Source organism: Aythya marila, assembly GCF_965140915.1.
Source record: "Aythya marila genome assembly, chromosome: 23".
Taxonomy (NCBI): domain Eukaryota; kingdom Metazoa; phylum Chordata; class Aves; order Anseriformes; family Anatidae; genus Aythya; species Aythya marila.
Window position 1 is genome coordinate 3,892,401 of NC_139064.1, and position 71,235 is coordinate 3,963,635.

The window sequence follows — 71,235 nt, forward strand, 5'->3', positions numbered from 1 at the left end:
AGTGACACCAAAACCTTCCTGTGGCAGTCGAGAGCTCTTCCCTCTGCAAATCTCAGCTACCACCTCCGAGGGACACAGCCTGCCAGGGTGCTGTTTTGGGAGAGGCCACATCCCTCCCTCCCTCCCTCCCCAGACCGATATTTCCCTGATGTTCTGCAGGTGGTGCTCACACAGCCCCTGATGCATTAAACACCCAACGGCAGGCAGGTGAAACAATAAAGACGTAAGACCGTGTAGAAAACAGCTCGTGTATTTATTTTCTTGCTACAACAGGGCACCTCCCAGGCAATTCTAGATGGCAACAAGCTTTTTACATCTTCCTGGGTGCCTCACTTGCCAAGTGCCCGTCACGGTTTTACAGTTTCATTGCTAGCGAGATCAAGAAAGAGATAATTTATTGACCATTTGTCTGGACAATCACCAACGCAGCTCTCACTCGATTTGGGGCTTGTTACAGCATCCCTTCAATGTAAGAAAGCACATGCTTTGGATGGCCTGTGCCCAGATGCATGCAAATTTATGCAAACACATGCAAATATGTCTGCTCTTTTGTCAGAGGATGTTGGCAGGTTCGTCGACGTGATGTAGTGAGAAGCTGTAGCAAAACAGCAAGGAGGAGGGCTGGGGAAGTCAGAAGATCTCTAATCAGGATACCTGCCTTTCTTAAGAGCTTTTGTTCAAGCAGTTGTTTGAACAGACCGGGTTTGCATGACCCACAAGACCTTAAAACCTTCGTCTCTTTGAGTTAGCCAGATCAAGGAAATCACTGCAGTGATCTGAGAGATTTGCCCTTTGCCTCATTGTTCAGCCCTGTTAGAAGAAAAATAACTTGTGCAAGACTAAGAAAGCAGCAAAATTCAGAACGTGCACTGGAGATGAGGAACCCTCGGTGCAAGGGTTACCAAAACACAGCTTTCCCTCCCTGGAGGCATTTACCTCCACTCCTGTTGACCCGGCAGAGACTCCGCTGCCAGCTGATTGCACAGCAATTTACAAATCATTTCACAGAAAGAATAAGAGTTCACTAACATGCCCCCTTAGGCAGGAGTGGGAACAGGACAGCACTGGCCACGTTGCCCTCTGGCCCTCTGGGCAGCCCCACGTGCCTTAAAGGTTTTCTGCCCTGTCCCCCCCAGAAGCTGCTGCAGACCCCAGGGAAGGCTCCGTCTCCAGCACAGGCTTTATCTCCGGGGAGAGTTGAGCTTCTTGCCCCGAGGTGCTCTCACAACATCATTCTTTGCCATGCTGGGGTCGGATCAGACATCTCAGAGGCATCTCGTCCCCAGGAACCTGGAGCCACGCGGACCTGCCCTGCTCAGAACCTGCCCCAGGCGCTCACACTTCAGGCGTCTGCTTTCCTTTCTCAGGGTGGGGCGAGGAGCAGTGGCAGTGGCCAGCTGATTCAGCTTTCTTCCAAAGTGCTGAGAAACGGGATAGCAGCAGCTTGCAGGAACCCTCCCCTGGAGGCCTTGAGCTCAGACACCTGCTCTTCAGGGGGAATACGGCCGTGCCATGCCGTGGAAAGCTCCCCGGGCTAGCTTGACCTCCTCCATCCAGTCCTTTCCCTCCCTCAGGTTCAGGATTCCCAGGCTAGCAGGAACAACCGAGGTAATTGCACATCACAAAGGCTTCAGCATTTCGCCCGGTACCTCTGTACAGGACCTAACAGAAGCACAGGGTGAGCGTGCCTTGGAGCAGCATTTCTCAACCTTTTACAGCCAAAGGACCACCTTGTGCTCTGCCACCACCACGGGGTTTCCACTGCCACCAAGCCAAAGAGTGGCCGCACTCCAAATGTTTGTTAATTTATGTAACAGGGTTATTACAAACTAAACTTCTCAACCATTTCCAATTTCATCTCTGGGTATCTTACGTGCTACTCACGGTCCCCAGGCCACAGGTTGAGAAACGCTGTTGTCCCACTCGGGGTTAAAGATTTTAGGGGCACAGACACGTCGATTAACCGTCCTCACAGGGGTTTTTAAGAGGCTTTCTGTGATCAGGTGAAGTGGAAACCATTCCAGAAGGAGCAGGCAACCTAGGACCTGGCATTTCGGCGGCAGGAAATAAATGCAGATGCGATTTTCCCTTTCTTCAGCAAATGCCTGATCTGCCAAAAAAATGTAAAAGTTTATAGTGTACTGGGTGAAACTGGGGGGGGTGCACACATGGGCTGCGTGCAGACACCCAGATGCACATACACACACACTTACATACATGTATAGGAATACGTACACACATAAAAACATTTTGGAGACTAAAATGAGCTCCAGGAGCCATTTCAGGCCTGTAGGCACGAAACTTGATCTTCATTTGAGTCTTGCTGCCATTGTGAAAGAACTATACATTGGTATCTCCCCAGGTGTGCTTGGAGTAGCTGCTGATGCCCACTTTGGGCTCCTTGATGAGGGATTTGGTGAAGTGGGAGCCCCCAGCCCACACCACCACAACCTCAGGCCCACGTCACACAGCTCGGCCAGGACATGCCCTCAGTTTCCCTGGGGACGTACCTGGTCCCCGGCCTTCCCAGGAGGAGCCATGTGGATGGGCTGATCGTTGTCCAAGTTTCGGATGCTCGGGTCCGCCCCGTGGTCGAGGAGCAGCTGGATGATCTCCTTCTGGTTCTTGTGGCAGTGCAGGGCAGCTGCCATGTGCAGAGCTGTGTTGCCATGAGCCTGATGCAAGGGGAGAAGAAGACCAAGTAAGAGAAGCCTTCTGAGAAGCTGTGCCGCCTGCTTACAACAGCCCTGGGAGCGAAGACTTGTGAAATGAGACGAAGAAACCTCACACCATTCCCTAACTGGAGGTGAGAGAGCGTCCCTGTTCTGTGTTTCCCACATTTGGCTGCTCACAGAGGAAATTTAGGGATTTAGATTTGTGTATGTGATGGAACAGTACGGCTCTCATCTTGGGTACAGCTGCTTGGCCACAGCAGCACCTCGAGGCCAACAAGCAGCCCCGTACCAGCTCCTGCTGACCTGTGCATCCCCAAGCATCCCCTTTGACCATGTGAGCCCCCGATGTCCCCAGACCCCTGACATTACCCAGAGCTGCTCCGAGGGGTACCAGGCAAGGCTGGGGAGCAGCAGCCGTGTCCCCGCATGGCCCTGTGCCCCAGGCCAGCTGCAGAGCCACCAGAGGGTGCAGGGCACCCCGCGGGGGCTGCAGCTGGGGCACCCCAAACGCACGCCCCTGCCCACTGGGGTATGACCCCTAACGGCTCTAAGCAAGGAGGAGCTCGCACGCAGACGCAGGAGGCAAGGTGTTTTTAGTTATTTTTAGCCTGCACCAGGTCTCGCTGCAGCAGCTGCGTGTTTTTTCCTCTCCGAGGTGATCACACGTTTCTTGTTGCCCTTGGAAGGGCTGGGCCCAACCTGCGCCCACAGTGCTGAAAGGGGTGCCCAGGGGTCCAGGGTCTGCTTCCCAGAGAGGTGGGGGGGACGTGGAAGCACCAAGCAAAACAGGACATTGGGATGGAAACCTTAACAACTATTCCCAGTCAAGGCATTTTTACAAGCCCTGAACAGGCAGATCCTTGTCGATTTTACCATCCCATAAAGTCCAGGGATAGTTTACAAGCTCTTTATAGGAGTTCTTATTAAAAAGGAAACATCTATTTTACTTTTTTTTTTTTTTTGCCACATCTTTGTGGCAGAAGCATTTGATGGCGTCCAAATCCAGGCACGAGGCTAAGAAACCTCTAAGGGCAATCTGGCAGTGCCTGATCTTTGAGCCTCTCCACTAACTTTAATGGGCCTTACGTGAGACAACAGTTCAGAGCTTTAATATCTGGGCTCTAGAAACCCTTCAGGTGAAAAATACCTCAAAGCCCTCAGTGCCTTTCTCACTGTAAAATCCCCAAGGAACTGAATTTGGAATGAAACAACCACAGCAAGCAGAGGGTGAGCCAGGGAAGCCAAAACACAGCATCCCTGTTTTCTTCTTGTCATACTTCGAAGAGCTAAAATGCCAGGATGGGGACCGGCCAGCCTCGCCGTTACATTTCTCACTGTCCCAGGCATCTCAGCAGCAAGACTGGAGACTCCAAGCGATGCTATCGCAGCAGGGAGCTCTCACAGGACTGCGATCAAGAGACAAGAGCAGGCTCCCACAGACAAGATAGCACCTGCCTAGAGGGTCTTCAAAGATACAGCAGGAATGTAGTGAAAGACAGCGCAAGGCCTTTCACCTCGCAGAAAAGCAAAACCCCAGTGCAATTACCCCCACACAAAGCAAAACATGTTTCCTCTCCTCCAGCCCAACAGAAATCTGTAGGGGGAAAAAAAAAAAAAAACGTGAAGCTGCCCAGTTTCTGCTTCCCAGTAAAAACTGTGTCAGCAGCAAATGTTCGATTCCTCTCTGATGGACACAGGCATGTGGATGCTCCAGAGATTGCAAGGCTGAGAGCCTGTGAAATTCTTGAAATGCAAAGCAAATGCACTGCCCCCTCAGCACGGGGAGCCCTGGCCTCCTCCTCTCCCTCTGTGCTCCCTGCTCAGGTTGGGTTTTCTGCCAGCAGCTCCCTCCCCATCCTGCTGCGGGGTCAGCTCAGGCTGGGTGCAGGTTGATGGCTGTACTGGGTCTGGCTCAGCCATGCCAGGATTTCTGCTCAGGACGGCTGCAGCTGATGCTACAAGATAGTGTCACTGCCTCCTGCTTGCTCCGAGGTGAAGTGGGGGGCAGCAGGGGTGGGAACAGCAGCGCTGGGTGGGCTTCGAGCTTGATTTCTGCAACCTGGGGATGGCTGAGCAGGGACACTGCACTCGGGGACTGACACTGAAAAAGCTGCAGGTCTGGAAGTGGGGCTATGCAGAGTGCCTAAAGCCATGAATTCAGCATCCTGAGCTCTCAGAGCCAGAGATCTTTCACTTGCCACAGCACCCAGGCTCCTGCAGGCTCCGCAAGGGTCCTGCCTCCCTCTGGGGAGCTGATTTCTCAGCTGGCCCAGGTCAGCCCCCACCTTGCTGCCAGCAGCATCTGGCTGTCCTCCCTCACTGCTCCTGACAGCTGGTAGAGATCTGTGGGCCCTGTTTGGCTTCTCCCTGTTCAAACCTAGAGCCATCACAATAACCCGTCCATGTCCCGGCACAGAGAGAGCCAGAACACTTGCAAAGGAGGCAGAGAAGTCCCCATCTCCCTTCCCTGAAATCAGAGCTTGCTCATGGCCCCTCCGAGAGGAGAGGTCCTCGATGCACAGCCCTCAACAGCCATCCCTCAGTGTTGTTGTGCTGCCAGCAGCAAGCCATTGCATCACTGCAGATCTGTTTTCTCAGCCTAGCATAATGAAGTTCGCGTTCCTTCTCGAGTAACCACTTCCCACTCCCTCTCTTCCCTGCCTAGCTGCTCTTCTTCTGTCAGCTCTTGCTGCTGGCAGAGGTGCCTGCGTTTCACGGCAATTCAAGCACATTTCCAGGTGAGGTGCCTATTGACTGGAAAATGCAGTTTCAGGGCATAAAAAAAAAAAAAAAAGCTCAGAAGCATGAGCTGTTGTTCTTTTCCCTCTAGAAAAATGAGTACAGGAAGAGAGTGTCTGGTTTCTGCAGGACTCCAAAGATCCCCCAATGGCTCCACGTGCTTGCAGCTTCCCACTGCAGGCAGCTCGGTGCTCTCAGCACCTCCTCTGCCCAGACACTGGCACACAGACCTTGTCCAGGCAGCTCCTGACTCACCTTGCTGTTGACAAAATCCCTGGATTTGAAAGCGTTCAGCTCCAGGAAGTACCTAAGCAGGGAGATGTTCGCATCCTGGACTGTGTAATGCAGAACTGTCTTGTTGCTTTTCACATCCTAATTACAGACAGCAAAACAAAGCACAATGAACGTCCTGCAGAACAACTTAAAGCCATTATGTAAACCCAGCAGAAAGGCCTCCAGGCCAGCTCTGCAGCTCAGGGGCAGCACCGAGGTACCTCCTTCCCTGCAGCACCCATCTGAATCCCCAGCCTTTGGCTCAGGCTGTGGGGAAGCAACCCCAAAAGGCAGGAGCTGCCTCTGCAACCAGTCCCTTGCGAGGGAAACAGGCTTGCTCCTTCTGCCAGCAGTTCATCCTCCTCCAATTTGATATTTTGAGTGCAGCACAAGTGTCAGAGTTCATACAAATGAACAGCACGGGGGTGACTGAGGGACAGACAGAAGCAATTCCCTACCCGGCTGTAGATGGAGGCTCCCGCCTGCACCAGGAGCTGGATGCAGCTCTCCAGCTCCTCGCTCTGGTGCTGGAGACCTTCCTGCTGCTCCTTCGTCACCCCTGGGTGCCCCTGCTCCCGCAGAAGGGCGTTGTGGGCCAGGACAGCACAGTGCAGGGGGGTATGGCCTGGAAAACAGGGAGGGAGGGAGGTGACGACAGCCCCAGGGAAGACAATGATGGAAAGAGAGGACGTAAGGGCTTGCAGGGACAACATATATAAGTGTATTCTTAAGGCCCTAGATCCTTCTCTGATCCCTGGTTATTATTTTTTTTTTACCATCACGATAAAATATTTGTGCAAAGAGTCTCACCTTCAAAATTCTTCATTTCTAAATCAAGAGGAAAACCGAGTGACAGTATAACCTAGACGTGACACAGAAATGGAAAAGGAGAATTTTAGTTCAGCAGAACATTGTCCAGGCTAAAAGCAGTTAGAACTAGCAGCAGCGGGGAGGGGGGTGGATGATCATATTTGCTAGGTCTCTAAAATCCATCAAAGTATGAGATCCTGTTAGATCCTATTAGATTCTCAACCCCTAGTAGTAAAACTCAGCTCAAGGGTGCTAGTCTCCCCACTTTCACCCTGGATTAAGCAAATGTATGCCTTCGTCACACCAATTCGTATTTCTTCTGAGTTATCCTTGGCAAGGATAAATGAAAATCTCTCCCTGATATGTACAGTAAAACTTTATTACCTAAAAGTTTGCTGACGGTGGAAATTCTCAGGCTGGGTTTGCTTTTCATTATTAATTTTTTAATATGCGGCAGGCTGAAGCTGTAGCTTGTTACAGTGGCTGCTTGGGTTTTGCAGAGCGAAAAACTTGAAATCTCTAACTTAAAACCTTATAGATCTGGTGGGATGCAGCCAGGCCGCTCCTCGTCTAAATTATTACAGAGCAGCAGTTTTTGCTCTTGAGTGAATCAAGCGAGCTGCTCGCATTGCAGCATCTTGGCTGAGGATGCAGCGCCGTGACTCATCCAGAGCCTCGGCAAGTTGGACAAGGTGCAGGAGGATTATCCAGGAACGTTAGGGCTTGTGCTCTCTTATCATAACAACAATATAATATATCCAGCTCAAATATTGACAAGTAGCTCTGGGCTGCCTGATGATTAGAGATTAGATGCTTAAGCCATTAGAAAACAAAACAAAACAAAAGAAACCCTGTAGCACTGCATGGCTTTGACCCCAGCGAGAAGCAAAGCTGTGTGTATTTTTCCTTGTTCTCTCTCATTCCCTTTCACAGGTATTAAAGAAAAAAAAAAAAAAGATGCATTTCTACCAGAAGGCACTCTGGGAGGCATTGATGGAATCATCTGAATGTAAAACACTTGTCCCCATTGAGCGAAACACCTGTTTTCCAAGGAACCCATGACGTTACACATTAACTGCCTGCTCGGGCTTCGGTGCAGCATGTGTGCCAGGCAGAGCTCATGAATCCTGGAGCAAACAGCCAGCGTGCCAGGGGACCTGCAGCACCTCCAGCGACACCTTCCTCATCCTCAGAGGACCCCGTGCCCAGTGCCCAGCCCGCAGGTAAACCCCTCGGCAGCCCTGGGGCTGCCATGAAGCTCTGCAATGGGGCTGCCTGCAAGCAGCCCTGACACGAATCAAGGCAGTCACATTTTCTTAATGCTATTTTATGGCTAAAAACTACACAATGAAAAGACACACTCCAAAATGCTTAGCTATGCTGTGTAATCCTTCCCAAAAATGCCCCCAGTACCTTTTCTACTGTGCCAAATTCCTCTTTGGGGCTATCAGAGCCCGGCTGGCACACTGCTTAGGTTTAGACCCTGTCCGTGGAAAGATCTGGGGGGCTCTAAGGGTTACTCAGGATGATCATGGTCATATGTATGCCTCTCCCTCTGGTCAGATAGCTTGTGAAAGCTCTGGAAGATTCTGCCTGTACAGGAGCATCTGGTTTCTCCCATGCCCTGGCAAATCTTCCAGAACGACTCCTGGCTTTGCTTTAAATGTGAAAAATGTGCCCTATTATGTCCCTGCTCTGGCTCTGTCTTCACATCTGCTCTTCCTTCAGCTGGTTTGAACCCGGACACGGTTTGTTGCTCGCCTCTGGCTGGCACTGGACTCACAGAGAGGGTTTTGGCCTGGCATTAGTGCTTCTTCTCCCCACACCCCACAGCTGCCTGCAGCCCCTGGGGACCCTGCTCCAACACAGGCAGCAGGGCGCAAGCATAGCCCACTGTGCCTGGCCCCATCAGCAGACTGAGAGCCGTGGTGTGCAAAAAGAACTTATTCCCCCCCAATTAAGCTGGAGCTATTCCCTCCATAACAGGAGCTGATGTTAGCTGTGAGCATAATCCTAAAAGAGGAATATCCTAGGAAGATAATCCCTAACACAGTGATGGAAGTAGAGACTTCTGTGTGTCTTCATTGCTTACTGACACCTGAGATTGTTATTTAAAGATACTGCTTATTGAGACTTTAATGTAGGCTTATACTGCTAGCAATTAAAACCATAAGAGCTTTTCCTACCTGCAGGACCTGGGCGTACCCGTACGTTGCAGCGAGATGCAAGGCTGACTGCCCCTTGTTGTCTACAGCACTGACATCTGCTCCTGTCTGGATCAAATCATAGACAATAGCTGGCTGCCTGGCCGTGACAGCCACCAGCAGAGGAGTCTGAAAATAGCACAGCAGATAAACTGTGAGAGTCTAGAAGCAGAAGCATCATTAAAAAGAAAAAAAAAAAAAAAAGAGAGAGAGAGAGAAAGGGAGAGGCAGACTGGCTTGAATGCTATCTAGAAGGCCAAAGGTGCACAAGCCAAAGATTGCTCACAGGCAGATTCTGAATGCCATGTACTAGGACCCATGGTATCATAGCAGAGGGGACATTTCTCAGCTCCTCAGAGCTCCCTCTAGTGTGCTGCAGCCCTCATTTGGCTGACAACCCGAGCCCAGCATTTGCAAAACATTATTTATGCCAGGTGCAGCACTGCTGGCATAAACCTCCAGCCTCAGAGACTGCTGCCAACGTGCTGGCATCTTCCAGGGCCAGTGTTATCTTAGATCACTCTGTGAAGCACGGGCTGAAAAGCCATAATGCCCGTCCTCATCCCACCTAACCTGCAGAATCTGCCAGGGGCACCTCAGCAAGGCACGTCACTGCCCCAGGCTTCCTCTGCACTACAGAGGGGCCGAGGGGGATTTTTTTGTGGCATCGCTTTCCTCTCAGGCATGCAAAGTCTGTGCCCAACCCAAACGCTGCTGCTTGCAGGAGAAGATGGTGTGCGTTACCTTTCCTCGGTGTTCTTTGGCATCAAGTCTTCGCAGCTCTTTCATGCGCTCTGCAGCTGCCAACGCAAACGCCCTCATACCTTTAGCTGCATAAATATGTAGAATTCTAAGACAGTAAATAAAGACACTGATCACTGCTTGGCCCTGGGAGCAAACGGCTTTACAGGGTATCATTGCTGCTTTGGGGGGTTTATACCCAGAGGGCCCCAAAACCATGCCATAAAGCCCCAAGGGCTCGACACTGAAATCACCCACTCCCCGGGAAAGGGCTTCCTACCTCGAAATAAATGCTGTTTTCAAGAGCCCTTAGCACTCCTGAGCTTGGACACGTTGTCTCCTTTCCACTTCAGTGCTTTTGTGTGAGATTTGCCCCTGTGCCAGGGGGTTCCTGAGCCCTCCCCAAAGCCCTGTGCTGGGCCCCAGCATGCTGTATCACATTCCCCCACTCGTTTGGGGTGATGCACCGGTAATATCTCACCACCCAGAGGTACAAACAGCCCCTTCCCATCAGGGTATTTGTAAACTGAGCCAGTTAAACTCTATTAAAACTGCTGTTGGGTGGACCAGGTCCTTACCTTGTGCATAAGACACAGAGCTGTCACGTCCCAGAGCAGTGACAGGCTTGGTGGTGATGTGACAATGTGGGAAATGCTACGGCTGGTGCTGCAGAGCACTGCACAGAGCTACGTGCCACTTCCACCCCTCCACGGCCCATTTCCAGGGCACCGGGCACGCCTGGCAGCACGGGGAGCTGTGCACTTCCCTTCTGCCCAGGGGAAAACAACGGGTGACTGTTTGGGGTGATTCCCCCGGGGTGATTTCGTAGCCCAGAACCGTACCTTACAACTTTGGGAAGTAGAAAGGCAGCTCTCTGGCTGGTCTAGAGCTTTCTGTCAAGCTCAGCATCAGATCTGACTGCACACTCACATCCCCAGGGACACCGAGGGAGGGGACCAGGGATCAAACTACCACCCGAGCAGCAGGAGTGCTCGTGTGAGTAATGACTACGTGAGCAAATACTGCTTCCAAGCCACACTGGGGCCATGGGGTTCCTCTTTAGTCTGCCTTGATGTGCAAAATGAGCAGAAAGCCCAGCAGCTGATCTGTGGCTCTAGCCTCTGCGTAGTTGTTGAACTGACTAACTGCTGAACCAATGCTGGATTATGCTTTTGGACAGGAAATAAAACACTCTAGGCATGTGAAAGTTACCGTAGATCTTTATTGGCAAAGATTTTGTCTTTTTCTAAACCAGAACAACCCAGAAAGAAATTCTGAAACAGTTCATCTTTGTTTTATATCCACACACAGAATTTACATACATTGAAGTGAAAGAAATTTAAAAGCAATCTTAGCAACCACAGGCTTGGTTCACAGCTGCGTTACCCCAGCTTTACCTACTGAATGTCTCTGTGCTCATAAAGCTGGAGTAACCAGTGGTGAACCAAGCTCCTTCTGATTAATTTCTTTGCTGGGTTTTTCTGCAAATGTAAGCCACTAATGACAATGCGCCTCAACTACTGCTATTTCCAAATGACTTTACGATCACTTACATGATCTATTGCTCGTGTCTAGCAGATTTGTTAATATTAAACAATGAAATATGCTTACAAGTCCTCAAGACTTTTGTTGTGAGCTTGCAAACCTCACTCAGGCATAAACTGTAAAGTTACTTGAAATACTGCCTGGGTGGGAAGCGGAGTGCTGGGCACCAGGTAATAAACAGTGCAATAAATTATTTTGCATAGTCTTGCAAACACTAAAATCACCTACGGATCCTGGGCTTTAGAAAGCAGAAAAACCCAGAGAAATTGTGTTCATCAGTCAAGACTCCCTCATTTTTAAAGGAAACAATAAACGAAGTTAAACGGGGGTACATCTCCTGCAAGTCTGTTTGTTTGTGGCATGGCACTCCTGAGCATCAGCAATAATATTTACAGTTGCGTCAGAGGAAAAGGTAAAGCTGCTCATTCTCCAGGAAAGAAAACCAGAAAGCCATAAAGCAAACGTGTGCACCTGTGAACCTGGGAAACTACAGCGGAGAAACTTTCCGTAGCGGTAAGGCACAAGAGAGGTCACTGAGGTCCCCTGTCTCAGCACATCACCAACTTCACGCTCAAATGCTACAGAAGAAATGAAAGCATTGCCAGCTAACAGTAATGCCATGAATTTGTTGTTAGACCGAAGGCCAGATTTTGGGAGACCCTGTCTTCTCAATCATCTCCTGACATCGGGCCATGTCTTGCAATCCTGACTCAGGCAGAGCTCCTGGTGAGTTCAGTGGGCCCAGGACCTGTCCGTTGGATTTGACCAGGACTCCAAAGCACTGTCCCACACCTACGTGTCTGTCTCGCACTTACACACAAGGTGAGACCTTCAAGTTTCACCTTCTGGTGAAACCAAACGTTTCACCTAGCCCGCTTTGGGTTGCTCTGTGCACAGGGCTGTCCAGCTGCACTGACACTCAGTTCAACTGCATTGGCATCTTCAGACCGATGCATCTATCTGCACCAGTACACCAAATGTTCCCTTCATATTTTCTGGTTTTCCAAAGGGACAATTCAACTTAGACAAGAAAAATCTCTGTTTAGGCCCCCAAAATATTTTCTAGTTGCCTAAATGAGGAAGAGGTTCCTTCATGGACAGGGCGAAGACACATACAAGGCATTACACTGAGCTCTAGAAAGCAGTCCTCTGAAAAAGGTCTTGGAAATAATAATTAGCGGTGAGGTACCCTCACCAAACACTACAGCTGGCCATGGCTACACTACGGGTTATTGATTTTAGGCCGTGCCCTGTGCCTGAGGATGAAAGTCACCTCGTGCTGAGGCTGAGCACAAGAACTATGCAGCTTGGAAGCCTGCCTGGGAGAGGCGGCAGGAGCTGTGACAGCACAGACATCTTGTGCTGGGCCCCAGGACAAAGCGAGTTTCACTCCACGCATGTGCTAGAGGTGGACAACAAAATCCCAAGCCAAGTTCCCATCCCCACCCTCCCCGCCTGCTTTCCTCTCTACTCAAAACTCGCCGTGACGCCAAGGGGAGCATTGAGTAAGTGAGGATCAGGCCCCAGATGTGCAACTTAAAGCCCTTCAACAGAGAGAGCGTGGTTTAAAACATACGTATCATTGTCTTCGTCTTCTAGGAGCAGCTTCTCAATGGGCAGCGTGCCGATGACCCGTCGGGCGTCCTCCAGCTCCTGGGGGGCCGGCTCGGGGATGGAGATGGGCAAGGGCACAAACTGGGGCCCAGGGAGCGTGGAAGAAGCCGGCTGGTACTGCAAGGTGGAGGCTGGCAGCGCGGAGAGAGGCTGTGCCCATGGGAAGTACGTGAGGGGTGGCTGCTGCTCCGCCACCTCCAGCTGCGGCACCACGGCCGGGGTGGCACTTCGGGGCTGTTCGAGTGGGAGAGAAATTAAACGAGATCAAGCATTCAGTTAGGTGGGGCAGGGGGAGGACGCAAAATGAGGTGAAGGATGCTCAGTCTCACTTTTAACATCCCTTTTTCCTGTCCCTCTGGGTAAAGCTTCACACCAGCGTGACAGTTTTCCCACGCGGGCTCCCATGAGAGCGGTGGCTGTGGGTGTCCCAGGTGCTTGCGAGCAGCAGCTCACACTCACGGCAAGTTCCCTCGAGCTTTCTGTTCCCGCTCCCACCCTCAGGGTAAGCCCATGAGACAGCTACACCCTGTGCTGACAGCACCTCTTGCAAGGCAAACCCATGGGCACAAGAGTTGCTGCCATAGGGCCGAAGGAGGTTAATTCTGGCCTCCGTGAGCACCTGTCCTAAACAGCCCATCCATCAGCTAACACGGGGCCAGGTTTGAAACGACAGCCCTTCCCCAACAGCGAGGGCCACTGGCTGACTTGGGGTGCCTCGTTCAGCAGATGAGCTGAAACATTAAAGGGGAAAATAAAGCTGCTCGAGGTTGGTTGTCCGTCTCCCCTAATGAAGAAGGAATTATCTTGGGTCTGGTGGCCTTGCTCTTTCATCTTTAAATAGCAATTTTTGATAAACTTATCACCACGTGATTTTCCTGGTCCACCCAGTGGATGCTTCCTAGAATTCCATTTACTTTGTTAAAAGTTTGGAATTAAATAGCAAAAAATCCCCTGAAAACCACTCAGATCTCTGGAGAGACTGCATCCCAAGTACTTGCCCAGACGACAGCATTTACCAGCTATTGAGTAAACCCAGTCAGAACAACTGCGTTCTCAGCAATTGCAAATCCAAGCTGAAATACACCTCCTCAGATTGGAATTGATGACAACAGAAAAAGCAACACATCTGATATTCCCCTACAGTAAATAACTGGTCGCAGAGCTGAACAAACTCAGGGCAGTGGCAGCCCTGCTGCTGACTTGATGGGAGAGGACTCATTTCCCAGGACATGAACAGGCTGTGTGTTAATGACACAGAAAGTGCTGCAGGAGCACTCCAGAGAGCTGGAGAAATGGCAGTGGGGTCTCTGATTTCAATACAAATGCAGTTTTTTGTCCCCCTCAAACCACTCCAGTGCCCAGCTCAGTACAGAAGGGCCTACGCTATAACAGCTACGTGGCACGGATGCAAGAACAAATGACATTACAATAACTAAGTTACACTAATTACATCCTCAACTCCCCGTGACATTTCTTGGAAGGTGGGGCCTTGGCCATCATTTATAGCTAGGGATGTTGGACTTACTGCAAAATTGGTGATCAGTGGCTGCGAAGTGTAAGTCAGAACAGACGAGGGTCCAACCAGCGTGTAACTGGGACACATCGGCTGCACGTACATGTCGGCGCTGTACGGACAGCTGACTGCTTCGTGGGACACGTAGTCAGGGTAAGGGGTCCACTGGGTTAAAGGCTGCAAGGATGTGGGAGAGGGCTGGGAGAGCCAGCCGGAACAGAGAGCTCCTTCATCTGTCACAGGCAGCGCGGGGGCAGCACCGTCCATATCGGCACAAGGCTGGCCTGAAAAACAGGAGAGGATCGCAACTCAGTCCAGTGTGGCTTTCCCTGCAGCAGTGCTGACAAACACTTAGAAAGGCAGGAAATCATTACCCATTGGTGAATAGGGAGGGAGCGTCTGATGGGGCAAAACAACCTAGAAAAGAAAAACATCCAGGGATTAAAACCATAAGCATTAAATTCAAGCCCTTCTCAGAAGGGCTGAGTGTGCTTAAATCCCAAGCCACCTTCTGTTTCTAGGAATTAGATCCTGCCAAGTGCAAAGCACTTTCCTCCTTCAACTAAGTCAAAGATGATTGAAGCTGCTCAGCACCTTAAAGGTGAAAACATATTTATTTTATTTGCATTAAATGTATTTATAATATTTAATTGAAAATCTATTTAGTGGTATCTCCAGGCAACGTGAGGCTCCACTACCTCCAAGATTTCTTTCATTAATGAAGTGTTGCCAGCTGGTGCCAGGGCTGGTCAATCACTTAGCTACCAAAGAAAAAATTTCCTCCTGAGTTTGTTTCTTCTCCTACCGTTGTAGCTGCTGTGGTACTGGTGTTGTGAACATTTCCCCGTTTCCTTTTCAATAGCTCCTTCACTGGCTCTTTGACGCGGACACCTTGGTAGGGGCGAGGCTGCGGTTGTTGTTCTGGAGCAGAAGCTGAAAAAAAAAAAAAAGAAAAAGATGCAGGTGACATTTATTTTCCTTTCCTGCCACTCAAAAGGCCAAAATCCCCATGGCAGCCCCTTGTCTGCAGGGTGCTCTCAACACGGCAGTGTACGTGCACATTTCTTAGCTCGTGATGTCTTTTTGCCAACAGATGAAGTCCGAGGTCTCCTCTCTGCCTCTGCTGCTCAGATGCTGCGACCACACAGATGGATCACGAGGACAACCCAACCTGAATTAAGTAAGCTTGCAGTTCCTTCCAGCTGTGAATTGGCTGCAGGAATACTGAGGGATTCAGCCCCTTTGTTGCCAAAGAGCATTCAGAAAGCAGAAGAGCTGGGGACGGTCTGGAAGCAGACTGCGGTGTCCCCACTGCACAGGCAGGTGTTGCCATGGTCTGCAGGAGCTGGGACCCATCAGGTGCAGGGTGTGATGAACACGCTCTGATAATAAATAGCTGCATCACTCTAGACGTTTATGAAAGCCGGGGAGGATGTAGTGCACAGAAAGGGGATCACTTGCTCTGCAGAGGGTAATGCTGCATTCCTAAAAGTGATGGCTATCAATAAACCCACACACCTCTACGTGGACACATTTCTTACACGTGTGAAACACGAGAGTGGTAGTGGTGAGCCACACGCTCCAAAGGGACATGCAAAAGGGTGTCCCTCTTTACACGTTATCAACTAGCAGATTAAAATAAATAAGAGAGGGGCAATGAACAATCACTGTTACTCCTCAAACTGCCTCTAGACTGAACCTTTCATTCTGCTGTCTTCAGCAAGGTTGCAGTGTGTTCATTTTGATTTTCCACTTTGTTATTTTTTTCCCCTTAACTCCTGAGCACGATATTCTGATTTCTTCAGGCTTCTGCCAAAAATAGCTTGCTTGTTTTATTCCTCCTGAGACTTCACTTTTGTGTATCTGCTTTACATTGTTTCAGTGCCACAGATTGGCTGCGCAGTGATTTACATCCACTTGAAGGACAGCTCAGACTGACTTTATCTGACAGGCACATAATAACGATCAGTCAGCAGATACCCAGCATATTAAATAACCTAAACGCTGGCCAAGTAGATGCATAAATGAGTAGACAGTAGACGTTCAAGAGAAATACTTTATTGTTGCTGCTTAGAAGCAAGCTACAAACACAACCAAATCAGAGAAGCACCCTCATTTCGAAAGCCATTTAACCCATCACTAGTTTGATGACTGTACATCTATTTTTTGGGAGCAGGCGGGTGTACCTGTGCCTCTGCTCCACACAGAGCTGTGCTCACCGCCTGCCCAGCAGGTTTGTGGCCTGGCCTGCTGGGCCAGCACACAGCTTCATGGACAGCTGTACTGACAGCACCTCTCAGACCTCGACTTGAAAAGTAAAGCCCAGAGCCAGCTAAAAAGCCCTATCGCAAAGCCTTGCGGCAATGAAAGCAGAGGAAGCCCAGTTCTTCGTAAGCCGGTATTATTGAGCCATATTTTACATCAAGTATTCGGAGGCAGTTAATAGCAGGAGGCCAGAGGATAAAAAAGCTCAGGAAGGCCTCTTGTTTGTAAAACCACCGATAGCAGGACTTGCTACCTGCCCCTTTTAACTGCACTTTGATTTGTAAACATGCTGGTTGATAAGTCCCCATTCCTAAGGATCGCAACAGGCCTTTGGTCTATGAAGTGCAGCTGGATATCCGGCTCAAACCTTCAAATTCAAGCCTAATTCCACCCCAGAAGTATTTATTCTAATTTTCTGATTAAGATGTGGATGCTTTGCAGCACAGAACAAGAGGAATCGCTTTAGTTCTGATCATCTCCTCCAGTTATATGCAGTCATATGCACACTTAGATATTTCCTTAACACCTTCCTGGAGGGCGAAAAACTGAGTCTAAATACAAATATTGCAAGTGAACCCCAAAATATTTAACAGAATAAACTTTTCTGCTTTACTTTCTTCCAAAAGTGAAGTACTTATTTCCCTTCAACTGTGCTGTACTGTTGAGTTTGCTCTTTCTGCCTCACTACATACCACTTAATCATGAAATCTTGAAAGGCCATTATAAATACCTTTGGTAGCAGATAACCCTACAATTATGTGTTGAACTGTTTTCTTTGTTTGTATGCTAAAATATGTTTAAGCATATTGGGAAAATTCCATGCTTTAAAGCAGTAGCTGGAGGAGATGGCATTTCAGCCTCTGCATGAGCTGCATTTGCTTTCTCTGGACATTCCTTGTGGGACTTCATCTTGGGTTGGTTGCAGTCTCATAGAGCTTGTGGCTTTGGAAAAGCAGTGAGCAAAGGGAACGAAGGTCACTAATTCTGCACACAGGAATTCGCAAGGGTTTTTAACGCAGCTCACATTTTGCTTTTTAAATTTTAATTGATATTAATTTATCCGAGTGCTAATGAAGACAGTGCTAAAAAGTGCTGTGACATGAGTTGTACTGATAACTCTGAGAATGAGCTCAGGAGGTCTGAACTGAAGACCATCCTGAAGGTGCTTTCCTGGTCCTGTAAGGGATTTATTTACATTTGGAAATGATTTATCTGTACTTTACTGAGAACATTTCAGAGTCAGACGATGCTAGTGCTGTTTATGCTGAGCAAAACCATCGACTCTGCCAAAGCAAATAGGAGCTGCAGTGCAGCCTGCAGGGGAGGCAGAAGCGTCCCTCTCGGGCAGTGTCCTGTCCCTGAGTCATCGCACTGACTGCAGAGAGCCTCCTTGCAGAGTTAGGGTGGGGAGGGATGGCAGTTTCTGGCTCCAGGTTTGGGGGATGGGGAAGAAGAAATTTACTGTAAAAGCTGACAAATATACCTATTCAGAGTTTCCGGTGTAAGCAGAGTAACCAAAAAAAAAAAAAAAAAAGAGAGAAAAAAGAAAAAAACCAAAGTCTGCAGAACATATTTCGGTTCCCCCCAAGCTGACCTCCAGAAATAAAAATAATGCTAGCACAGCTGCTTTTCCACTGTTAAATGTGTACCATGTCTGAGTATTACAGAAGAACCACAGCAAAATGACTTTGGGCTTCAGTGGACAATTTCTCATACAGCCAAAGAAATGTGATCTTTTAAAAATAAAGACATTTTGAGCAATAATAACCATTACAACAACCTTACAAAGAATGTACCTGGATTTAGTATTCCTCAACTTCTTACACCAGGGTTGGCATAGAATAAACTATTTTGCCTGTCTTGAACTGACTCGCATTAAAATCAGACGGGTACATTGTTATTTAAGTTATGAGCTGCAAATGCACCAACATCCGCATGCCCAGGTTCCATTCCGACAAATAAACAGCACCATTGTGTTTTGGTGCTCAAGTGCATGCTGTGCTCTGGCTTCTTTTACACTTTGTGCACCACAAAACAGCCGCATGCCCTCCCTAACAGGCACCAGGGTTCGATTTGCAACCGCTCTCTGAAGCTGGAGCAGTACAAAGCATCAGGAGCCGAGAAAAAAGAGGGCAAATTTAATGCAGCCAGTAGGAAGCTTTGCAATAGTTTCTATGTGTAAATATGTTTTAGTTCATTGCAATGCTTTTGTCAGGCCGCCTTACAAATCCACGGTGTGTGCACATGCTCAGGCTCCTTTCATCAGTGTTATCTCTTGCTGTATTTGCTGAACATCGACAAAAGCCTAGCACAAACCCTGAAGACTTCTGAGTAATCCTTCAAAGTGGCTGGATAACACTGCAGCTAATGAGAAGTTCCGTACCACAGCAGTCCCCCAGCTCTATGTACCAAGTGACAACAGCAAAAGTCCTCAGTGATGGTTGGAGCCAGACCCCTGTGCCACCCAGCCTCTGCAGAGAGAAGCCTGCAGGGTGCCACTTTCAGTGGGCTCTGGCTGAAGATCTGACAACTGCATTGGTGTTGTTATTAATTTCAATACACTTCTCTCTCCAAATATTCTTAAAATTGGTTTGCACCTAGGAGAAAACGGAATTTTGTCCTGTGGGGCCAGCTCATGCTGCATGCAGCAGGCAGTGCCAACAGGGACCTCGCTGCTGGCCTTTTGGGGAACAGCTCCAGCCCCAGCTCATGGGCTGACAGGAGCTTCAGCAAGGTACTGTACAATACTTGCCCAAGGTGAGTAAAAAGCTGAGCAGGTTAGTGCTTTGGGCAGTAATTCTACAAACTCTGGCCTTCAGTTGCCTGCACGTTGGAGAACATAACCAAAATGTGTCCAATAGCATCAAGAGTACCTATGTTCAGACACAGGCTTTTAAAAGATGTCTTCTTCTAAATAACATCCAGGAAATGTTGGTCTGAGTAAAAGATCAGATAGAGAAAGCATGCAAAGACATTGCCAAACAATTAAACCAAGCACCTTCAAAACGCTTCTTCCTCTACATTTGTATCTAACCATTGCCGAAATTGGAGGGAGGATAATGGCAAGCAGCTGTTGGAAGGCTACAAACATTGAAGCGTGACAAGTTTCAGATCACTAAACCTATTAGCACCGCTGGCCTTCACACCCCTGTGAACTGCAGATCAGTTTAAACCTTTCAAACAAGTCAGAACCATTTCCCATCAGGCCAATTTTCAGTTTGAAATACACTGCTAATCTTCCAGGGCTTGCATGACTGCCTGCCTGCCGCAGCAAGCGACGCACTTGCCACTGCCTCAGAAGATTTACTTTTTCTTTGCTCACACACTGGTGTGTGATAAGCTTATCAATTGATCAGTTACCAGTGCAAATAGTTTTCTCTTTTCCTCTTTCACCCCCAACATAATAAAATATTGAAAAGAAACACAATAGAAATCTTTTTTCTTCTTTACAGTAGCATCAAAAAGCAAACAGTTACCCTTGGATAACAAGAAAAAAATAGATTTCAATTAACAGGCTAGTGATTTTCTGACTTCGATCTCGAAGAGCAAATTACATAAGGCAGCTGCTGACGCTTTTATTGTACACTGTGAACTTTGGATAATAAAAAGAAAAAAAAAAGTGGCTTGGCTTTGGATACACTACTTGGATGCTTTGACTGCAATCAAACAAAACCGTTTTAGAATAAGACACCAATGCCCATTTAGCAATATTTAAGTGAGGGACTAAAAGTTGCATTGTATTTGTCCACATTTTATATTTAATTCAGACAAAGAATCCTTCAAAGATACTTTAAAAATATTTAAAAGTATTAACCTAATAATATTATTTTGAATCTGTTGCTTTGGAAATGAATCATGTGATCAGAGCTGACAGCAGAACTGAAACGGCTGCTTTTATGGTATTGATAATGTTCCAAAGTACATCATGGAGCACTGTGAAAAGTATTTTCCTTTGATAAAATGCAGCTCCTAGCAGCTAGCCAGGCAATCCCTCCTGTGTGTGTTATTTAACCAGCTCCCCTCGTATCGACGTGCAGCCTACCTGACTGTGCACAGCAGCAGACCAAGGAGGAGCAAGGAAACCTACGTGCAGTTCCTAGTGCTGCCAGGATCCCTGTACAAGGCTGAAAGGGTCACCGAGAAGTAGATCCCCATGCTGGTCAGCTGCCCGAGGGGTTGTGCGTTATACAAGTGGTAAAAGCACTTTCCAGTGGTTCTCAAACTCCTGGTAAAGGAGGGTCTGTAATTCTTAGGCAGTCAGATTCCCTTTGAAAACTCAGCTCGTTACAAACCTATACAACCAGGAGAAAACCAGCCCTTAGCCCGTTTGGCTTCCCTGGGCTTTCCTGGCTCCTGTAGCAGCACCCTGCCAGGCCCCCCCTGGGGTATTTCGGCACTGCAGTGCATGGCCCGAAGGCTCCAGCTCCATGCACAACCCCCATACCTGTTCATGCCAAGGAGAAAATGGTTCAATATTTGTTCAGGTCTCCGTGCTCCCTCGAGCACAGCCACCCAGCTGGGAGGCTTACAGTGCACTGGAGAATGAGGCTTCCCTTGTTACGGCCAGTGAAGACCACCCATCTTCATTTGCTCACTAATTAAATGGTTTCCTACAATATATCACTAGAAGTAAGAAAAAAAAATAGCGACCCTTCTTTGTCTTGGCTTGGTGATAAGTCCAGGGTAGGGAACCAAAGCACAGAAAGCCCTTGAACTGCCCAGGATCCCGGATGGCAGCCAGACAAGGAGTCACCCAGACGAAAGGATCTTCACTTCACCTTCATCGCTAGCCCTCAGCATCCTCCAGGGCGTGTCCCTGTCCTAACCGATCAGAGCAGTCAAGAGTGAAGTTCCCTGAAGTGACCCACCTGCAACCCCATGCCTTTTCCTGCACCTTGAAAGGGAAACAAAAAGCAGAGTTATTGCTACCAAGACCCATTTTAGAGATGTGTTGGTGCTAACAGATCTGGGAGGCGAGTAGGTACCAGGGGGTAACGACTAACAGACCTCTCTGGCCAGCACTGAGATTGAATAACCTGCAAACTCTTCTCAGATACATAACCATGCGTGCGTTGCCAAATAAATCACAAAACAATATATAAAAAAATATTTATCTGTATTGCATTCGATTACGCTTGCATTATTATCTTGTCAATGGCTTTTCCCTCTGAAATGACACGTCTCAGGACCCCATGCTGCATGTCATCGTGCATTCAAAGGGCTGAGCACAGAGCACTTTGGGTATATGACACATCCCAGATCTCCTTTGAAGTGTTACTGTTTTATTTTTTAGACAGCCCTGACAAGGAGAACTGAACCAGAGTGGTTTTGTCACACTAAGGGTGGGTATTTCAAAAAAGATGTAGTTAAATGCAAAGCACTAAGCAAACATCTGATCGGAGAATGTGCTCTACACTAACCAGAAGGACTCGGAGCAAGAGCAGAAGAGACAAGCAATGGTTCATTGCTCAGCATAAGGAAATGAACTCGGGAGGGTTCTTAGCATAATTAAATCAATAGACTAAATATTTCACCTGCTTACCAACAACTCGGTCCAGCATTTGGCCCGTTCTCTCTCTGCCCAGTTACACAGCACTGTACCCACCAAAGCGAAGCAGATTGGGCTGACAGTGGTGTATTTCAGCATTATGCCCAGCACCTTTATTTTCAGATGTTTATCTGCAGCTGGAAGATCTCCAAGACTAAAATTAACCCCGGATCCTCACAGATCCATAGACCGTTGTCCCTGCCTGGGTCATTCTTGTAAGCAAAACGTGCATTTGCATGGGGTCCTCCTGAAGCAGCTCTCTTTCCTCCAAAAGACCTAAGTCAGGGGGGCACCGTGCAGAGCCTACCTTCTGCTCCAACACAAGGAAGATGTTGCAGATTGGCAAACAAACACAACTTTGTATTTTTTCCACCTGGATAGAATCAAAATCATGGGGACACTTGGGAACCCGTATGAAAGGGTGGTTAATCATCCCTACTGCTTCAGTTCTCCTGAGTGAAACAGAGCTTCCAAGTGCCCAGTAGAGGTGGCTGCGTTGGCCATGTAGTGGCAAGGCTACTAAAAATGATTGGTTTCAGAATAAGAGAACCCCTGCTACAAAGGGGAAGCTGAGATAGACAGAAAGTGTCTTAACCATAAGTCTCACCCGCACGTCCCAATTCCTCCCAGCCCATAATACTCTTTCCATTTTAGTAATGCAAGCTTTCCATTTAATTGCTTATGTGGTCATTCATAGAGCCTGACACCTGCTTTGTAAGGCATGGATGGACTCAGCTTTTGTACTATCCATCTTTCCCACTGGGGCTTTACCAAAATTAAGCCTCACAAGACGCAACATATTGCAGTTTCACCTCTCAGTCTCATTTTCTGATACTTTCAGAAGAGGTGTATAGAGCCCGACATCTGTTGCGGGCAGAAAAAGGCTTCAAGGACTTAAAAAGCATTTGGGAAGAGGTTCTCAAAGGTCCACATTGACATATCTCAGTTGCAGGGGAATCCAAGCAGTCGGTGGGACAGCTACGTAGCCGAACACCTGCCTCGTCTGCACAAGTCCCGTTGGAGCTCACGAAGAGCCGAGTGTCCAAAGCATTTTACCTTCACCAAAAACACCTCCAAAACGTGAAACGCTTTGAGAATTTCAACCTGCTTGCCTACCCTCTCATAACAGAAATCATTTGCATGGAAAACACGCTCGTCGTGTCTCCAAAACACAACACGAGGTAACTTTCTGCATAAAGACACACAAGGGAAGAGAAGCCCACGGCGCCGTGCCTTCGAAATTTCCCAGCTCTGCGCAGCGGGCCGGCTTCCATTCAGCAGAATCCTGCCAAAAGCTGGGAAGCCCCTACCAGTCACTTCGCTCCTGCCGTGGGAGGGGATGCTTTCGGGCCCAGAGCCTCTCTGGGGTTTTGCTGAGCGGAAGCTCAGGGCCCCGCTCCTGCAGAGGGGTGCAGCGTGCCGTGACCCCGCGGGAAGGATTTCCAGCGTGCAGGAGCAGCCATGCGAGGCTCCCCGGAGGACGAGGGCCATGTGAGGGCCACAGCAGCTGGGGGCAAGGCTCACCAGCGGGCCTGCTGCCCCTGCAGGGCTTTCCACAGACAGTTCTCCTCCAGGAGGTGCCGGCGAGAAATGCCCTCCGAGGGGACACCTATTTAAATCAGCCTGCTTGTGTCACTCCGGTTTTCAGTTGGTTTGTGTTTCTGTTCTTTGGTTGCTTTGTTTTCGTTTACTGGGGAAAAGCATGGAAATGACAGCACTCTTTTGAAACCTCCTGTTGTGCCAAAGGACAGTTTTAATCCATACCAAGTTTTAATCCATACCAAGGCATCTTGGAAGAACTTCTCTTGAGTCTCCTTTCATGCAGGTACAGATGGAGCAAAGATTTCTGCCCCGACATTTACACTGAGGCTGGCACTGCCTGTGAGCTGAACTGCAATTACAGCTCTGGCTGGGTAACCAGCTCTGCACTGCTAAGGCAGGAGCAGGTCAGCATCCAGCAGGCCCTTTGCTCCCTCCAGCACCATAACAGTACACAACCCACATGGATCTGACATTCCCTACTCATCTTGTTGATTAAAATATGGTGTTTAAGCATGTAAAACTGGACTTACTGATTGCTGTTTTTGCATCCAGCCTCCTCCAGAAACAAAGGACATACTTCAGGATTTGCAAAGAAGTTTTTGGAAGTTATATGCCCAACTCCAGTTGATTTTCACTGATGCTTGTTTGTGCCTCCTTTTGTTTTTCTTTTGGTTCAATTCGTCCAGCATCCTGCTGCCTCAGAACCCCAGTGGGATAAATTCTCTTTTACTTGTGCACCTGTGGGTCCTACACCTACAAGCTATGCCCCTGTACCGTGGTTACTGCATAAAGCAGCAGCTTGAAGCCCAGAGAAGTCACTCACCTGCTGGTGAGCACTGTCAGACCCTGACATCCGTGCCTACAAGTGCATACCTAGGTGTGAGCCTGGGGCACATTTACCTGGCTCTTCAGCCACACGGTACCACAGGTCTGCAAACAGTTGCTCTTGCAAGGGATAAAGCCATCTGTTTCTAGACTGAACATGGGATGCTCCATCCAATATGTGGGGAAAGCTTCACCCACACCTCAGAAGCTACCTGCGGACTTATTGCCCATCTCTCCGGGATGCCCTTTTGCTAAAATACACAAATATCTCATTTTAAGACTAAGTATAATGAAACTCCCTCTGTGGCAGAGGAAAGCTCTCCCTATCTCCTAGGTGGGGAGCAGAGCAGGGCAGCGTTTTTACGCTATGACATTAGCCCAGGGCTCATGCAAGCAGACACCAAGCTCCCTGGGCACCCAGACTGCCTTTTTATTAACTGAAATCTAGAGCAAGCCAATGGCTTGCATGTGGGCACTGGGACTTGGTGTGGTCCCAGGTGGTTTGAGCCAGGTGGCGCAGGAAACTTGAGGCCACAGCTGGTCACACTGCCAGAGACCATAGGAGCACCAGAGAGACCACATGCAGACTCACAGAGCTACTGAGAAACCTGACTTCCACCGAAACTGCTGAGACCTGGCACGTGAATACCTGCACGGGCCTGAGCAATCTGCCTGCAGTCGCACAGGGAGTCTCCAGTAGAGTGGGTAACTGAAGTCAAAGTCATTACTGATGGTACAGGAAAGAAGCAAGATAATAGTTTAATGCCAGAAAAGTAATCCCGTCTTTAGGTTTAGCTAAAAAAAACACTAAAGGTCCATGAGACTGAGGAAGCCCAACCATGCCATGACACAGCAGACAAAGACAGCAAAGACCAACAGCGGAGTCACCTAGACAGCCACCTACAGAAATTTCCCCTCAGCTCTGTCTGTGTCGTAGTAAACACACGGCCAGGCTGATCTAGCAAGCAGCCCAGGAGCCAGAGACAAGTCTGGCTGCTTCATCTGACTGACGTGAAAAGGCTTTCATCAGCAATAGAAGCCAAGTCTAGGCAGCTGCCGTGTCTCATGCAGTCTTTCAAAACAGCAGAAAGCAGTGCTGTAACAGCCGGCTCTGGTCTTGAGAAGCTCAGAGGGCACAAGGGGACAGGCAGGTAAGGGCAGTTGTTGTCCGGAAACTCTCACAGGGGAGATGGCTGACTTCAAAATACGGGGATTTTATCTCCTCTGACACAGGCTTGTAATTTCTGCTTACCTTTGAAAGCACTGCATGTATCAAAGAAACAATGCAAAGGAAAAATATCGTATCAGTTACCAATTTGGTTCTACCTAAGACATCACTTTGTTAGTATTGCTTTGTCATTGCAGTAAAGAAAAAAAAATAATAAAGACTTATACAACTCTCAGATGGAAGATAACATCTGTATCTAATCATCTTGCAGTATGTTCCACATCATATACCTACCGATTCTGAAAACAGCCCGAGATAATAGGAAACAAGGTGTGTTGCCATAGCGCTCGCACTTGCTGCTTAATACTTGTCAGACAAATTGAAATGTGATTGAATAAGCACTCAGAGCTTCTTAATTCTGGATGTTAGACTGTACAACGTCATTTCACAAATAGACATTTGAGCTTTCAGTTTTCAAAGGAAAAACGTAACAGAAGTACATAGCAGAGAAAACTGGCTTTATAGTTAATAAGCTCAGAACAACACGCACAGTAAACCCACCGCTGGATAATTACAGGTTATTATATAAAGGAGAAGAATATTAATGTTAGTTCCATATTAGATAAGTCAATGGTAAATGATTAAGAAATAAGCTTCTTCCGCTCAGATATATTATATATATATTATTTATATTCGAGGTTAACTGAACAGCATGGTGAAGTGCAAAGGACGGCAGCAGGGCTGCAGAAAGGCACATCTACAGATCCACGCAGTGAGAGAGAGAGTTGCACAAACAGGGCAAACACCTACCTGTATCAGGATCGGTAAACTACTCGAGCAAAGGTGGGCCAAGAGGTGTAAAATTATCTTGAAAACAAGAAAACTGATTTCCTGTAAACTCATAACTGTATTGCCTTCAACTGCATCGCTCTTTAGCTTTATTATTAGTTGAAAAAAAAAAAAAGTACATATCAAAAAAGACACAGAAATAAGATTTCTCACAGGTTTCACTTTTAAAAAGGAAAATTCTCTGGTAAGTAACCACTATAACCTTTGATATAATACCTGCATCCTGTTATTGTTTTTATGAATCATAGTCTTCCACTTGATTCATAATGACGAATGCCAACAAAGCAGCGATGCTGCCCTGTCTTAATATCCCTGCTGGAAAATTAGCATCATGCCTTCTCATTTGCCTCTCTTGAGACATGCCGCTCTTCAAGAGTACTGTCTCCTGTGCTATGCTAATGCTCACTTATCCACTACAACCTTCATCTTTTACCGCAGTTAGGAAAAACAAAGGCAATCAGAGCTCACTTACATTTTTGCCAGTGCATATTCTGTGGCAGGACGGAGTCTTTTTTCTCTTTGATGAAGACAGTTGGGCTTTCTAATGGCTAACGTGTGTTTGACTCCTTTACGGGGGATGTGATAACTGACTGTCAGGATGTTTCTTTCAGCTTTTTAAAAGCCCCGTGTTCCCGCTGAAGTCTGTGATGTCATCACATCCTCCAACCACAACCACTTCTATATTTTCCCTTGCTCTGTGTTGTTCTTCATGACGCTGAACAGTTCCTCCAAGACCAGGGCGCTCTGGAAGATATTATGCATAAAACAGCACTTGCTATCACCAAAATTTATTTAAACAAACAATCAAGCCTGGAACCTGCCTCTCATGGGGTTTTTGCTGGAGATTTTTAAAAAAACAGGTCAAAGGGTTGCGCAGCAGAAAAAGCACGAGGGGCTTTTAACAGGATCGTGACCGTCTGTGGCACCAAGAACGGCCTCGTCTCATGTCGGACAGCACTCTCTGCTTCAGATGGCATAACTACAGGCTCCAGACACCTCAGCGAGCCCAAACCTTTACGTACGCCAGGTCTGCATGGCCCTTTAAATGCTCAACACTTCTAAAATACAAAACTTGTGTGTTTGCCCCTGCCCTATGAGAATCTCAACTCCCTGGGGCCACTAAATTTGAACTTATGAGGAAACACCTGTAAACACTTCAAGCCTCATTAAACGAGGACGTCCTTCATTTAAAAAAGAAACCCCTTTTTTTTTCTGTTTTGTTTTTATCAAAATATGACGCTTCCTACTAGGGAATAGCCGGCCCTTCCAAAGCAGCTTGTGGAGCTAAAGGGAGGCCGAGAGACTTGGCATAGGAGCTCGAGTAAGTTCTTAACATTAATTATAACAGGATCGTTGTACCTGACCTATTCACACCACTCCATGAGCACAGCCTCTTAAACCTCTTAACGTTGTTTCCTCTAAAATTCAGACCATCTCAGTGACTATTCTCAAGCAGCAGTGACTCAGGAGCTTCGTTCTCAGAAAAATATTTGTTGGGGGCTGCACAGCGGCTTTAGGACCCTGCCGATCCTATCTCCCAGCTGGTTTTTAATCAAGGAATTGCTGCGGCCCTGAAGTTTACTCTCTCAAATTTCTCTTCCTATAAAACAATTAAGATGGGGTCTGGACAGTCCTTTTGGCCAGGAGTCTCTCAAAAGGGTGCCAAACACCTCTCAGAAGCAGGTCCATACTGTGAACCATTTTGCAACCTAACATTGGCATTGCATTTAAAGAAAGAAAACAAAACCAAACAAAAAGCAGATTGATGAAACGAAGATGAAAGCTTAATTATTATATTCCCTTTGGTTCAAAGATTTGCCCCAAAACCACAAAGAGAAAACCTCCAAAACAAGCAGAGTGAAGAGAAATGAGGCATATTCAGCTCCCCACCGCTGCCCTCCGCGTTCCCAGGCGCGAGGGCATTGTTCTGCCACGCTTTGCATATCTGCATTAATGCTCACTACCAGCCACACATTGTAATATCCTCTCTGCTGTTAAAGTGCTTAGTAATAGCAGGCAGCCTGTTAGCTAACGCTGCACAGATGGACAGGTGAGTGTAAATCACAGCCCAGTGTAGCCGGATAAATTGAAGAAGAATATTGAAACCGGCTTCGGTGGCATTTCACTTACACCAAGGTAGGAAGAATTTGTGGACTCTCGTCTCTCTGATACAAATATAGTGTCATGTTTCTCCTTAAAATAATGAAATAACAGAACTTCATCATTAAAAAAAAAAAAAAGCAGCAGCCTCTTAACCTTGTAGAATTACAGGTAAATGTTTCTAACAACAGGAAATCTTTTCCTGACAAATGATGTTCTACAAAAACCAGGGCTCAAACATTTATTCAGATTTATTTAAGGCTTGTTGCACAAGGCAATATCAGGAAGTGCTGGGAGAACTTACAGGTCTTTGGCTTGAGTCAGTGCAAGAGACAACGTCAGAGCATCCAGCAGTGAGGTCTGCTGCAGTTTTCTGCTGGAAATGCCTATTTCTGACATCACAGAGCTACTGGGAAGCAGCACAGTGAACCAAGGCCTTGAGCAGGTCTCTGCCAGGAACAAGACCTCTATTTTTAAGTGTGAGAACACACCCTGCGTACATCTGTGTTCTCCAGAGCAGCAAAAGCACAGTCTGAGACTTGTACACAGCAGGCTGTGTGCATATGTGAAGGCAGACTGCATGACATTAAAGTAAATATGCAGTCTCATACTAACTTATAGACCCATCAGCTAACATGTAACTGTGCTTTAGTTATGCTTAGAAAAGCTGAGGATAACACTGACTTACTCAGGATTAAGCTCTTTCTTAGTTTATATCAATACTTTAAAAGAGCAGGCAGATAAAGTCAGGTTGTAATAAATATCTAAAATGAGGAAGTTGCAAAAAAGGGGCATGTTTTCCACAGATAAAACAAGCAGCACTATTTTGGTGGCAGGTAATCATCCTTTTCCATATTTACCTACAGTTACTCAAAAAAAATTTCAATGTATTAACGAAGAATCACACTCTCCAAAACAACTTTAGAGGTATACAAGGTAAGATATAAAGGAGCATGTGCGTAAGGTGAGCCAACATGCCAGGCAAAAGACAAACTGTCAAATGTGGTCCTCTTCTCATTTTATGTCTTTTACAGAGAAACTATTTGGTTAAGCACCATTTTACTAACAAAGTCCAAAGGAAGAGACTAAAGTAGAGCAAAAGATGAAAAAGATTGCTTAGCAAGTATCGTCTTCACCTCTTCCTCGGCCAACTGTTTGCAAACCATGATTCAAGTCTATAACCACGGCGAGAGCTCAGCTACGGCTAGATGATCAAACAGCACCGACAGCAGGAAGGCTGCTTGTGGACAGCTGCTCCTTTAAGACACGCTCAGAAAATGAGCTGCAGCCTGTCTCGAGATGCAAACCCAGCTGCCTCCCAGTCATTCCTTGACCAGTTCACCACGAGACCAAAGCAACAAGCAGTAAAACCTTGGTTCGGCACGGAGCATCTCTGCGCTGAGTCGGGGTGCAATTTGTCATGTTCCTGGTGGCCACGCTGCGAGTTCACAGACCAAAAGGCAGCATTAAATTTTGTCTGACCGCCACCCACAGCTGCTCCACGGATAACTGGAAAAAAGCTGCAAAGCTCTACATTAGAGCACCCACGCACTGCACGCGGGGTAGAGCCAGAGCTGCAAGCAGATCCCAAGGATCCAAGCAATCGAACTCAGCAAGGATGGAAGAAGCACAAAGCAAGGATGACACAGACTGCATGTGCCTGATCCCCAGTTCCAGGCAAGGTGATGTGAAGCAAAGACGAGTGCCCAGCACCGGTCTTCCCTTTGTTAGGGCTTTGGGAGTGTGCACCCACCAGGCAGCGCCGGCTAGAAAAGCAGCACCGTGGCCACAGCACCCAGAGCTCCTGGCCAGGGCGAATAAAACCAAGCACTGCTCCTACTCTGTCTGCAGGGCTGGCAACAGCACAGCCCGGTAAAATTTTCAGCACACAAACTATATAAAATCATAAGGACATGTTGCATTTGACAGTCAGAACCTGAGCTTTACCTTAGAGATTATGAATTAGGCACTTCCTCCCCTCATCTCCTTATTATTGTTTTATTCCCAGGACAGGAGTTGAGATCATAGGTAATTTTCTTCCAAAACTGGATTACTGCTGTTGACAGATACCTTTTTTTTTTTTTTATTAAAAAAAAAGAAAGTGTCAATATTATCACTTTAATCCTACCATACAATGCGAGAAGTATGAATAAGCAGTAGTCTGACATTTCAGAAAGCTTTGTGGTCTGCAAATACAAACATTTGTCTTTGAGGATACAATAGCTAAATTAATAAGAGGATCTCTACCTCGGAGGTCTGAATGAGCTTAAAAGACAACCACATTTAGAAAATGTTCCTTTCTCATACTTCTTCCCTACTCAGCCAAGAGAGGGAACAGAGGAAACAAGAAGCTGAGCCTCATTTGAGGCAGTAACAACTGGCATCTGTCAGAGCCAGAACAGACTTTTCAGCCTACAAATTCTATGTCCCACATCTTTATTTTGTTGCATGACATTATAAGTGAACACACAACAAAATAATCCAGGATCAAAGCCTACAGAGCATGAGGCCAGGATTCGTTCCAGAAAACTTATGTAAACCGAGTCCTTCAGCTCAGGAGCATCCCTACCTCTGTTGAGCAACCTGGGCAGCACTGAAACAACCTCCAGAGACACGAGTCACTTTGTGGAGACACTCGGGTCTTTTTAGGAGACTGCAGAGCAGGACTAGTGCAACGAGCACCCTGATTCTGGTAGTTTGATTAGGCTTCAGAGGAGTGGGATGCATGAAGCTTTAACCTTGCACCTGAAGCCCTTCCCCGCAGCCTAAATCTTCACCAACAGCAAGGAGCTGACTCTCTTGAGAAGTATGAGAGATGCCAAAACTATGGTGAACAAGGGCAGAGGACACAGGCACCCAGCTGCATAGCTCAGCTCACTTGTGTGTCACTCACTGATGGCTCTGCAACCTTTTGAGCTGGCCCTGCCCAAGAAAGAGGAAGAACGGGGACAAATTTTCACTTTACTCCAAAACTCTCCCCTGTGATTACACCAAGGACTTTTGGAGTTTCTGGTTTGGTTTGGTTTGGTTTCCACAAAACATTTACACCACAGAAAAAAATCCTTCCTAACCAGGAACTTTCACCCTTCCCAATTGCCCCAGCCTAACAACCACAAAATAAACGCCTTGCTCTTGCACAAACACACCCAAAAAATCCCTCCAGGGGCTACGAACGCCTCAGGCTGTCCCCAGGTGAGCCACTTTTCATGCTGTACCTGCTGTACATTTAGAGAACACTGGCAAATCCTCACACACTGCTAAAGCACGCTTGAAGCAAAACGTTACTTCAGTCAACAAGAAAAAAAAAATAAGTCAAAAAAGAAAAATAAAAGAAAGTTTCCCATTTTCAGCAGAAGCTGGTGCGAAGGTTACCAGGACTGCATGAGTCACAGCAGGAGGCAGATCACAAACAACCCGATCAGATAGGTTTACAAGGCAGGGCCAGAGAGACTCAATGAGTGCTGTAATAAATCTCATAAAGGCGCTCAGGATAATGCCAGAATTTACTGTATGCCCCACTGTGGAAAGGTCTAAAAGGAATGAAGACAAGTTTCCGATTCCACGCACTCAGGAAGTGTCTGATGCAGGTAGAAGATGGCATCTGCTGGCACGGCTGTTCCATCAGCTTTGGAGGTTACAGACTTGGAGAAACACAGAGACACACTCATTCTGCAGAAACCTTTCATCAATACCCACAAATGTGTTTGTTTTCCCTTGGAATTCTGCCCCTGTAAAGGCAGGTACACTGCAAGGCTGAGCCAGGAAGGGAGCTGAAGGAAGAGGAACACGCACCTCTCCATGCTATGTCTCATTTCAGGATTTCCTTCTCTACCTATACAGCTCTAGTAATGCCGAGACCCCCATGAAAACAGCTTGCTGAAAAGTCAAGAGACAGAAGACAGCTGCTGTCTCCACAAATATACTTCCTAAACAAGGCAGAGAGGAGAAAAGAAAAACCGACAGTTCTTCTTGAAGGGAGAAACCGAGGCAGCAAAGGGAAGTTCAGTGCTTTGCTCAGGGTCACATCAGAAGTCTGTATCAGGGCTGGGAACTGAGCCCAGATTTTGGGGTTAAATTTACTCACAAGACCACTCACTCATTCTGTGCTTCCTTAGGACAACGTCACCTTTTTTATAATACTACACACATTAAAACAACTATAGCACAACAAACTCCAGGTATAGCAGGGTTCGGTAATATTTTTATTTTTTTATGCGAGCCTCACACCTCCCACTTCGTCCTCAGAAGCAAGTTCTGATTCATACCTCAGTTTTGATAAGGAACAAATGAGGCAGCCTTCATACACGTTCAGCACTAGCGATTAAGTGCTTGGGCAGTGTAAATCACCGTCACCCTCATGACCTCTCAGATGCTGAGGATCTGAACCTGGGACATTCCACATCCACTCCCTGGTTACTGCACACAGTTTTTTCACACTAGGAGATGTCCCGTGCTGCTCAGGCCTAAACATCAGGCACACAGGAGAGTATGAAAGCCTTCAGAACTGCATGCAGGCACCTAAGGGGACCCATTTCCCTGTGTCCTCAAGAAAGTTCTGAATTTTAGGGTAGAAAGAAAGTATACATAAAAAAAAATGAGCCAACTCAGACCACTCTGCACTTGGAGACAGAGGTGAGTTCCCCATGAACAAGCACTTGCATTTACTGACACTCACGAATACCTGGAACAGACCATTTTAGGATTTCTTTGTACTTTATACCCTTCAGAGATCATCTGGTCTGTTCCTGAGCTCCAAGATGTGATCCATTTCCTCTCCAAAGTTTTCCTGACTGCTGATACTTGTCTAACACAACTCCTTGAAGCTGAATACTCGAGCTGTTTGCAGCAGGTAGGCGCGCAGACTGTTACAGCCCTCCTGTCCCTGCCTCTCCCTTCCTGCTGCTCACACACGCCACGCTCAGCACCAGCTGCTCGCAGCCTACCCGTTCTCCTCAAACGCTCAGGGTTTGGTCTGTGAACAAGCAGCAGTCACATTTAGTTCAGAAGTTTCCAGCGCTGAGTCAGGCAGGGGGAACAACAGCACGTAACACACACCGTGTCCGTGCTGCGGGCACGATGTGAACCAACCTTGTCTGTGACAGCACCGTGACCAAGAACTGTGGCAGTGCTAAAAACATGGGCTTCTGCGCTTGCTGGGACCACCACGGTGCAGCTGATGTGCACTGAAATGCCCGTCCCTGCAGCTGCTCTCTGCAGCTAGGTGCTGGAGGAGTTTGTGTAAGCCCATACGTCTCGCAAGCTTGCCTCTGCCTGCGGTGCTGGCTGGTGATCTCAGGTGAGCTAGGGTTGGCAGCAGTTGCACAGCCTTTCCCCTTTCCCGTGTCACAGTGGCTGATAAGGCAGCTGGTGGTAAGGGAGGAAAGGAGCAGGGCATCCTTGTAACTCCCCCACCTACAGCTACACCACCCTGCTGACTCGCTGGCTTCCAGGGTTGGCGCGCACCAACACGGTGAAAAACCACCCGTCCCATCTATCTGTTGAGAAATTACACACAGAACCACCCCCAAAATAAACCTGAAAATTGGCAGAAATCAGAAGAAGATCTCAAATGATTCACAAAGAGAAAATACAATCAAGAATGCCATTGAATGTTACTCACATGGATCGCATGACTAGCTCTGGAAGCTGGCAAGGTGAGGCAAGAAAGCTGGGGCTTTCACCAGTTACAAAAGCAACGCAGCAGAAAGGCTTGTCCCATGTTTCTACTGGAGTCTCAATGCAGTCTTAGGCAGTGGTCCAGCACAAAAGCCATTAACGTGCTGCAGTAAAGACTTTGGTCCCTCTTTGTTGAGTCTGTTGAAGAAAAAACATTTTGTTAAGGAGCTCTCCTCACCAGCACATTTTCAAATAGCCTCTCTTTCACCCCACAGAAGCAAAACTAAAGGTCCACAGATGAACATGATAACAGTGATACTTCTTATGACCTATATTCACCATTTGTAAAAGTTGTTTTCATTCAAAACCCGTGTAAGTGTTGATGTGAATTTCAGATGAAACCCACTTTCTGAGAGTCTCTCATTTGACTGGAGGCAAATGAAAGCAAGTCCTAGAAAGGCGCCTTGCTCATTGCTCACAGACATGCTCTGCTCACACCATGGAAGGAACCCTTCCCAAACAGAATTATTAATGGCTAAAAAAGCCACATTCGGCCAAAACATGGGCCCGAGCTCAGCAGAGCAAGCCAGGGACTTCGACACTTCCTTTCACATTCAGATTTTGGCCCAAGCTTGCCAAAACCTAAGTGACCAGCATTTATTTCTTCAGGTTAAGAGCTTCGAATGGGTGCCAGACATTCTTATCTCAGCAGATCAGATCTGCCAGGAACCGCACCAGCAGGCTGGTTCACTGTGAACCTAGGCACTGTTACCAAGGCAAAGACTTGAGCCCAAACTGTGTCACAAGGAAAGTCGAATCACCTGGTCCCCTCTGGAAACCACTCACACCGAGAGCCCTCTCTGAGCACGTGTGGCCCCAGAGTTTCACAGAGAAACAGGACTCAGCAGCTTTGGCAGCATCCTCACCCTGAAACCCGCAACGCACAGCTGCAGAGGAGTGGGTAGAGAGCTACAGAGAACAATAGGACTGAAGCAGGCTGTGAATCTACACAAAAGTTCCTACTGCTTCATTCAGCATTTACTTTTCCGTGGTCTCCTCCAAACACCTGGGAAACCCCCTCAGAGGTGCAGCTGCTTCTGAAATCTCAGGACGCTTGCTTGGGACGTGAAGAGCATGGGAGGCTGGACAGCTTTCTGTGCCACCTCCAGGACCACCTGCAGACCTCACCTCATCTCTCCATTAACTCCCTGCCCAGACTGAGAGAAAGGACCCCATTAGGAAGTCTAGGGAAAAATAATTAGGAAAGGGTTGGGGCAATTCCCTATCAACAACGTCCCGCAGGATTGTATCTTTGGCTCACTTCCAGACCACGCTTTTGAATACAGTTTTCCTCCCATCTTATTTGGATTCTTGCTTTTTTATTTCCCTTGGGAGCTTCTGTCAGAATTTAATGACACATTTAATAATTTCACCCTGACACTTTATCTTCAGTCCTTTGCCCCATTGTCAAAAATTCCTCCTCTTCACTGCTGGTCACTGATTTTGTATAAGGCCACTCATACCCCACTCAGTTTAATGACTTTAACTGTAAGTAGCATTTATTTGTCGCATTTATTTGTCCCTTTTCATCATCAACAGCAGGGATGGAGCTGTGTGACCCACCTCCAGAGCTACCAATGGGACCCTGGGATAGTAGAAACACACAAAAAAGAAAGCTTTGAACCCAGTTCAGAAAAGGAAACCTGTTGCATCTTCATTTGGCCCTCCTGTTTAAGAGAGGGCACAAGATGTTCAAACTGATTTTATATCTAGATAAAGAAAAAGGAACTAAAACCCACCCCTTTACCTTATCAGCTCTGGTTCCTGGCCAGGCCATGCTCAGAAAATCTGACTTTCAGTTTGCAAAACTGCACTGTGGGGCCTGCAAGGAGAATTTCTGCCTAATTGACAACTGATTAGACAGAATGGGAAAACAAAAAACAACCAAAACAAACAAACAAAAACCAGACTGAAATGCAGAAATAAAAGCTTGGTAAGTGGAACCATGACAGTCCCCATAAAACAAATGTGTAGAGGTGAAAGTGCTGCACTGGAAGGTAAATTATGAATGTTGATTGTGGTCAGCAGGAACAGAAGAAATTGGGATTTCTGGTCAGTGCCAAGGGTGCAACAACCAGCTTCTGTTCTGCAGTGAGGTGAAACTCTAGGATTGACTGTTGGGATTCTTTCTGTGTCCTCCTGCAGAATTGCCTGCAGGAACCGACCCTGGGTTCTCTGTAACCAGGAGCTCAAGCCTCTGCTACAAGCAGACCACCCTAGAACTGCCTCTGTGGGGTTTTATTATCTCCACTGGAAACACGGGGCTCCCAGTCACCCTAAGACAAGGTTCCTGGCATGACTTTTTCTCAAGTCTACTCATTTCACTATTATTTTAATTCCCAAGTAGCAACAAGATTAAAGGCTGGTTTAAAAACATCATACCTCAAACTAGAGAAATCCTGAAGACTGAAACACTCCTAGGAGAAGGCACATTTATCTGGCAGCTGAGGGAGCTGAGAGTTATTAATTACATGCTCCAGGAATCTGGATCCGTGTCCAGGACATTGTTGTGTGTCACTAAACAGGCAAATCAAGGCTCAAAAAGGAGTGTAATTATAAGACCCAAAGGCTCACACTCTCCTCTTTCCACCCCATATTCTCCTTGCAACACTTAATACTACACTCGCTGTTCTCCACACATATACCCTTTCATTTTTAGTGTTATTACGACAGTACAAAATCAGAAAAGCAAACTGTTGGCATTAAGAAGGGCTATGTCACAAAGCGTGAGCGACAATTTTCTCTGCCGTCACGCAGTTAGTGAGATAAGGGCTTCATGTCATGAAACAAACCTGCCTTTTTCTGATTAAAAACACATCACTTTGGGAAGAACACTGTGGTTGCAGCTCTCTTTCAGGACTCAGTACGACACAGATGTCATCTTGCAGCCTCTGCAACTCAGTGGAAAGATTTCCACTTTCAGAGAGATACCCAAATGTGCACTAGTCTTTAGACCCAGAGGTATCTACCAAATATTTCTTGTTTGTTGAAGGGAAACAATCCCTGTGATGCAATTCCCGAGCAATTCTCCTCTGAATGCAAACCACAGCACTGCGTTTGAGTCGAACACCGCTCTCCTGGCTCCAGCAGGAGCTGTGTCTGCCCCTTTCTGGCAGCGCTCCTTGTCTGAAACTGTCATCAACAGCATCCAAAGGGGCAGTGCAGCACAAGCAAAAGCTGGAATTTAGGTAAAACCAGAACCCAGCTCGTGCAGTTGGTGGTTCCCCTGGAGGTGCTGCCGGTGCTATTCGCTGGGTGAAGCTGCCACCTGCCGGGCAGCTCCTCTCCTCCTCTGGGCTCGAAGGGGGCTGGCAGGGCAAGGAGGAGATTTGCAAATGCAGGCACCAACTCTTGCAGCTCAGCCTCAGCAATGTGCTCCCTAACACTCACCGCAGCCAGCACTCAAGTAACAGCCCAAGGGGAAGAGAGCACCTTGCCTGCCAGCCTGCCCCAACTCCTCCGGTCTTCTGGTGCCAGGGTGGTATCAGGAAGAACATCCCCAAAGGCAGGTAAGAAAATAAGGATGTCTGGAAACAGCAGAGGAACCGAAGTTAGCAACAATTACACGCCTCAGGACAGTATGATGGGTGTTGCTGTTCAGGAAAGGATGATGAAAACAGCACGGCTGCTGTGACTGTCAGCACTGTACATCTCATGATGGATTGAATTAAGGAGAGAGAAGAAAAAAAGGAAAAAAAAAAATGTGTTCATAATAGTTCTCAAGGAAAATGCAATGCCTTCAGCTCGATGTTTCAGGCATGGCTTCCCACAGGCAAGGCCCTCACCAGATTTTACAGCACAGAAACTGTAGGATGTGAGAAGGCCACATAGCCCTTGCATGCTCAACTGCTTTCATGAATTGCTGTACATTTTACAGCTCCTTGCTGTCCTGCAGGGGGAAGGGGTTCAAAAGAGACAAAGCCATGCCAGGCGTATGGTTTGGGCAGCCGCACACCTCCGGCAGGGCTGGCAGCTCGCAGCTCACGTAGCTGAGAGCCAACGACAGCTCCAGGGCCAGCCAGCAGCTGAGAACAACGGCCACTCTGTATGGGGCACGGCAAGAAAAGGGCTTCTCACAAGGGAATGAGCTGGGAACGCATTGGAGACACGGCATGTGCAGCGAGGAAGCCAATCCACCCTTGGCAAGTGAGAATTTCTGAATGGTTTCAGAACCCCTCAGGCACGGGAGATTTTCCATGAGTCGCACAGGCCGCTGCCAACACGTCGGTGAGGGGAACAACACGGCCCATTGCTGCGGCTCACGCGCTGAAATCCAGGAACAAGCTCAGATTCAAATTCGGAGATAGCCTCTTTTGTCTCCCCAGATCCTGTACTGTACATGTGTTAGGATTTGAAGCCATTTCCAAGGCGAAGCAATGCAGCAGCAGGCTTAGCCAAACGCGGGTATGACAGCGGCAGCATTCTCAGGCAAACTTCTTTGATGTTCTGCTCTGATTTCTGTTGAGAGCAGTCAGCTAAACAGCTGTCTCCAGGCAGATTTATGGCACGCTGCTATGAAACAGAAAAACTATTTGCAGCCCTGAATTTTCCGGTATCCATCTCTGTCTATAAACCTTTTATTTAACCCTGATAAAAATGGCGATTTAAAATACAGCAGATGTTTAGAAATTTCATCAGCATAAGTCATGTAAGCAACATAGCAGCAGCACTCAAAGAATGCATCTAACAAGAAATGCTCAAGCCACACATTTTCATTTATAATACAGCACTGACTGCCATCTGATCATCTATGCTACGCATTTTTGAGTAATCCCTCACCCATAGCAGTGCAGAATGATGGGCCATTTTCTTTTACTCCAGCTGTACAGAATGCATTTAATTAATATTGGCAGTTTCCTGGAAATTCAGGGACTTTCCTTCTGTAGGGCTCAGCTGTGAAAACTGCCCGCTTTTTTCCAACTCTCACTGCATGGCCTTTTATTGTATTAAATGCAAGTGCCAAACCAGCAATTATTGTGCTCGAGGATTCTTGTGTAAATACCAATAGCAGCACCTAAGTTTCCACTTTACCCTCTCCATCATTTCTCTTTCACTTACCTGTCCATAGTTTTGCCCTCACTATCTTTACAGCTTATTTTAAACACGATTTCACCTCTAGGTACACTTTGAGCCAGGCAAAGACAAATGCTGAACGTTTGCCACGTGAGGAACTCAGTCCTGAGGAATCCTCATCCATAACGGGAGGCTCCATCACCAATGTTTATTCATCTCATACTCGCTTCTCTAACACAGGTCCCACAACCTGTTGCTGTAAGGCCCAGCGTCTTTGCAGTAAGATACTGGTTACTACAATTCCACCCCTAGCTTTTATAGCTTACTTCAGACTTCACAGGGGTATCAGCACAGCAAGAACACAAGAAGAAATAACAATGCACTCACAAGTGGAAATAACTTCTGCATTTGGTAAAGATCTTGTTTTTTTTTTTCTTTCTAAGTTCATAAACTGGGTCACTGCAAAGTTCCAACACCCGATACAAACATCAGATAGCAGCAAACATGCAGATTTTCTCTTCTTACTGCTCTTTGGTCTATGGCGGAACCTGTCTACTTCTGCACCAGGCCTAACTGTAACCGTTTGGGAGACCTAAAACCAGACATCAGGTTAACCAAACATTAAGAGAGTCCATCGAGTTTCCTTTTCAGACTAGACCAGGCCAGGTGATTTCCAAAGAAATATTTTCAAGTTGCTTTTATGTTTACAGAAGGGCTGGATTTTCATACTGGGCAGAGCTCAGCACAGTTTGGATTAGACATTAAACTACTATATTAATTTATTTCCTTACAATTGCGGGTAACGATGGCACAAAGCCTGGGTCCCTCAGAGTTCAAGTGCATCGCACAGAAGCGTGCCAAACAGAGGCACGCCACGGCCAGGTGAATAAATTCACAGCTTTCTGGCAGAAGTTGCCAATGCTGACCTGAAAACTAAATCCAGAACTTTGCTGACCTGAAGACTATGGGAAACACTCGGCTATAGATCACGTTTTCTACGCCTGGCTTCCTCTCTACTGTTGGCCAAAACCTCGATCTGGGCTCTGCTGCCCATCTGCAGGACTCCAGCAGCTTCACCTCTCGTGCCCTGTGTGCACACACACTCCCCAGCTGCCCCGTGCAAACTTACAGGTACAAAGGTGGATGCTTGGCTCTCCTTCCAAATTTTGCACATTTAGCATAGTCAAATCTCCCACCAAGGAAAAGGGGAAAAAAATAATAATCACTGGAATCTGCAAGACAAAAATGTGAACTTGGTGCATTTACCAAGAATGAATTTTCTCTGCGGCCAGCAACCTTTCGAAGTCACAACGCTGGTGCAGGACACAAACATGCATTATGCTGGAGGTGCTTTGGGTTCTCCTGTATTTGTCTAATGTTTTCTGTTGTATCTGATAACATCAGAGAAAAACGAAACAAATCAGATCATACTGTTCCACTTATGAGTTGCTGCAGTGAAGTTAACCTGGACTTTCCCAGCTAAACATCTCAATATTGTGAAAATATTTTGACTCAATTCTTCTAATTTGTTTCTCCCAACTTTTTACCATCTGAAAGAAACACGTGAAACAGAAGAACACACACTCAAATAAATCTAACTGAGAGGCTCAATACTTTTATAAAACAAAAAACAACATTTTCAGTTTCACTTGCAAACTTTGTCAATCCTCAGTGTAAGAAAAGGCTTTTAGTTTTGACTAACAGCCTTAACAAATTGGACATTTCAGCCCTGGAAATGAGGCACAAAGACCCAAAGCACAAGAGCAAATCCTCCTCTGTTATTAAATCACCAGATACTCTGAAACTAAACAAACTTTTTGACTGGCTGTATCCAAAAGCAATGACAGCAACAACAAAAACACGCTGCACCCACCAAACACAGGCAGAATTCCCAGGTACAGGGCATCACCTTCTGGGGTCAGGAAGGAAGGGCACCTTTCTGTTCCCACCCTTAGCAAAAGATGCTTTTGAAAATGGTTTATCTTGCCTTTTTTTCAAGTTTCTATGATCTGGTTTAACATCGTCTGAAAGGCCCCGATACATCTGGGACAGGCATTCTGCCTTTTGGGAAATCAGTCCTTTTAAGATACTGCAAAGCAGGCACCCCTGAAATTATTTAACTCACGTGACAATAACACACAATAAAATACTTACTGCCTAAACTTCTTAAAACTAGCTTAGTAGTCGAAACTGCTCTTGTGTCATACACGGCCCTTGTCCAAGGAAATCTCAGTCACCACAATAACGTTTTGTTGCAATATCACACTTCTTAACCCTTGTTATTCTTCACACGTTTGAAAAGTCACTACTGCTGCCTTCCTCCCTAGCTGATTATAGGAAAGGAAAGATCAAAAGATGAAAGTACCAAGTGCTTTATTGCATTAGCGCTAAATTTGAGCTTTATTTTATGCACATAGTGCTTGCTGGGCCGTAGTGTTAAGCATGTGCTCAACCTGCTCTCCATAAACTTATTCTAGTCTCCATCTTCTGCAATCAACAGCCATTTTTGGCTTGTACCTTGCCTTTACTACTTTGGGAGAAGACCAAAACAAGAACATTTCTGGAAAATAAACCTTCACAAAAGAAAAACTACCCAGCGTGGCTGGGCCCTAGGAAATCTACCTGTCCAGGAGGGTTCGGGTTAGCTTCCTTCTCCCAAATTCGGGCAGAAGCCCTACTGCACCAGCTGTTATCTCTTCCTTCCTACACAAAATGTATCCCAGGCTTCAGCAACTAAATAAGGGGAGACTTTGGCTGTCTCATGTAGGTTCTGCTGGGGAACAGAGAGTTAAATCTCCAGTAATATTAACACAGGCCCCGGGGCCACACAAAATCATCTATTTTAGAGCTTTTGCAATAATACACATCACCTTAGCAGAGGAGAACCTTGCTGGTTAATTAACACAGCCTAATGAGGCATGCTGTGTGCTCTGTGCTTTCCAGGAAGCATCTCAAAGCTCTCCGCTGGGAGACTTCTGCTTCTGGAATTACTAAAGCACAAATCACCGCAGCAAGGCATGCAGAGTATTCTGGGTATCTCCAGGCATTAAAAGCCCATGCAAAGCTAGCTGCTGACAGCAGAAAATAAGCAAGGTGGGGAGGAGAAGAGGCTGAGAACAGGCTGTAAAGGCAGAGGAAGGGCCAGCTCACAGCACAGCACGGTTCCTCTTTCCTCATCTGAGCGTACTTGTGGGTAACACCTCACCTACATCCCCCACCCCGGATGCCTTCAAGCCTCGATGAAGATTAATCCAGCCACCCTCTAATGCTGGTTTCACATTTACATCAACTGGGCTCGTCTAGTGCAAGAGGAAACCCGCTTCCCAGAATATCCTGAGAGCTCCTTTTGCAACCCACCCAGAAAGATAGCAGCCAGCAGCCGGGATGCCTGCACTGGAAGCGCAGTGGGGCAGGACACGGCTTGTTTTATGGGGACCATTACATTTTTCTGACCCTTTGGATTTGGCTCAAGGCATAAGAAATAATGCTCCTACTGTAGCCTAGCTTGCTCTTGTTGACTCATGCTGAAGATGACCACTTGTCCTGCAGGAGGAGGAAGGTTTGCTTAATCTCAGGAGCAAACTGGCAACTCGTTGAGACAAATGGGCGAAACAGTATGAGCGAGCAAAATGTCCCTTGGTACTTCATTGCCAGGTCACAGGCGTCAAGAGTTTTCATTGTTTTTCCTTCCCAACTGTACTGGTTTATTTTGAAGTCTGTGACGTTTATCTTAAAGATCCTGCACCTGGAACTGAGTGGCTAGGAATGTATTGCCATTTCATTAAAAAAGGCCACCCCCAGGACTCAAGCGTGAAGTACTTGCAAACATGAGCCTGAGTATATTTAAGAGTCAAAAATAGACTACAAATCTGAAGAGCCTAAAGTTTATTCAATCCTGTTATTCTCAAAGCAATCTTAGAGTTGTGAGGATTGGATTCTGGATGTTTTTTTAGTACAGACAGCTGGTGACATGCAAGAGCCAGACACACTCCTCTGCAGGTAGTCAAACCACCTGGCACCTCGGCTCTAGCATCCAGAGCAACATCCTGCATGGTACCAGAACCATCAGCGTGATGAGCCCCGCTGTCCTGGGAGCACCTGTCTGCCAATGGGGAGCAGTGAATGTGTTCCTTGGTTTGTTCTGCTTGTGCACGTGGCTTTTGCTTTACCTAGTAAAGCTGCTTGTGTCTCAACTCATGAATTCTTGCACTTTTACCTTTCTGATTCTCTCCCCTCTCCCACCTGAGGACACTGACTGAGTGTCTGCATGGTGCTGAGCTGCCTGCCAGGGTTAAACCACAACAAGCACAAACAGAAAGGGCATTCAGCAGCATGCAAAACACCACATAGACATCATTCCTCCTCCCGTGGGTTTCTCCCATGAGAGTGACCAAGATAACAGCTCACCCGTTGCCCTAAAGCACAGTTGGGTCTAGCAGCATCCCCAGGAATGCAAAGACTCAAAATTTGGAGTAGTGTCTGAAGGTTACAGCTCTGACATTTTAAGGAGCAGCAGGGCTTGGAATGAAGCAGTTTGATGGTATCATATCCACACTTTGTTTTCAAGCCTGTAAACTGAGAGCACAAGTTATCCTATTGAGCAATACGTACACGATCGTCCATTGCTTTGTTAAACTCTTCTCTCCCTGGGAAGAACAAACACAGCAGCCAATGCAAGTTACAACCTTGCAGAATTATTGCTCCCAGGACGACTGATTAAATCAGCTGCCATTCAGTTTGCTGTAAAAACAAAAACAAAAACAATTTGTCCTGGGAGTAAGCAGCATGTACAGAGAGCTACGGAGCACGATGGGGTACTGGATGAAGCTCCCTGTTACTGAGAGGCGTAGTGTTACCCCAGTGCCTGACACTAACACTCAGCTTAAGCTTTAGCAGAAAAACATCTCTCTCTTACAGCCTGCCATGCACACCAGCATTCATCTGCCCTCTGTTTGCATCCTTGACAGAGAGGGCAGGAGCTACGCTAACTGAAATCCTCTTGTACCTACAAGTGGCTGTTCCCCAAGCAGCCAGGACTCAGGTTATCTTGTTTTCAAGGGAGAAACAATTTTTCCACCCACCAGCTCCACACAGAACAGGGACAAGAGTCTTGTTTCCAGGTCACTCTTTAAAATTCAGTCCTGCAATGAAATGAGACATACCTTGCCCATACCTTGGGCAGGTCCCATTTCCGAATGGCATTATCAGGGTTGGGACAGGATGTTTCTTGCTGCACATCCCACAAGCCATATCCAAACAGTACTGCTAATCTGCTCCTCTCAAACAGTCTACCTACATAAATACCTGTGTTTAATCACCTGAGACGTAAAAACCAGCTCACTTCAAACTGCGAAGGCACCCAGCAAGAGAAGCCTCAGCAGCCTCCTTCTCCCATGCACTCACTGATTAAGCAGCAAGAGAGCCAGCCTGCCAGAAGAGGGGATAATTAATGAGAACCACATCTGACATCTGATTTCCAGAGAAACTTTGCTAAACGAGGAGCCACTCATTAATGCACAAAATTCAGGAACAATAAAACTAGTGTAAATTCAAAAACATTCCTCAGCAGATTCCAGTCTAATCTGCTGAACGCAGAATATTTCCGTTTGGTTTTTATTAATCAAATGTCTAGCTAATGATGCTAAATGAGCAGTTCTTATTTGGACTGAAAAGTACTCAGCGCCATCTGATGCACAGATCTCCAGTATGTTTTATCTAGACAGAAAAAATGTTTGAGACCACATCTAGTCTCTTTTCACTGAATACCAGGCTCAGCCCCTCTCAGTGGTTAGAGAATAAGATCTGAGATTTACCCAGAGATTAAAGCAGCAGCCACAGATGTGAGAAGGGGCTGAAACCACAGGATAACTTCAGAAACAAAACCTAGAGCACCCACCATTCACTGAAGCTCGAGCACACCCCAGTGCTAGAAAAAAACTTTTTGTGGTTCACAGGCACATATCCACCAGGACCCACCTGTATTTCCTGGATCAGGCCAAAGCTAACAGCAAAACCATCAGGGATGTCTGCCCACACATTTACACTAGTGACTGTAGCATCAGGCTCACAAGGCTGTCCAGGTCCCCCAGAATTGGTGTGGCCACGTTGGCCGGGTCTGTCTCAACAGAGGAATGACCCTATACATTTATTACCTGACAAATTAGGTGTTTTGGTTCCTCTCATGAATTCCTTTGGTCCATACAAGAGGCAAGAGAGGCAAAAAAGGAACCTGAAGTGGAGAAGGATGCAGACAGATTGAGTAACAAGCACAGTGCTTGCAGGGGCCCTGCTCCCTAGGGAGGTGCAGGTGGCAGGTCTCGTCTTGCTCCGCAGAGGTGGAGGCTTGTACCAGGTTTTTGGTCCCCTCTTAGCTCTGACTTTTTGTTCTGCTGGTATTTTTGGAATGATAACAAAGAGACTACATATTTAATCTGCCAATTGGCATTTCTTTCGCTAGGTAAATATTTAATTCTTTCTTTTTTTTTTTTTGGTAAGACCTCCTTGCTTGAGTTGTACTTCCATTAGCCTCTTGACCCTGGATAAAGAGGAGTAAACTCCAAGCAACCTGTATTTTTGCATTTTCTCATTTCCCTACACAAACTTACCCCCAAGTCAGTTACATACCCCAGAAAGTTGCATCATCTCCCACCTCTGCTTCTTGATGGACATTTTTTTGGAACGTGCAATGCAGCAATACAGCGCTCGTGCTGTGCCTTGGCTCAGCTAGCAAAGCCTTGCTGGAAACAGTGGAGCTTCCCTAATTCAAAGCAGCTAAATGTGGTCTGAAGGGAGACAAATTCACTTGCTGGTGATAAAACAACATCTTGCGGGCATTTCCATCAGCTGGTTCCTGGTCTCTAAGGGAGTGATCAGAATGACCCTCAAAAAAAAAAAAAAAAAAAAAAGAAAAAAGCTGTGTACTGCACTATGGAGTCATTTGTTCTTTACATTTCTTCTGTGCCTGTGTTATTCTTAAACAGAAGGACTTGCTGAAAGAGGTAAGAACTCCAGCACTAAAGAACGAAATCTTTTAAGAGCAGAAATTGGAGGGGTGCTAGCTGCAGCATAAGGAAGTAGTACTGGAATTTACCTTGCAATACAACTGACAAAGAAGAGTTAGATGCAGGTTTACATTTCGCAGAGAAATTAGGTCAGACTCCACAAAACGTGAAATGATTTATGTTAATGAAACATTAACTCACAACAAGGGGGAAGATCTTGGTGCTTTCATGGGAACTTATTGCTCAGGAAAAAAAATAAACGTGGCAATAAACCAACCCAAACAATCACCAAGTTAAACTGGTTTGTTCTGAGAGTCTGATCCTCAAAAGCTGTCAGATCATTCACTTATTTGTTCACGGCTCAAGCAAATGACACGAACTATAGCAAGAACAATCCTATGTACATACCACCTATCACTAATAAATATGTTTCTGTAAAATATACCTACTCAAGGGCAGCAATTTTCTCATTTGTCCTCTTGGACAAATTTTCAGGAGATGTCATCTCCACAGAATGCAGATTTATTCACAGACTTCTCGAAGGGCTATGAGATGTGTGGTGTTCACCTCCTTTGCCCTGAGGGGTGCGCTTTGCTCAGCTCTGGACCACCACTCCACATTTCTGCGGGTTTCACAGCTGCAGCCAGATGTTGACAAGCTGTAGGTGCGTTGTCATTCAACAATTGCAGTGAGGATTCAAGAGTTCAAAGCCATACAGCTGCTACAGCACACATCACTCCTGGAATTCAGCTATCAAATACTTTGCAAGCTGCATGCAAAAGCTTTAAATTCATCTCTCTGTGTTTTCTTCGGCTATGGTTACCACCAACATCTCCGACCACTTTCAGGCTTTCTTTGCCTCCAACGTAAAGGGAATACAGTTCTAAAATATCAGGGGAAAGCGATAATTTAAATGCTGAATGCTTCAAGCACATGCTATCTATAACAACAGGAATAGACCTCAAAGATCAACAAGAGTTCTCTTAAACTTAAGTGCTGGGCTGAGACTAACGTTGCCTTTACCATCTTGCATAACTCTACTCTTCAGCCCCTGTGAGATCCCTTGTACGTTCCCATCGTATTGTGATATTTCTCCAGAAATTTAGTGCCTGAGCTTAAGAGAAAATAAAGGCTTGGTTATTAAAGCTATGTTACAACTGAGATGTGCACACACAAAACTCTTCAAGATTAGGCTATTCTACAAAGGAACTGGATGCAGCTGAATATATTTCTTAGCTTTGTTGATTAATAAGGTGTACTTCCTTATTTTTAGATAAATACCAGATGTCACAATTATTAAAGGAAGCTAAAGAGCAATACTATACACAACCTTGAACAAATAAAGTAGTTCAATACTCTCCACGAAATTTTACAGAGTTGTTTTTCAAGGTTCTGCTCTTATTCATTGTGTTATTATCCAGAGATTAGCATAGCAATGTCTGGATCGGGTTTCACAGTTAAGTGTTAACTTCAGATATCATGAACTTGATTCTCTGGGATAAGAGGGGTTTTGTTTGATACGTCCTCTCAGCCAGAAGCTTATGAAATTTCTGCTCTTGATTTCTACAGTTAAAAAAATAAACAAAAGAAATGATTTTCCCACTTGTAAAGCAACTGGTTTAGGTCTTCAGTAAGATCCCTTGAGATTTACAAATGAAAAAAAAAATAAAAAAAATTAGTTACTATTATTACCTGAATGTGTAACATTTCTTTGTGTGCCACACAGAGAAAGAAGCATTTTCGGATCTGCATGAGACCACCCCTTTCTTTTCTTTTGCAGCCATGGTAGGGCTGCACTAACTGACCTCAGTGGGAGTCATTTCCCTTGCGCTGAAAAAAACCTGGATGAAGTCCACTGGGAGCGAAATGAAATCTCAGGGTATGGGAAAAGGACTCTGAAACCTGACCCCAGATTACAAGCTATTGTTGCCTGCGACTTTCACTGGTTTTGTTCAGGAGGGAAAACTGCATTTAGGGCCCTTATTTACTTGTCTCCACTTATGTATTATTTTAATTATTAACCTTAAATAAGTAAATTGTTATGTAGCTAATTTGCAGTTAATAGGGGAACATTTGCTGTTTGGTCCCTCTCAATTCTTTTGTGACAAATCGGCTGCCTGTCTCTTTACAGACTCCCCAACATGCAGATGTTAAGGAACATTGTTTAAATGGATTTTATTTGAGATGAGATGTTCTCTGAGGACTTGGTTGTGGAAGCATGAAGTTTCTAACCAATGTCTCCAGCTAAAGGTTTTTGGAGGTCCTTTCAAAGGCAGTAAAAATCCAGCATCAAGGTACTGAAGTTACTGGAAACGAGTTGTGGGCTAATACAAGTGGTGTTTGCCTCACAGTTGTCATTAAACTGAGCAGTTGTATTCTAACACAGAAATGGCACTTGGAGCCTTATCTCCCTTCAGCCCTGACCTGAAAGTGCTCTTTAGATGCAGAGATGCATTTGAAAGCACATCTTCAGATATCCCACAGACAATTACAGGCCTTTTCTTCATGCTTATGTGCAGTGCATTACATACGTCAACATCTCATAGCTACCCAAAATTTCCATTTTATTGTTTTCTCACCTCACTGAGGTTATCAGTCCGGTTGAGAATTATCGAATCCTTGTGCTTGCCAGAACCTAGTCCATGTCAAGTACAGCCAGATGCATTTAGCTATTCAGGCATCACACATCTCTGAAGAGCAAACATGATACCTTTGTGGATAAGCCTAGCTTGATGTGAAAACTGATGTACCAAGAGACTTCATGGAATATTTAACCACCATAAACAAAAAAAGTGGAAGGGCCCCAATTCAAATAGCACATGTTTATGCTTAATGTCAGGCTTGCACTTAATTTCCTAACTTAAGTGCTTTACTGAATCCCTGCCAGAAAAGGCAGACCAAAGACAGCTACAAGATAAAACACGACAACGAGTAACTTTGTATCCTGAAATGACATTCTCCACTATCACCATCAAACCTGAGCTTAAGCAGAGCAAATAAATAAATAAATAACAATTATTAAGCGTTTTATAACCATATCAGCCACGATAGGACAAGAATAAAGACAAAAGGATTTGCAAATAAAAGTATGAAAATAATCTTAAAAGTTAGTATTTGGGGGCTCACTTTCTCCACCTTTGTTCACGTGCAGTAACTCACTTCTCAATGTAAGCAAGCAAAACCGTGCAAGGAGCAACATATGGTTGTGTCTGTCAGGGACAGGACTTAGAAGACAAGAGACACAGCGTTATGAAAGTGTTGGAGAAATGGAGTATTTTGACTGGCTGCCAGCCATGTCATTGTATTTTAATAACTAAGCAAGTAAATGATCCTTTAAAAAGAAGACTGTAAATAGAGAAGGTGGCTCATGTACCCAGTGTAAAAAAAAAAAAAAAACGTGTTTGTGGCTCTAGCTCACGGACACAAAGCATTAACCCTGACTGTGCATCACGAAATTGAATTTATCCTCTGCAGAGCCAGCAGAAGGCCTCTGTTTTCCTGAAGAGCTCCTTAGGTCTGGATGCACAGGTCTAAATTAGCTTCACACCCAGTAAGAATCCCTAAAAGACGCAGGGAAACAGGAAAATTCTAAAAGGCATGAACACCAGGAAGCAGAGTAATTAAATCTGGGGATTCAGAAATGTAGAGATGGTATTAAAACCGGGGAGTAGCTACAGTATTTATAGCAGGATATTACAGAGATGGAGTGAGAGGCAGCTGCCTTGCCGTGCAGAGATGCCTTGGGTTAGCCAAGACAACCACAGGGGGCTGGTAGATCTGTCACAGCACTCACAGGAGACCTGCAGCATCCTGAGAGCTGTGGGGCACTCAGGCTGCCTAAAATGACACAATGCCAAGTTCAGGCACGTGAGTCAAGCCATAGCTCACATCAGAATCTGCACCACAGGCCCTTGTATCATCCAAAATTCACATTAAACGAATCTTCTATGAATCCTTTGAGATTAATAATTTCACCAGACCTTCCACATAGACTGCTCTGATTTCCTAAGATCAGCTGCATTTTAGAGAGCACTGTCCCTTTCACGCTGACTTCTCGTTACAGTTCACAGTGAAACCATCAGCCAGTTCAGAAACTAATACAAATACACGATAAGTCTGAGTCAACAATTTTACAGACAGAAATTCATGTTATGTTTGCCATATTCCTCATTGAAGTATATTCTAAAACAAATGGCTGAAAACAGGGAAATACATCAGTTTTGTTTCAACATGAGATTTGGAAACCCTCCTATGGATTTCCCCTTATGCCTCAAAAGAAATGGTGATGCTTCTTGCTGATCTCTCTTCTATTTAGGTGGCTTTGTTTGATTATTTATTAATCTGATTTGTCTTGTTTGCTAGGGAGGGATTCCTTCAGTCTAATTCACAGCACCATCTAGTGACAGACGCTGGGATGTCAGGAACAAAATTTTGTATTTCTTAGCTTGGTTTTGTTTTTTAATTGTTGGAAATGACAAGGATAGAGACAAATACAAATAAATTCTCAGGAGAAATGAAGGAGGCTGCACTGAATCATCAGAAAACGGCGTTGATAACTCACTGGTTTAGCTCCCTAGGTGCACCAAGTAAGTTAAAGTCGCTTTAGGGAGTTCACTGGAACAGGACTAAATGCTTTCCTGAATTTGTGGATTACACACAGTATGCCAGGATAGTTCTAATATGTAAAAACCACAGTACATCTAACCAGACCAGAAGTCTTGAGGCTACAAACGTGAACCCCAGTTCCTGGAAGAAAATGGGCAAATAAACACTGACCTCAGTAGGCACTGAGGTCTGTTAAGTGGCCTTAACAGAACATCAAAAGTCTTTTCCATGCATAGATTCATGATCTGTTCGTATCAGTGCATCACTGCTCAAAATCCTTGCTCATGCCTGCAAACATGGATGAGTTTTGGCTAAATCCTGTCAGCCTGCTACAACGCGCAAACTGGATCGTTCCTCTCTAGAGCTCAGCAATGATTTTGTCTGGATCATAAGCCTATTCTACAACATGTAAAAGCAGACTATGATGTATTTTATTCACTAGCCCCCATTTAAAATCCTCTGGGAAAGCAACCACATTCTGTTACCAAACCAGCATGTGGCAGTACTTTTCAGCTGAGAAAGCACAGACAAGCTTTTAAAACCAGGTTTCATAGCCCAGATCCATTCTCTACAGGTCCTAAAGGTTCACCTTGGCAAAGAAAACAGAAAAGAAAAAATTCAGGAAACATCTGGAAAACCTTTCTTGCAACAGTTTTCTCAAGTCTGTCAGAATAAGAAAGTTTTCTTATGGAAAAAAAAAAAAATGCTTAAAAGGAGCAGATCCCAAAGGCAGACCCATCACAATTTTCCAAACAACAAGATTTTCCTCTTTTCACTTTGTATATATGTTAGGCCCCTACTTCTGCTGTCAGCTTTGCTGGGTAGTTGTGATGGATATAGGTTGGTGAAAACCTGTGCCAGAAAGCTGATGAACAAACAAGGTTTTAATACCACATCTGGCTGGTTATTCAGAAACCTTGGGATTAGGTGATCAATTCCATAATGGATTTGTCAAGTCAATAAGACAGAAAGAACTGACAGCTCATCTGTGCCCATGGGAGGTCACTGTTGCTTCACAGAGTGGATCAGATGTGCTAACTTCAGGTTAACAGCACAGTTCAGATCAGAAAAACCTGGAAACCACTTTATAAGAGTTCTGAGTTTCTCTCCTTAATTATCTTCTCCAGAAATACACCAGAAAGCAAACATACAATTAAATACTTTTGAGTCAGGAGTGATATTTCTCAGAGCTGTACGAAGAGGAAACCAAATCACATGCCCTGCAAATGCACTGAAAATAGAGATACCAGAAAATAGCTTCTTCATCCTCAACAGCCTGCAATTCTTTGATATCTGGCCACGCAGCTCAGAAGAGAGCTGAATACCATCAGCAATTAGCGGCATCTGATCACTACACGCAGTGACGTTAGAAATTAGTGTCACACAGCATCAGAAGGAGAAACAGCTTGACTTGTCACAGAGTGAAGAGGTGCAAACAGCGTGAGAAATTTCTTGGTTCCTAACTGTGGGGGACTGAGTCAAACCGGCAGTCTAACAGGAGCGAAAAATTCATCATTGTTGAATAAAAGGTGTTTCAGGGAAGTAAAAATAGTCTGAACACGCCATCCCTGTCAGTGCTGGGGAGCTCGGAATCCAAGGAAAACATTTAGAAGTAACCATGGGTCATCATTAAAGATGAGTCATTGGCAGGCAATTATTGGGAATTTACAATAAAAATCACGCAAAAAGTTATACTGACTGCGTCAATTATGCCTTCAGGAGAGCTGCAACCCACTTGTACTCTCCTGCCTTCGCTATACATTTTCATCTTCCACAGCAAAGACTGCTCTGCAGGCCAGACAAGCTGGGATGTCCACAGCCCTCAGGCACGTGGCTGTGGGAAGCACATGGGGAAATAACTGTCATGTGCACGAAGCAAGCAGCTTCCCTTCTTTGGGACTCAGTCAGGTCTGCTGGAACTGAGGAAATACGCAGGAATCCTTCTGGTACCCTCCCTTCCTAGGAAGGGTTGTCATTCCAAAGGAAATCACAGAGGAGATCACAACATGCCGTGGCACTAAGGAACGGCAGAAAGTACCTGGAACGTAAAAGATATGAAGGTGGACCTTGTCCGTGTGATCTGAAGGCAAAACAGAGCGTGAATGGTTACTGAAAGACAATAATCACTAAGTGCAAACACACCATCTGTCATCTAAAGACTTCAGAGCCCTAAGAAAGCAGACCTCAGTTCCCAGGGAATGCCTTTCTAGCAGATCTGAGTGCCTTTGCGACTGGTAAGGCAAATTCATTTTGTTTTGCAACTCCGTTTTGTACTGCAGCAGGAGACAAGGTGAGTTCATACTTCATGGTCACCAACATGACTAAGAGTTATGTTGGTTACTCGGGTTCAGTTGCACGGCCCTGACCTCCGTCATTAAAAGTTTTTTTCTTTCTGAAGCATCATCTCCTGGCTGCCGTCAGCAGAGACCCAAGATGCAATTACCCAGTGGCCCATCCCAGCATGGCAAATTAGGGATTCCTGTTTGCTATGAAAATGTGAGACTGAATAGCAATGTCACAAGGCCATTTCGTTGCCAGCACAGGTATAAAATTTTAGAAATATGCACATTTAGAGCACAGCATAATTTCCCCTTGTCACTGAGGGCATGCAGATGGCACCGCCGCATCACAGCACCAATTTCCAGGAGGGACACCCCAAAGGAAAATCCCAAACACGTGCTCTGCACTGGTTCTGAATATGAAGGTCATTATTCAGTGATTACCTGTTAAATTACCGGACAACCACTAAGTTCAAGGCCTACTTGCACAGTACAATGTTCACCCTTGCAGAGAATTACATGCAGCAGCTGTTTTATTTACATTCTAATCAGACCCTGAAAGCTCGTGCAGGGAAAAGCCTTGTGCTTGCTTTCTGCGCTAGTGCAAATTCAGCCCACCATCCCCGATCCCTACATGCTTGAAAAAAAGCATTAATAAAAGAAACCTTTGCAACAAGGGAGCTCTTAGTTGGGTGAGTTAACAGTTGGCAAAACAACAGCATGGAAGGGGAAAGACGGACAAAAACCTACCCTGGCGAATGCCGTTAAAGTGGGTGTGTGCAGTAAAAAACATGTAGCAACAAGGGATGAAGGAAGCTACAGAGCATTCATCCTGCATTGAAAGATATAAAAGGAGCTGCACCCACTGGCAGCATAACCTGAAAGTTTACATGGAGAGAGGTTGGCAGAGCTGCCCATCATAAACCAATTAGGCAGGAACTGCCTTAACTACAGTTAGCCACCGGGAACTTCCAGACGGTGACGGCCGTTTTTCAGAAAACATGGCATTGACACACTCAAAAAGGAAAAACGTCCCCAGCGCAAAGATCTGGCATGCCATTTTTTCCCCGGGAGAGGGCAAACAAGACAGGAGGCACAAAGCAGCCTTTCCTAAAGGCTCAGGGAGCTGTTTATGACCAAACCAGTGTCTCGACCTCGTCCCCTGCAACCATCACTGAAGACCTCTACCCAGACGCTGATACTCATGCCCTCAATTCCTTACATTCCCAATGCTTGAAATTTTCTCCTTTTCATTGATAAATGGTAAAGAGAAGGTTAAAATAGCAGAAATCACTAAAGATACAGAAGATTATGAAAACAGTCTATTCCCTGGCTAGAAAATACTTTTTCCAAGCCAGGTTTCATTGGGCTGTATGCTAAACAATTCTGTCCACAGCTGTGGGAATTGGGAGGTACCAACTGAAGTAGTATCTACAGATCCTAGAAAGCCTTATTATCAATCTCTCTACTTGCTGTGCATGCTACAACTTGCCTTGCCTTGATGTCTACAGGAGGACACGACTTGTGGCATTCTCAGTGGGTCCAAATTTAAAATTGCCATTGACAGAACAGAGCTGCAGCTGCGAGTAGACAGCTCGTTTCCAGTTTGGGCCGATTCTAGTAACATTTGTAGAATCAGACTCACAAGAGGTATTTAAAATTACAATGCTAAAGCGTTTGCATAAAATATCAGATACCTGTAGAATTCAGAAGCAAAAGAACCACAAGATTCCCAGTTAAACAAATGCAAAGCCTTGGAGACAGTTTCTTGCAGGGTCCACATTCCAAGGTTTTTGTTGCCAGTTTTGCAAAACTGCTTCTCTTCTCATGGCTATGGGAATGAATTTTGGTCTTTTCTCTATCAAAAACAAACAAACAAACAACCTAATTCCTGCTGTGAATGTAAGAGCATACCATAAACAAGCAGTGAAAACTGTTCAAGATATGGGTTGGAGTATGGGAGAGAATAAAAGGATGAGAAATCTCCAGTGCAAATTACAACCCAATAAACGCAATGATTCATTGCAGCAATTTCCTGTGTGCAGTGGGCCAAATTCTCCCACCTCTACAAGCGTTGAGTAGTTCCCTAAGTGACGCCTCATCCTACTGAAGAGAACGGTAACATTTACAGAAAAACACACTGCTTCACGTCGCTCTAAGGAAGGCAGGATTGAAGCTTGGCTCCAGCTTGTCCCAGACTCACGCAATCAGCCAGGCAAACTGGGCGAGACAGGAGAAAAGTATTTATTGAAGCAGACCAGAATATGGCCTTCATTAAAAGCAGATCTTCTTTGTGGCTTGTTAGAGAGAGAAATAATCTACTAACCCCTGAAATATCATTTAACCAATCACTTCCCTTGGGCAAACTGGTTACAATCCACTAAGGGAGAAACTGGAACATTAGCTCTTACGTGTCCTTCATTTCCAAACACCACCTACAAAGCCCTGTGCATTTCCCAGGATTGCTGCCTTGGCCTGGTAGTTGAGCCCATTGGCAGCCATGCTAAGATATTGATGTCTTAGCCATGTCTCTCCCCATGCCTTCGTATTTTGGGATCCAAACGCAGTAATGTCACTAGATCCCAGGATCTGTGGGGCAGGAAGCCAGGTAACAGCCTAACAGGTAGCAGCGTAGTTTGGTACCTGACTCTACCCTCATCTTGCAAGCACCAAGTCTCCTCGTTCTGATCCATATCTAAATAATTCTTCCAATATTCCTGAGACTGGAGTTATTAAGTGCAGAGAAAAAATGGGTCACGGGGATTGCGCTGGTCTGCAGAGAGGAGTCAGGACCAATTTAAACTAAAACTATTTGTAACTCTGTTCTTATAACTTGGTCCAGAAAGTCTGGCTGCTTTCTGGTCAGGCATACATGAGACTATGCTGTTCAGGGGTAACCTGGGCTGCTTTCCAAGGCACAGATATGTGAGCTGCTGCATTTGATAAACTTTGCTATCTTTTTCCAAACAAGGAACTTGAGAGAAATATCTGTTTGAGCTCAAACAGGTGTGTAAAATGAAATATAATTCCCAGGGACACAAGAAAGGAGTTGAAATCTGGTACAGCAGTCTCCCTGCGACAAGGAAGTACCTCCTGCAAGAAGAGTGTCCATCCAAAGAGATTCTTACAGGGAGTTTTAATAGTTGCACCTGTCACAGTATTTAAGCGTAATGCCTTGCTGTGAACACAGCAGACAAACAAAAACCACACAAACAGAAACGCTTAAATCCTTATGGAACATATAACTCTTCTCTCGTCACAGACTTAAAACTATGCAGCGAGTAGGGGATATGTTTCCTTAGCTGAATTTTTGTGCTTAAGGGAGGATTATTTTTGCTTCTTGAAGGCTGTGAGCAATAGCTCTCTTCTTACACAACCTTGGGAAAACTGCCTTTTTCTTTCTTTTTTTTTTTTTTTTCTTCCCCTAACACAAGAATTGACAAAATATATGTTTCTGGATCCCTTCCTCATGTGCACAATCCAACCTATTAGTCTAAATCAGAGGTCTCTTTCCCTTCCGGTGTTATTTGCAGTAAATCTAACAGCTTAATTATGTTTTGTACCTAGGGAAAACGACTTTTCGACTCATACTCGGTCTCTTCATGGGAAAAGTCATTTCTTCATCAGCTGCTGCTGCAGTTAGGAAAGAGGGTGGGGCCTTCCCAGGCTGACGTCCTTGAGGCCATACCTGACTATAAAGAGCGAGGGAGGGTTGCACCAAGAAACTCTCAAAAGCAGTTTGCAGGGACTGCCGGGATCCCGAGGCGGGCTTTATCCTGCAACTGCTGCAATTTGCTGGGAAGAACAGGGGAGCAAATTTGGACCCAGCTTTGAGTGGCTGACTACACTGGAGAATTAAATACAGCTATCATGTGCTTGATGTGAAACTTGATTTTTTTCTTCTTTTTGCAACCAAGTTTTTTTTTGTTGTTTGTTTGTTTTTTGTTTTTGTTTTTTAACTTGAAAAGCTCCTTTTTCACCTTTTCCTCCACACACAGAGGTAATGCTGCAAACAGTCTGCATGAGTCCTGAACTACTGGTCAATCAAAACAGCAGTGAAAATGAAACCTGTGGCTACAGCCCAGGCCAGGGATCTCCTCTGCCTGGAGAAACTGCCAGCCCCAAAAGCTCTTTTCAACAAAGCCCATCGTTGCCAGACTCTGGATTAACTGAACTTAACATTGCGAGCCCCGAGATCTACCCTACACCTCCACGTAACCCACAAGAGATGTCTGCTCCTGCTGGTAAGATCAAATCTTTATTCGCATTTTCTATTTTATGCTGCTTTTGCAAAGCAAAAAAAAGTACACTGCCTCACAACTCCTTCTGTGCCAGCAGAGAGCTGTGCTAACAGCAGCACACACCAAGTTTCCATGCCAGTAACGTCAAACAAAGATGCATGGTGCTCTCTCCTACTCAACTCTTGTTTTTATTTTGTCATGGTCTGCTGCTGAAGTCAGAAATTATTCCCTTTCGTAAAGGGTTGCTCAGCACTCCATGGTTTCGGTCTCTCTCTAGCATTCTGCTGCTCATTTATAATCTGAATTGCAAGTTTGGTTCTGAATTTAACACCAGTGTAATAGATATGACCTTCTGAGTTATTAAGATTACAAAATCATATGAAAGGGTGCATGATGAATCATTGCCTTTGCCGAGTTCTTCACTTTCAAGGATACATCTGGGCATGTAATCTAACCCATCATCTAGCATTTTTACTGTAAAATAGCTTGAAGATAATAACGTGCTAGCAATTTAGCCTTTTCATGATTCTTTTCACATAGGCCTTTAAAATGCTCTACAAAGACTAAATCATTCTTCTTCAAGCACCAGTCTAAACCGGGGATTATTCCCGTTTCTAGAGCAATCTGAGAAATAATCTACATTTTTGAAGTCCCAATGTTTTAAATATTCAGTGGTAGGTCAGACATTCACAAAGGCCGGGGATATGAGCACAGCACAGCAGCTCCATGCACATCCGTAACGCGCTGCTGGCTGCTTGGGATCCGGCACCCACCCGCCGAAGGGGCGTCAGCCTCCCATCGCCCGCAGCAGGGAAGAGCAACACCGCCACGTGATGCAAAACCACATCTCGTGCGGCTGGTTTCCATGCCAATCCTGCCTGCTCCGAGACATCCCGAGGCTGGGGAGATGATGCACCGTGCACATCTGCTGAGCTCCTGCGCACCGCCTCGCCCGCCAGATGCCAGCAGCTGCCACAGTGTACCCCAAGTTTTTCTTACCACTGATTGTTCCTCTAACAGAAGCTGCCTGCCTGAGCTGCACGCACCTTTTCCCAGCCTGCTGTGTTGTTTAATCATTGAGTGTCGTGACCTGCACGAGGAGGGAAGCTTCTCCCTTCTCCCTGACCCCTCAGCAGCCTGCACAGCGACCCCAGCGCCCGCCTTGTAATTGTGCATCGGCTCTGCTAACGAGCTGGGAAGATGCTGAACTAAGGCAATAAAGCTATCATTTATGACGATGATAGCTGCTACTGAATGTGTTTTATAGGAAGAGGATCGTGCTCAAGGAGCGGGGGGCGGGAAGCAGCGTTACATAAAAGGTATTTCAAAAGCGATGCGTTTAAGCTCCTAATCTGGGCAAGTCTTTCAAGTCTGGGGATTCAAGTCTGAGACGCAAGAAGACCTAACACAAACAATTACAGAGCAGCTTGTTTTGACGAAGACAAGCTTGTTTGGACAATTATATATATTCTCAAATAACCATTGCATTCCCCTACCAAAAATCCTTGCTTCCCTTTGAATCGCACCGTACTGACCTCTAAATACACCGAGAACCGCTGCAGAAAGACTGTGGGCATGGCATCACTACCTCAGCTCTGAAACAACTCTCATTTTTCACTCCTGTCAATATAAGAAAGCACAGGACAGAGGTTCACTGCAACAGAAGTAAGACATGGCTGAGAGGAGCACTGACCTGGATGTGCCTAAAAGCAGAGCAATGTGCTCTCAGCCAGTCTGGCAGCCCTGAGCTGATGGGCAACAACAGGAGCTGCCCAAGGCCAAGTCTCAAGATAGCACCTTTATTTCTGCACCACTGAAAGTGCCAGAACAGAAACACCCAATTCCTTTCCTTCTTTTTCCCAACCACCCATCTGAATTTCCTTCTGCGTTGCTGCGCTGCTCCTTGTTGTCCTGTTCCCACTGCCAGTGCCACGCTCACACGTGGGACAGCCTCTCTAAAAGCTGAAACCACCCCTGCTCACTGAAGCCTGACCGTGGCCTTCATGTGGTAACGTGCAGGTTAACTCAGCTCTCTGCCTGTGCCCTGGGACTGAAGATCCCGCAGCCAGCTTTGGGGTTTGTTTTTGTTTGGTTGCTCCAGAAAAGAATTCCCTTTGTGAGGCCACACAGGCGGTTGTAGCCTGAGAAGCAATGCACTGGGGTATTTGTGCAGCAGGAAGTGTTTTAATAAAAGGCCCGAGCTAAGGGACACACAGGGTGAGGTGGAAGTTTCCCACAACTGATGATGAGCATCCGAATCACAGGCTGTCTCCCAGGGTGACCTCACCCTCCCACTATTCCAAGCAGCTCAGAATTATGTTACTTTAAGCATCGTGTTATGACTTTTCCAGAGCCTGCACTCAGCTCCAACCCCCCTCAGAAGCGTTACATGGGCGTGAGGGTGAAGATGCCAGTACGGGAGCTACTGAAAAAAATCCGGCTTTCCAAAGGCCTGGAGCCAGCTCAGAGCAAGGTAAGGACGCTCCTGGGGTTTAGGAAGGTGGCTCAGAGCTGTAGCATCCTGTACACACGTCCCACTCCCACCCTGTGAAGTTCTGGAGAGGTGACAGCTACAGCTGCTGCTTCTTCCACCCACCAAGTGCATTAAGCTCTTAATGAAGGAGGAGAATATACCAAATTTTACACCGAGCCTATGCTAGGAACACCGCTCCTTAGTGACATCAAGAGATCCTTGTCTCTGGATACTGTAATCCAAAGACAGCCTGAAATCAGCAGCGATTTTGCTCTCGCAACCCAGACCTGCGAACAACCTGCAAAACCAGCCCACGAAGCTGGTAGGCTCCCAGCCACCTGGTCTGCTCTAAAGGCTACGCCGCTATCTTTGTACGGCTGCCATGGGTTACCCACTCATGAAAATTGATTTGCTTACAGCCTGCTGTGCAAAGTGCATGGTGCAGGACAATTTACAAAGTTTCTGTTATGCTCTTTGCCTCTGTTTCACTTTCTCTTACCTGCAAGAATCTCAAATCGAGTTTTATTTAATAGCTGTTTTTTTTTTCTATGTCCTCAGGAAGCCTCATTAGCGAAGATGGCAACCAAAGGATCCTCAGGAAAAGCAGGTTAGGAAGCTCCTTCCTCTCTTGGTAACAGCCTCCTTCTCTAATGGGGACATCCCCATTACGTACCCAAAGAACTGAGCCACTTCTCTCCCAGGATCAGTTTTCCGTGCCAGCTCCTCGCTCCCCTTACATTACAGGAGCAGGACAGCTGTGTGCCAAAACCCTGTATGTTAAAGGTTATCTGCGACAAAATTCCTGATGAAAATACCTTCTGCGTACTCCCCCCATAACTCAAAATAGATTTTCTCTTCCTTTCTTTCCAGCAGAAAAGAGAAGAGTTCACCCTTATACAGAGAAACAGCTTAGACAGGTATGCATAACACCTTCATCGCCGTGCTGCCAGCCTCCCCAGGCGTATTTCATGTTCTATCACTGAGTGAGAACAGGACATTTCATGTCTGATTTCCCTCCCCCATCTTCCGCCCTCCCCGTTTTTGTTGCTGTTTCAGAGCAAGCAGAGCATTGGGCAAACGCTAAAAGGCTTAGAGGACCTCGACATCCTGGTGGAGGTGCTGCAGGAAGACTTGAACAAAAGCCAACTGCAGAAGGAGTCTCTGTGCTCGGTGCCAGATGGCTTCGGGCAGGGCTTCTCCACGGACCCGCAAGCCTCTCGGTGGGAAAGCAGGGGAAGCAAGCAGGCAGCTGGTGGCCTGCAGGAGAGGCGACACGGCTTCACCAAGTTGCAATCCCAGTGCTGTTTTAAAGAGCACAGCTCAGCCATACAGGAAGAGGTACAGACTTCTTCACACGACGGTCAGAAAAATGTGCAAGAGCCCAGCTCTCAAGGAACCTTCCCAAGGACAAGTGAGAAAGAGAGCGGCTGGTGGGTGCAGGACGCCCGTGCCAGTACCCAGAAGGATTTCTGGAGACACCCTGCACAGAACACATCTCCCTGCTTTGACCCATCAGGACACTACCCGGAGGCATTTTTGGAAGCTAACGCGGGCTCTCCAGATGCTGGGGGACACGTGAGGTTGGCCTCGACTTCCTTCACACAGCAGGATCTCTCTGCCATCTCTTTCTTCCAGTTCCAGCTACACAGGGAGGAAAGTTTGCTGCGAAACATCCCGGCCGACAAACTGCTTGCACCTGATGAAAATGGCAACAGGTCTCCACTTTTTCCTATAGAAATACATTGCTTTCTGTTTCCTGGGGCCTCGCTTGTCCTGAGGCTTTGCTGTAATTTCAGCCGCTAGCTGAGGGCACACCTGCAGCAAAGGCTCCCTTGCTCCATGGGAGGCTCAGATGTGTTTCAGGATCCACAGTTGTAGACAGAATCAAAATTAAGTTATGAAAACCAGAATCCGAGTTAAATTAGTAAAAATAGAAAGATTTCATTTTTGCAGTAGGATTGCTACACTACAACTGACATCAGGAAAAAATCAGTCGGAACAATACTCAAAAGTGAGTTAAAAATTACAGGTATTCAAAGAAAATTAAACCAAGCAAAACAAATAATTGCCACAGAAAAAGATTTGCAAGAGATCTTTTTCCAAGCTGCATACACTCTCAGGAAAATTACTTTTTTTATTAGTTGGCAATAAAACTGGGTGGGAGGATTACACCTAAATATACATATGCTGCCAGTGTAGAGCACAGACTTCCAAAGAACTGGGAGTGGCTGTTTTGTTAGAAATTAATTGAAAGCAAAGGTTTTATTGATCTCATTTTGCCCAGCATGGCGTCTTTATTTATTTTTTATAAACGACTACTTGCTTCATATCTCTTATTTTGTTCCATGAAGTTCAGCTAGTTGGAAGATACTACTATCAAATCAGACTGACAGAGCATGTAACTTAATTTATAAACTGTCCTAGGCTTGCTGGAAAAGAGATTCTTTCCTGTTCACGTGGACAATTCTGGCCCCAAAGTATTCACAGACCCCACAGAAAAGAACAAGAACTGCAGTGAGTTGCAGAATTATAGAGATGTCATCAAGGGTACCTTGCTACAGGACAAAAAAAAAAGTAATAATAATAATAATAATAATATAAATGCCTACATCAGCTGCATCAGTGTTTCCTCCAGGAGGAAAGGAAGATGTGCCCACATTTACAAGAACACAAGTCTTTTCTGTACGAAGTTCAGGAGAAATGTACTGTTTTGAGTAGTTCAGTGAGACTGAATGCACAGAAGAAATGGAACTCTCCTGCATAGGACTGGGAATTACCTTTTAGAAATACTTCTTTAAGTGCAGGAGAAAGGTTTCCCTTCTCTGGGTTTTTACGTGTCTTTTACTCCTCTTCCATGTACTAAAGGATGCAGGTAAAAAAAAAACGGAGGTTGGTAACAAAAAAGAAGCATGGAGTAGCTCTTGGAGAGGAGAGAAATGGGACAACAGCAAGAACTAAGGACCGAGAAATCCTGGCAGATAGATTCAAACAAAGCTGCAAAACCAGCACCTCCCTCATTCATATAGAAACTAAATAAATGCTTAAATACCTCAAGCTTTTGGCCTTTATGACCTTCAACATTTCGCATTTTAAATTACACTCCTACTGTTACTTTTGAGTAATTTAGCCATTCCTTTATCTCCTACTTATTTAAAGTGGTGTTTTATTCCAGGCTGCTGCACAAGGCTGTTGCACAAGGAAGAAGAGCCCTGACTTACGCGCTTGCACGGAGATTTGCAGCCCTAAATAAAATTGATGAGAAGGATGCAGAGAAACGGGTAGGGTGCTATCCTGCAAAGAATGGGGACACTTTCCATCACACATAAATGTCTTTCAAACCCTGATAAACACCAAGCATCCTGTTAGGCGAGGAGTGTTTACGATGCTTGTGTAGAAACAAAAGAGGGAGGAAGTGATCCGCCCGAGCAAATATTAACACAGCTGGGAACTAAACCCCAAATCCCAACTCCAAACCTCATTCTCCAAGTATTGTGGAAAGTGAAAATGGTTTTCACTTTCAATGAGTTTCTCTCATTCTTCTCTTCTCAGACTGCGTTACATCTTGCTGCAGAAAAGAACCAACACCTGATGGTCAGTGACCTTATATCCCTGGGAGCTAACGTCAATGAGCAGGATGGTCTGGGGAAAACTCCGCTCCACCTGTGCGCAGAGAATGGCTACTTGAGAGTTTTAGAGGTAAACTGGTCACTTATGTTGTGCAACCCTAAGTGCAGGGATAGATTAAAGAAATCAAATGCATTTCATTGTAAAATACAGGAGGATTTTATGTACATGAAAATTAGCTTTGGTCTGATGTGGTTAAAGTGAGATAGCTTTAATGGGGGTATTTTGGCAGTGCCAAAATCAGAATTTATCATCTCAAAATCTTCTTGATTTCAGGTTTTGAAGAACTGCAAAGACAATGGCATGCGGGTAGAAGTGAACCTGACTGACCACTATGGTAAGAGGAAAAGCTTAGCTGCATGGATGCTTAGCGTAGACGCCAGAAGTTTCAAAGTACAGATTTTATCTCAGCCAAAGGATGATCAATTTTGTGTTCAAACTACAAGTTCTAGGAGGTGAACCAATCAGTCTTGATAGGGCATCCTTTACAAATAGCCTAGTGCGGGATGGTTTACTCCAGTGGGGTGTTCAAGTGCTGGATTTGCCTGACCTGCCCGTGCTGTTCTGTTCAGGTTTAACCCCGCTGCACTGTGCTGCTCTTGCCCATACCATCTTAGCTCTGGAATCGCAGAAAACTGACATCAATACTGACACGGGAAGGTTTCTCAGACTACGCAAAGATCAAATTCTCGAGGGAATTAACTGCTTATTGCAAATGGGAGGAAAACTGGAGATGCAGGTGAGAACCAGCAACAGGCTGTTTGTTGTGACTTTATGCGTTCCTATTTGTTTGCAATCACAGGTTTCACTGTCATTTGCAGGTACTAAATTCATGTCAGATTACCACTCCCTATTTGAAAATTGAGGAGAATACTGAGCTAATGTGTTTGCTCCAGACCTATAAACCCAAAAGAGAGCATCTTCTTCAAGAGGTAAGACTTTATATAGTGACTTTTACGCAGACTCTGGCATTTATACATAAGAAACCAAACAGACATTACCAAGAGCAATATAAGCCATACTGCTTTGTAAATGGCAGTAGATAATGCTCCCAAACCTCGCCCATGCTGACGTAGGGTAGAGCGTCCCTTCTTCGGGAAAAAAGCACTGTAGGAACTCTTACCACATTCGTTCAAGGGGCTGTTACATTTGCAATAACTCCAGTTGCATGGGGAGGCTGCCGTCACACTGCTCACATCTGCCCCCGCTGTGATTCCTCCCAGCAACAACAAATTCATTGCCAACATTTCAGATGGAGACGTCTCGGTAGCAACACCAAGGGAATTCCTCCAGTCCCACTAAGGGAATGCCACCATCCCAAATCCTGCACTATGTTGCTACTTTCAGCAGCTTCTTAAAAGACGAAGAGCTGAATTTTATCATTTCCTCCATCCCTTTGCACACCCATTCCACACCAACACCAGCCAAAGCCTGCATGGACAGAGCCAAAAAATAGATGGGTTCTCCTATGGGTATCAGCAAAATTTGCTAAATTTTTGGTACAGGAATCAAGGCACTAACACTGAAAAGCAGAAGCTTGAGTGCGTAACAGAGGACTAAGATTCTAGGGTGCAGTTCTGCTCTGCTGAAATAATGCAGAGATTAACCTCAAAGATTTGTCCAAGATTAAACAAATATTCAGTGCTTAAAACTGACAACAGCCCTTTCACTTCTTCTTGCGTCTTTTTCTATTTCACTATCAGATAAGAGCTCTCACTTGTGCACGTGTACGGAAACTGATATCACAAGATTTTTAGATAGGAATATAAACATACAGTCATGTTTCAGGTCATTTAGGAACCTAGCTTCTTACCAGTTATGATCTGTAGGAGATAAAACACAATAGAAGCAATTAAAATAATTTCAAGCCAGCTCATCGCTGACTGAACCGACTGATAAACATGCCACCCCCTCCCATCTTTGGGTAAGGAGCAGAATCTAGGTTTCGCACAGCAAAATCAGAACATGTTCTTATCACAAAGCACGCGTGACTTCTGCTGGAAATTTACTGTTCTGGTTTCTTCATCCGCACAGAGTAACAGTTTGCTGGAGGTTCCAAGAATGCCTTGTCCCTCATCGCCAGACAACTTTTCTGAACTTCTTTCCATTTCATCTTTGGACTTCATTGACATCATTCTTAAAGGTATATTGTAGTTGGGAAATGATTTTACCTAGTCAGAAGCTTTGTTGTGAGCACAACAGCTGTCATGTACTAGCTAGCTCTGGTGTACTTCCTGCATTGCTATATAGCCATAATTCATCAGATTCACATGAACTGATGGAAAAGATGCTCAGTGATTTATAATAGGCTTTGAATCAAGTCCAGAGCTCTGCACAGAATCTCTTTTGCTTGCAAAGCTCCTTACCCAAAACCAAATAGAAAATAGGGCACTGAGTATTTGGCATTAGAAAGAAGACTTAACATGTTGACTGAACTGAGTATGTGTTGGTTTATTGCCTTCCAGGGAAATGCTGATAAGGCTCATTATCTGTATCTCACGGTCCACGTGCTGCAGCTGTTGCTGAAGAATAGACCAAGAACAGACAGTAAAAGTCTTCAGATGTAATATAGCTTGAACTAACTGTTGAAAATATCTCCTCAGTACCCAGAATTAAAGAGTAAATACTAAACAGGGAAGATCCTTAAGCCATGTTTTAACAGTGTTAGGCATTCATTGTTAGATGCTCCAGTCAATCAATAGGTCTTAATTTTCTCATGAAACTGAGCGCTTGCACTTCTTTTTGGAAGTCTCTTTGAGCTGTAGGTGTTCTACGTTCTGAAGCTCTGACAAGGGTGTTTACACTGCTGCCTAATTTGAAAAAAAATAAATTGTAGCCCTTCAAAGCCTAGTCCTGAGCGTATCAACATACAGTCTCTACAGTCTGAACTTACTGTTCAGATGTGCTGAAAACCTCAGGCAACATCATTTTAGACATGAGCTATGGGAAATCAGAATCTGATGGGCTGTATTTAATGCTTTCAGTAGTCCAGCTCTCAATTTGTTCAAGGCTGGAGTTGTCACATTTCAAGGCAGTCCCATTGGAAAAAAAATCCCTCCCCCTCCAAAAAAAAAAAAAAGAAAAAAAGAACACCCCCACACTGATACTGAGCATGTTTTTTCAACAAAAGTCAAGCTCTTTATTTATGCAATCAGAATTTGCCACTAGTAATGGAACGGAGGTGAAGTCTGGGACATAAAACATTTTGAATCAGTTCATTCTTGGTGATCTAACAGAGGAAAATATCTTCATAAAATTCAAATGTATAAAAACACCTCAAAGAATCCTTTGTTGTACTGAGCAACTGTGCAATTGGAAGGCTAACAGTAGCCTGAATTATTTCCTACTGCCAGATACCCAAGTATTCAACAGGATTCCTAGAAATTAGGTATTAACTGTTAAAGAGAAATCTCTTCCCAGACTTCACATAATTTGAACTTCTGATTGTGAATTAGCTGGTTTCTATGAAACTTCCTTGTTTGCTACATATGGAGCAATCTACATTGACATAATCTACAAAATGATTGATCCAGCAATTAGCTCACACACGTCCCTCCCATTAAACTGGGAGGTTTTTCACATGTAAGCATTGCAGGATCCAGTATTAAGTACTCAGCATGCTTGGGGAATTTATCTTTAATGATCCCTTTGAGTCTCCTTGTTGTAAAAAGGTTTCTTTTCTCCTGTTGGATATCCTTAAGTGTTAAGCTCCAAGAGCTATGTTGCACAGCATCAACCAAGTTTTACTGAAAAATGACAGTGTTTAAGTTAACTCCAGTGGGACTTGGGTCATATCCTGTTTCTCATGCCCTGAGCAGCTAAACAGTGTTCTTCTGTATTGCATTACTCTGCATTTATTTTCTCTAGTGTGAATGAGACATGGTACATCAAAATTCTTATGTATATTGTAAAATTTGTGTGTTGTTATTCACATAATGAGTTGTAAAACACTGGAACATTCATCCACCTCCTTCAATAGGCGTTCTACATGTTTTAATCATATAAAGTCTTTCCTTTCCCCTTTTGGGTTTTATGTTTAAGTACAAAGATTTTCCTCTTATTTTTTTTTCTGTCCTCCCTATTACCACTCATTCATGTTTGCATTTTAACTCACATCTGAGCTCACAGCTCTTTTTATTCATCTGAAGAGAATTAATGAGGATCTTCTGAGTTACTCAGACTCCATTCGTGAGACTTAAGGATCAGATCCAACACCCATTGAAACTAAAGACTTCCTGTGTTCAGTGAAAACTAAGAAATTCTGTATCACAGACAAAACCAAGAAAGAAGCGGTACAGTGAACAAGTAGGGAAGTACATCAATAAGCATTTTAAGAGAAAAAATGAATTGATTTACGGGATATCTTTAAAGAGTGTAGAAAACTACTGTGTACGAACACAGCATTAATCAAGTTCATTTATTCACAAGGACTCCATTCAGGTGAAAGGAGGACAGGAACTTTAACCTATTAGTCTGTATCATTTATTCAACATACCTAAAGCTGAACTAGCCTGTGAAGTATATTCTACGAGTTATATCTTAATTGCATTACCATTAGTAGGTACCCTTTATGTTGTTTCATTGTTCCTTCGTGCCAATAAATACATGATTTCAAGCAGTATGTATCCTACTTGTTTTTATGAATTGTTATTGTCATGCTACACTCACAGCAGAAGTGACTATCATAGGAAGAGCAAATCAGGAAGACTTCATAAAAAATGACAAGCATAAGAGTGGGTTTTTACTAGTTATTGCTGGGGGTTTTTATTTAAGAGTACAATTGTAATAATAATAAAAAATAATTAAAAAACCCCTTCTCTTCGAGCCATATTAATCAACCCACTACCTCTAGCTAGGAACTAGAATACTATTGTTTCAATGAACTTGAAAAACAATTCCCAAAATTTTTCAGCACTAGAATTTTTGTCTACAACTGATCTCAAACCAGAAAAAAAAAAAAAAAAAAAAAAAAGGACCTAAGGAGATGATCAATATAAGAGTTTGCTGAAAAGCCCATAGCTTCTCATCCATTTGCATAAAAATAATTTGCACTTCTACAGCAAGATTTTTCAGATTTTTTTCCCTTTGCGAAGAGAGAGAGCTGTTAGCATTCAGACAGGGGCTCTGCAAGTACTGCATTTTCCCTACTCCTCATGCAACTGCTACTGCAAGTGGTACACCAGCTCTTTACAGACAATTGGTCTCAATAGCTGGACTAAAGAGGAAAAATAATTACAATCGAGTGAAAATTGTGGGGCTAATGCTTTCTAGCCCAGTACCTGCTAACGGATATTGTAATTGTGGTAGGGCCCATTACCAACTCAAGACTGTCCCAAAGGAAAGGATAGCACTCACTGAACTGTTAGCATCACTTCCTTCAGCCCCCACACCCTGCAAGGCTGCCCACAAATCTCTTTAGACAGTCCCAGCTGAAAGCTGTTAGCAGCAGTAACAAGGTCTTAGCAAAACATTTTACAATACTCAGAATACTCAAAGGCTTCACCCACAGCTGTCTTTAACACGAGGTTTGGAAAAGGCACGCATGAACACCAGCCTCCTGTTCTGGTCATAGCCTCATGAAATCCTCGTTACCACCAGAAACTGTTTTCCATGATCAGTTCTGCTGCCTACAAGGTTTCAGGTCACTGAAGTCCAAAAAGCAACCTCTTGACCAGAAGACCCATCCTGTGCTTTACCCACCAAGGGTGCTACCAGGCCAGAAGGAGAAGGACAGGAGCTGCCATTCTGCACCTGCAGCAGGGTATGGGGGGAGCAGCCCAGGGCAGAACCCATCCCTCGCAGGGCTACATTGACACTGTCAGCCCAGCCCCAAACTCCCCAGCCCTGGGCCCCTTCCAAGAGCAGCCACACAAGGTTGGAGGTGTGCAGCCAGCCCGTGGCACGCCTAGGACAGAGCCCCGAGCTGCTGACACCCAATACCAGTTACGGTGACCAGCCTGGTTTTTGCAGTGTGAGTCCTCCAGCTAATTCATTCCCAGGCAGCTCCCGTGTGCTCCCACAAGCTGTGGTCATGCCTTTGAACTACAGCACAGGCCATACTTAGAGGAGCTGCTTCGCTTCTTCACCTCCCTTCTCATCCAGCATTACAAACTGAGTGTCACTCACCGGCTGGTGTGGTTGTTTAGGTTCCCTGCTCCTTTGAAGTTACATGAGCACCGTCACACCTAATTATTTTTAAGTGCAGTGTAGGCGCTTTGCCGCTGAATTAGCAGCAATTCAGCACAGAAAGATAAAAATAAGTAATAAAGTAGATCAGAGCCAGTACTTACAGCAGTTCTCAGGGATGTTCCTGATCCAGAAAGAAGAAATTCAAGAGATCTGCAGTAGATTTGCAATGGCTTGAAGGTCCTGGCAAGGAGAGAAGCTCTGTGTTACTGACAGGGCTCTCTGATGTGCACTGCGCATACTCACCACCAGTGCTAATTGCAAGGCCACACTCCCTGCACTTAGAAGTGAGTGACAGAGCAACCATGGCCTGTCAGACATCAACATAGGATGTACAGAATCCTACAGTAATTCACATCGACTCCCCAGGCTTCTATCTCTAAGAATATCCATACAGGCCTGAGTGAAAAAGAGGTATCTGAGCCAGAGCCCTAAAAGCTGAAGTTACCTCAAAGACAAGTTGCAAGTTACAGCAAAGATGAACAACTGCATTGTTACAACATCCTGAGGCAAGGGAACAGGAACTATATCCTAGGTGTTACCTCAGCAGGGCTCTGGCTGCATATTACTCCTTTCTCCCACAAAACCAACATCTTCAGGTCTCACAGGAAACAACACCATCGCAGGTGCTTGGGTGCTGCTGCCACAGTCCTATGTGCAGCAAGTCCTGAAAACAAAAGCCTTGGTGCACACAGATCAAGTTCCAGCAGTTTTCAGAAGTTATCAGCCGCACAAGTACTTACAGACCACTATAAAATGCTGTGAAAAAAGAAAGTACAAGCTTTGCTACCAAGCAGCTTGTATATGTCTATGAAACATACACAAAATAAATTGCAGAGGTGGCAGAAAGCATTTGCAAAAGATGAAAAGATTAGGGAAGATATTTTGTGAACGTGAAATTGCACTGCAGACAGATGGAAGCTCTTTTAGGTATAATGCACGTTGAACTAGCAGAAACAACACAAAAAGGGGAGCGCAGCAGAGAACCTGGCCCAGATTTTCAGCAGCACTGAATTCTGCAGTCAGCAAGAGAGCGTGTTACAGACCATTAACTCTGGAAGGTGCGTTAGGCAAATGGCTCTTCTGGGAGCTGCTTTCAGTAGCTAGTGATGACATGAATGCTCAACTATTCTCCTTTACCACTAGTTACACCAAATGGGACATGAATAAATTCTTTTTGACATAAGGGAATCCCAATCTGGAGGAATCTGGCTGCTTTCCGACCTACTTGCCCTAGCGTGGTGTTACACCAAGATGGACCATAGCAGAAAATCCATCTCCTGTTCTGTTTTTATCCTCCCAAACGTGGCCTTGAAACCATGCTTAACCATAACCACTGCTTCAAATGATCCCTAAGGGTGCTAGATATTGCAAAAGCAAGCTATTATCTCCCAGAGCCTGAAAACGTAACTGAGAAGCACAGACTATTGCCTGTTAAAATAGGTAATGTCAGATACAGAACAATGCCGTGATTGCAAATAACACACACAAAGACAATTGCATTAGAAAATAAAATCCCAGCTACACTCACAGCAAGAATTTAAGCTTCAAGACAAATTTAAAAAAAAAAAAAGTTGGGGGTGGTGGGGTGGAAGACTCTGAAGAAAGCCCTCCCACAACTCTGTGAGAATACGGATCAACAGCTGCTAGTCAAAAAACACTGACACTTCCTCTATGCCACCCTGCATCCCATTTCCCACAACTCCACATCTCTCCCTCCACGTGA

General features: G+C 45.5%; 2 protein-coding genes across 4 annotated transcripts; one reads left to right on the forward strand and one right to left on the reverse strand.

Moving 5' to 3' along the window:
* Window positions 1-266: 266 nt before the first annotated feature.
* POU2AF1 (POU class 2 homeobox associating factor 1) lies at window positions 267-26,912 on the reverse strand. 3 transcript variants are annotated; one of them, XM_082777946.1, is made up of 12 exons: window positions 26,784-26,912; window positions 14,920-15,047; window positions 14,489-14,531; window positions 14,127-14,398; window positions 12,564-12,835; window positions 9,446-9,551; window positions 8,684-8,770; window positions 6,498-6,549; window positions 6,146-6,312; window positions 5,670-5,786; window positions 2,511-2,675; window positions 267-2,110 (listed from the first exon to the last, which is right to left on the reverse strand). In XM_082777946.1, the coding sequence occupies exons 1-12, from the start codon at window positions 26,797-26,799 to the stop codon at window positions 2,039-2,041; spliced, it is 1,497 nt and encodes a 498-aa protein (XP_082634072.1). In that variant the 5' UTR covers window positions 26,800-26,912; the 3' UTR covers window positions 267-2,038. The 3 variants fall into 3 exon arrangements, with proteins under 3 accessions (XP_082634072.1, XP_082634071.1, XP_082634073.1); XM_082777945.1 differs by having other exon boundaries at window positions 8,684-8,830; XM_082777947.1 differs by lacking the exon at window positions 26,784-26,912 and adding an exon at window positions 26,273-26,568 and having other exon boundaries at window positions 8,684-8,830.
* A 30,009-nt stretch (window positions 26,913-56,921) lies between these two features.
* On the forward strand, window positions 56,922-65,896 carry LOC309886764 (uncharacterized protein). Its single transcript, XM_082777955.1, has 12 exons — window positions 56,922-57,229; window positions 59,578-59,699; window positions 60,258-60,306; window positions 60,573-60,616; window positions 60,756-61,414; window positions 62,872-62,977; window positions 63,249-63,395; window positions 63,600-63,660; window positions 63,896-64,062; window positions 64,145-64,255; window positions 65,358-65,466; window positions 65,789-65,896. The coding sequence occupies exons 1-12, from the start codon at window positions 56,989-56,991 to the stop codon at window positions 65,797-65,799; spliced, it is 1,827 nt and encodes a 608-aa protein (XP_082634081.1). The 5' UTR covers window positions 56,922-56,988; the 3' UTR covers window positions 65,800-65,896.
* The last annotated feature ends 5,339 nt before the right edge of the window (window positions 65,897-71,235 follow it).

Coding starts and splice junctions, on each gene's coding strand:
- POU2AF1 (XM_082777945.1), bottom strand. Junction 6,550..8,683: donor GGTACGCCCAGGTCCTGCAG/GTAGGAAAAGCT, acceptor TGTCACGTCTAG/GTTATACTGTCACTCGGTTT. Junction 5,787..6,145: donor GAGCCTCCATCTACAGCCGG/GTAGGGAATTGC, acceptor GTCTGTAATTAG/GATGTGAAAAGCAACAAGAC.
- LOC309886764 (XM_082777955.1), top strand. CDS start 56,989: ATGCTGCAAACAGTCTGCATGAGTCCTGAACTACTGGTCAATCAAAAC. Junction 63,396..63,599: donor GCTACTTGAGAGTTTTAGAG/GTAAACTGGTCA, acceptor TCTTGATTTCAG/GTTTTGAAGAACTGCAAAGA. Junction 63,661..63,895: donor GAACCTGACTGACCACTATG/GTAAGAGGAAAA, acceptor TGTTCTGTTCAG/GTTTAACCCCGCTGCACTGT.